The sequence below is a fragment of the Saimiri boliviensis genome, chromosome 7 (assembly GCF_048565385.1).
Source record: "Saimiri boliviensis isolate mSaiBol1 chromosome 7, mSaiBol1.pri, whole genome shotgun sequence".
Lineage (NCBI taxonomy): Eukaryota > Metazoa > Chordata > Mammalia > Primates > Cebidae > Saimiri > Saimiri boliviensis.
The window spans coordinates 101,243,670-101,314,345 of record NC_133455.1 but is presented as its reverse complement, the minus strand read 5'-3'; the positions used below and the strand labels follow the sequence as shown (position 1 = coordinate 101,314,345).

General features: G+C 47.4%; 2 protein-coding genes and 3 pseudogenes across 2 annotated transcripts; 3 read left to right on the top strand and 2 right to left on the bottom strand.

Annotated features, from left to right (window-relative positions):
• Positions 1-5,128, top strand: part of LOC120365031 (small ribosomal subunit protein uS9-like) — an 11,516-nt pseudogene extending 6,388 nt beyond the window's left edge.
• LOC120364968 (small ribosomal subunit protein eS28-like) lies at positions 4,319-4,634 on the top strand. The gene has a single exon (XM_039472018.2). The coding sequence runs from the start codon at positions 4,332-4,334 to the stop codon at positions 4,539-4,541; it is 210 nt and encodes a 69-aa protein (XP_039327952.1). The 5' UTR covers positions 4,319-4,331; the 3' UTR covers positions 4,542-4,634.
• A 13,924-nt stretch (positions 5,129-19,052) lies between the features above and the next one.
• On the bottom strand, positions 19,053-37,556 carry SLC2A3 (solute carrier family 2 member 3). The gene is made up of 10 exons (XM_039472357.2): positions 37,319-37,556; positions 34,805-34,897; positions 33,976-34,136; positions 32,009-32,249; positions 31,270-31,432; positions 30,153-30,340; positions 27,365-27,469; positions 25,957-26,058; positions 23,402-23,605; positions 19,053-21,155 (listed from the first exon to the last, which is right to left on the bottom strand). Exons 1-10 carry the CDS (start codon positions 37,331-37,333, stop codon positions 20,937-20,939), a joined length of 1,491 nt encoding a protein of 496 aa, XP_039328291.1. The 5' UTR covers positions 37,334-37,556; the 3' UTR covers positions 19,053-20,936.
• A 3,880-nt stretch (positions 37,557-41,436) lies between these two features.
• Positions 41,437-42,367, bottom strand: LOC120365029 (polyadenylate-binding protein 2-like; annotated as a pseudogene).
• Positions 42,368-57,328: 14,961 nt separating this feature from the next.
• Positions 57,329-58,622, top strand: LOC120365045 (ubiquitin-conjugating enzyme E2 E3-like; annotated as a pseudogene).
• Positions 58,623-70,676: the final 12,054 nt, after the last annotated feature.

Below are 70,676 nucleotides of genomic sequence, written 5' to 3'. Positions count from 1 at the left end.
TTGGTAGGCTGAGGCAGGAGAATTGCTTGAACCTGGGAGGTGGAGGCTGCAGTGAGCCGAGATAGCGCCATTGCACTCCAGCCTGGCAACAGTGTGAGACTCTGTCTCAAAAAAATAGAAAGAAAGGAAAAAGAAAAAGAGTAGAATTGTAGAATTGGCCAGGCGCAGTAGCTCATGCCTGTAATACCAGCGCTTTGGGAGGCTGAGGTGGGCAGATCACATGAGGTCAGGAGTTCAAGACCAGCCTGACCAACATGGAGAAACCCTGTCTCCACTAAAATAACTACAAAATTAGGTGGCGTGCGATGGCTCATGCCTGTAATTCCAGCACTTCGGGAGGCTGAAGTGGGTGGATTATCTGAGGTCGAGAGTTCGAGAACAGCCTGACCAAATGGCGAAACCCTGTCTCTACTGGAAATACAAAAATTAGCCAGGTGTGGTGGTGGGTGCCTGTAATCTCAGCTACCTGCGGGGGCTGAGGGAGGTGAATTGCTTGAACCCAGGAGGTGGAGGTTGCAGTGAGCCAAGATCGCCCCATTGCACTCCAGCCTGGGCAACAAAGTGAGACTCTGTCTCAAAAGAAAAAAAAAAATAGCCAGACATGGTGGCAGGCACCTGCAATCCCAGTTACTCGGGCGGCTGAGGCAGGAGAATTGCTTCAACTTGGGAGGCTGAGGTTGGGAGTCAGCTGAGATCGCGCCATTGCACCACAGCCTGGCCAAGAAGAGAGCCTGTCTCAAAAAAATAAATGAAATAAAACTTAATTTAATTTAATTAAAAAATTCGTAGTAACTCGTGACTAGGAATTATTTGCATTAAAATACACTTTAGATACTAGCAAGAGACAGTAATCCAAAGGGAGGAATTTTTTTTTTTCATTAAAAATTTATTGGGGGCCGGGCGCGGTGGCTCAAGCCTGTAATCCCAGCACTTTGGGAGGCCGAGGCGGGTGGATCACGAGGTCAAGAGATCGAGACCATCTTGGTCAACATGGTGAAACCCTGTCTCTACTAAAAATACAAAAAATTAGCTGGGCATGGTGGCGCGTGCCTGTAATCCCAGCTACTCAGGAGGCTGAGGCAGGAGAATTGCCTGAACCCAGGAGGCGGAGGTTGCGGTGAGCCGAGATCGCGCCATTGCACTCCAGCCTGGGTAACAAGAGAAAAACTCCATCTCAAAAAAAAAAAAAAAAATTTATTGGGGACCCTTTTTCACAAGGTGGTGCCAAAAGTGAAGAAGGAAGCTCCTGCCCCTCCTAAAGCCCCATCAAAGCGAAGCCTTTAAAGGCCAAGAAGGCAGCGTTGAGAAGTGTACACAGCTACAAAACAAAGATCTGCACATCACCCACCTTACAGCCCAAGACACTGTGACTCCGGAGGCCGCCCAAGTATCCTCGGAAGAGCGCCCCCAGGAGAAACGGGCTTGACCACTATGCCGTCATCGAGTTTCCGCTGACCACTGAGTCTGCCATGAGGCAGAGGACAGCAGCGCGCTTTTGTTCCCTGTGGATGTTAAAGCCAACAAGCACCAGTTCAAACCGGCTGTGCAGAGGCTCTGTGACATTGACGTGGCCCAGGTCAGCACCCCGATTCTTTTTTTTTGAGACAGGGTTTCACCATGTTGACCAGGCTGGTCTTGAACTCCTGACCTAAGGTGATCCACTCGCCTTGGCCTCCCAAAGTGCTGGGATTGCAGGCGTGAGCCACCGCGCCCGGCCGGCACTCTGATTCGGCCTGATGGAGAAAAGAAGGCATATGTTCCACTGACTCCTGATGACGATGCTTTTTGTTGGATGTTGCCAACAAAATTGGGGTCATCTAAACTGAGTCCAGCTGGCTAATTCTAAATATATGTGTATCTTTTCACCATTAAAAAAAAAAATGTAGCCGGGCGCGGTGGCTCACGCCTATAATTCCAGTACTTTGGGAGGCCGAGGCGGGTGGATCACGAGGTCAAGAGATCGCGCCATTGCACTCCAGTCTGGGTAAAGAGCGAAACTCCGCCTCAAAAAAAAAAAAAAAAAAAAAAAAATTCATTGCTGGGTGTGGTGGTTCACGCCTGTAATCCCAGCACTTTAGGAGGCCGAGGTGGGTGGATCACATGAGGTAAGGAGTTCAAGATCAGCCTGGCCATCATGGTGAAACTCCATCTTTAAAAAAAGGAAAAAAAAATTTATTGGGCTGGGTGGGGTGGCTCATGCCTGTAATCCCAGCACGTTGGGAGGCTGAGGCAGGCGGATCATGAGGTCAGAAGTTGGAGACTAGCCTGGCCAATATGGTGAAACCCTGTCTCTACTAAAGATACAAAAAAATTAGCGGGGCACGGTGGCAGGCGCCTGTAATCCCAGCTACTCAGGAGGCCGAAGCAGGACAATCCCTTGAACCTGGGAGGCAGAGGTTGCAGTGAGCCGAGATTGTGCCATTGCACTCTAGCCTGTGCGACAAGGTGAGACTGTCTCAAAAAAGAAAATTAAAATGTTTTTAATTGACTCATAATAATTGTACATACAGGGTACAATGTGATGTTTGACATACATGTATACATTGTGTACTGACCAAATCATGGTATTTAGCATATCCATAACTTCAAATGTTGATCATTTCTGTGTTTGTTTGTTTGTTTGTTTGTTTTGAGATGGAGTTTCGCTCTTGTTACCCAGGCTGGAGTGCAATGGCGTGATCTCAGCTCACTGCAACCTCCGCCTCCTGGGTTCAAGCAATTCTCCTGCCTCAGCCTCCTGAGTAGCTGGGATTGCAAGCACGTGCCACCATGCCTAGCTAATTTTTTGTATTTTTAGTAAAAACAGAGTTTCACCACGTTGGCCAGGCTGGTGTTGAACTCCTGACCTCAGGCGATCCACCCACCTTGGCCTCCCAAAGTGCTAGGATTACAAGCAGGAGCCACTGAGCTCGGCCAATCCTAGCACTTTGGGAGGCCAAGATGGGTGGATCGCCTGAGGCCAGGAGTTTGAGACCAGCCTGGCTAACATGGTGAAACCCCATTTCTACTAAAAATACAAAAATTAGCTGGGCATGATGGTGGGCACCTGTAATCCCAGCTACTCAGGAGGCTGAGATAGAATCGCTTGAACCTGGAAGGCGGAGATTTCAGTAAGTGAAGACTTCTCTATTGAACTTCAGCCTGGACAAGAGCAAAACTCTGTCTCAAATAATAATAGTAATAACATTATAGTCTGGGCACGGGGTCTTACGCCTGTAATCCCAGCACTACGGGAGGCTGAGGCAGGTGGATCACCTGAGTTCAGTAGTCTGAGACCAGCCTGACCGTGGAGAAACTCCATCTCTACTAAAAATACAAAATTAGCTGGGCATGGTGCCACATGCCTCTAATCCCAGCTACTGGAGAGGCTGAGGCAGGAGACTCCCTTGAACCTGGGAGCCGGAGGTTGTGGTGAGGTGAGATGGCGCCATTGCACTCCAGTCAGGGCAAAAAGAGCAAAACTATGTGTTTAAAAAAAAAAAAAGGTCCGGGCGCGGTGGCTCAAGCCTGTAATCCCAGCACTTTGGAAGGCCGAGGCGGGTGGATCACGAGGTCAAGAGATCGAGACCATCCTGGTCTTCATAGTGAAACCCCGTCTCTACTAAAAATACAAAAAAATAGCTGGGCATGGTGGCGCGTGCCTGTAATCCCAGCTACTCAGGAGGCTGAGGCAGGAGAATTGCCTGAACCCAGGAGGCGGAGGTTGCGGTGAGCTGAGATCGCGCCATTGCACTCACGCCTGGGTAACAAGAGCGAAACTCCGTCTCAAAAAAAAAAAAAAATTAAAAATAAATAAATAAATAAATAAATAAATAAATAAAAGCGAAGGATCGTTATTCCGGTTGCGGTGCTGCGCGGTGAAGTTCTCTCGTCCGCACTGGAAGCCCTGTTATCCAAGGGCCCGCTGCAGTCCGTGCAGGTCTTTGGAAGCCAGGAGACAGCCACAGCTGTGGCGCACTGCTAACGCGAAAACGGCCTCACGGAGGTGAACGGGCGCGCCCTGGAGATGATGGAGCCGCTCACGCTACAACACAAGCTGCTGGAGCCAGTTCTGCTTTCTCGGCAAGGCGCGATTTGCTGGTGCGGACATCCTGTCCCCGTGAAGGGTGGCGGTCACGTGGCCTGGATTTATGCTATCCGTCAGTCCATCTCCAAAGCCCTGCTGGCTATTACCAGAAATATGTGGATGAGGCTTCCAAGAAGGAGATCAAAGACATCCTCATCCAGCATGACCGGACCCTGCTGGCAGCTGATTCCTGTCGCTGCGAGTCCAAAAAGTTTGGAGGCCCTTGTGCCAGTGCTCGCTGCCAGACCGCTGCCGAGCCGCCCTCATGGATACCAGCCGTGTGCTGTCTATGAGGTTGGCCAGGGTCACCAAGGTCCTGGGCAGGACAGGTTCTCAGGGACAGTGCAGGCAGGGGCGCGTGGAATTTACGGACAGCACGAGCCGCTCCATCATCCGCAACGTAAAAGGCCCCGTCCACGAGGGCGACATGCTGACCCTGTTGGAGTCCGAGCGAGAGGCCCGGAGGTTGCGCTGAGTTTGGCTGCTCGCTGGGTTTTGGATGTTGGATTCGACCACTTGAGATGGAAATGGTGTGTCACGATCTGGTCCTTTATTTTATGCTGCCACACGTAAAATGAGATGGACCTTTAAATAAAGCCTTTGTGATACAAGGTAAAAAAAAAAAAAAAAAAAAGAAGGCCGGGCGCGGTGGCTCATGCCTGTAATCCCAGCACTTTGGGGGGCTGAGGCGGGTGGATCACGAGGTCAAGAGATCGAGACCATCCTGGTCAACAGGGTGAAACCCCGTCTCTACTAAAAATACAAAAAATTAGCTGGGCATGGTGGCACATGCCTGTAATCCCAGCTACTCAGGAGGCTGAGGCAGGAGAATTGCCTGAACCCAGGAGGCGGAGGTTGCGGTGAGCCGAGATCGCGTCATTGCACTCCGGCCTGGGTAACAAGAGCGAAACTCTGTCTCAAAATAAATAAATAAATAAATAAATAAATAAATAAATAAATAAAATCTGTTACCCCCTAAAAGAATAAAACAAAAATCTGAGTCATAATGATATAAATGATCGTAAACAAATAAATGGAGAAGGGAAAAAGTCTTATAGATGAATTTCAAATCTTTCAAGAAGTATTCTTTGTTTGTTTCTTTCGTTTTGTATTTTGAGATGCAGTCTCACTGGGTTGCCCAGGCTGGAGAGCAGTGGCAAGATCTTAGCTCAGTGCAACCTCCACCTCCCGGGTTCAAGCGATTCTCCTACCTCAGCCTCCCAAGTAGCTGGGATCATAGGCACTCGCCGCCATCCCTGGCTGATGTTCATATTTTTAGTAGAGACGAGGTTTCACCATGTTGGTCAGGTTAGTCTTGAACTCCTGACCTTGTGACCCATCCTCCTTGGCCTCCCAAAGTGCTGAGATTATAGGCGACAGCCACAGTGCCTGGCTGCAAGAGGTGGAATTTAGTTCCCTGCCCCTGAACATGTACTGGAACTTAGTGACTCACCGTCAAAGAATACAGGATGGAAAGGAAAAGATGGTAACTTGACAGTTGGGAAACTTGGTAGACACTAAGTGATTAACATTATATCATTACTAATTATTCATGTTAGTGATGAGAATACCTCCCTTCTGTAGCATTCTTCCCTAAACCTCATTTTGATCATGAGAAACAGACAAACTGAAGCCAAGGGACTGCCTACAAAGTACTTGACTAGTACTGTTTGAAAGAGCCCAAGTCATCTAACTCAAGGAAAGAATGAGAAATTTGCACACCAGAAGAGATTAAGGAGAAATGATGATGAAATACAATGTGTCATTCTGGATTGGATCCTGGAACAGAAAAAGAGTATTAGTGGGAAAACTGGTGAGATCTGAATAAAGTCCGTAGTTAATAGTATTGTGGCAATGTTAACTTCTTAGCTTTATCAAACGTACCATGGTTACGTGCTGGGTTAAGATGCTAACACTGGGAGAAGCTGAATGAAGAATACAGGAACTCATTGAAATACATTTGCAACTTTATGTAAATCAAAAATTACTACAAAGTAAAAGATTTCTGTAAAACAACAAAAATAAAAAATGAGGCCGGGCGCGGTGGCTCAAGCCTGTAATCCCAGCACTTTGGGAGGCCGAGGCGGGTGGATCACGAGGTCGAGAGATCGAGACCATCCTGGTCAACATGGTGAAACCCCGTCTCTACTAAAAGTGCAAAAAATTAGCTGGGCATGGTGGCACGTGCCTGTAATCCCAGCTACTCAGGAGGCTGAGGCAGGAGAATTGCCTGAGCCCAGGAGGAGGAGGTTGCGGTGAGCCGAGATCGCGCCATTGCACTCCAGCCTGGGTAACAAGGGCGAAACTCCATCTCCAAAAAAAAATAAAAAATAAATAAAAAATAAAAAAATGATAGTGTCAGCCAGCCTAACCGATATGTTGAAACTCCCATCTCTACTAAAAATACAAAAATTTGCCAGGCATGGCAGTGAGTGCCTGTAATCTCAGCTACTTGGGAGGCTAAGGCAGGAGAATCGCTTCAACCTGGGAGGCGGAGGTTGCAGAGAGCCGAGATTGCACCACTGCATTCCAGTCTGGGTAACAGAGTGAGATGCTGTCACAGAAAAAAAAAATAAATAAATAAAATAAAATAAAATAAAATAGCCGGGCGCGGTGGCTCAAGCCTGTAATCCCAGCACTTTGGGAGGCCGAGGCGGGTGGATCACGAGGTCGAAAGATCGAGACCATCCTGGTCAACATGGTGAAACCCCGTCTCTACTAAAAATACAAAAAACTAGCTGGGCGTGGTGGTGCATGCCTGTAATCCCAGCTACATAGGAGGCTGAGGCAGGAGAATTGCCTGAGCCCAGGAGGCAGAGGTTGCGGTGAGCTGAGAACGCGCCATTGCACTCTAGCCTGGGTAACAAGAGCGAAACTCCGTCTCAAAAAAAAAAAAATAAAAATAAAATAAAATAAAATAAAAAGCCGGGCGCGGTGGCTTAAGCCTGTAATCCCAGCACTTTGGGAGGCCGAGGCGGGTGGATCACGAGGTCGAGAGATCGAGACCATCCTGGTCAACATGGTGAAACCCCGTCTCTACTAAAAATACAAAAAATTAGCTGGGCATGGTGGCGCGTGCCTGTGATCCCAGCTACTCAGGAGGCTGAGGCAGGAGAATTGCCTGAACCCAGGAGGCGGAGGTTGCGGTGAGCCGAGATCGTGCCATTGCAGTCCAGCCTGGGTAACAAGCGAAACTCCGTCTCAAAAAAAAAAAAAAAAAAAAAAAAAAGGGATAGTGTGAGGAACAAGTGTCTTCTGTTTTTTTTTTTTTTTTTTTTTGAGAAGGAGTCTTTGTCACCCAGGCTGGAGTAGTGCAATTATGCCATCTCTATCTTGGCTCACTGCAACTCTGCCTCCCGGGTTAAAGCATTTCTTTGCCTCAGCCGCCCAAGTAGCTGGGACTACAGGTGCCCGCCACCAACCTGGCTATTTTTTGTGTTTTTAGTACAGACAGGGTTTCACCATCTTGGTCAAGTTGATCTTGAATTCCTGACCTCATGATCCACCCACCTCGGCCTCCCAAAGTGCTGGGATTACAGACATGAGCCACCTCGTCTGGCCTAGAACAAGTGTCTTTCTTTCTTTCTTTCTTTCTTTTTTTTTTTTTTGAGACGGAGTTTCGCTCTCGTTACCCAGGCTGGAGTGCAATGGCGCGATCTCGGCTCACCGCAACCTCCGCCTCCTGGGCTCAAGCAATTCTCCTGCCTCAGCCTCCTGAGTAGCTGGGATTACAGGCACGTGCCACCATGCCCAGCTAGTTTTTTGTATTTTTTAGTAGAGACGGGGTTTCACCATGTTGACCAGGATGGTCTCGATCTCTCGACCTCGTGATCCACCCGCCTCGGCCTCCCAAAGTGCTGGGATTACAGGCTTGAGCCACCGCGCCCAGCTTTCTTTTTTTTTTTAAGAACGAGTCTCACTCTGTCACCCAGGCTGGAGTGCAATGGGGCGATCTCGGCTCACTGCAACCTCTGCCTCCCGGGTTCAAGCAATTCTCCTGCCTTAGCCTCCCAAGTAGCTGGAACTACAGGCACCCACCACCATGCCCAGCTAATTTTTGTATTTTTAGTAGAGATGGGGTTTCACCATATTGGCCAGGGTGTTCTCAAACTCCTGACCTTGTTGTCTGCCACCCTCTGCTTCCCAAAGTGCTGGGATTACAGGCGTGAGCCACTGCGTCCGGCTGGAACAAGTGACTTTCTAAGGTGCATCTATAAATATTACCCAAGCAGAGTAGTGACAACAGGATTGCTTAAAGGAAACTGTATAGGGCAGTAATAGTGGAGAACTGGAATCAAGTTCTTATTGACTGCCCCAAATGGGGAATTCAAAATAAGTAATAAGCTGGGCATGTTGGTTCATGCCTGTAATCCCAGCACTTTGGGAGGCCAAGGTGGGTGGATCATCTGAGGTTGAGAGTTCGAGACCAGCCTGACTATGAAGAAATCCTGTGTCTACTAAAAATACAGAATTAGCTGGGCACAGCGGCTCATGCCTATACTCCTGTAGTCCCAGCTACTCAGGAGGCTGAGGCAGGAGAATCACTTGAACCCGGGAGGCAGAGGTTGCAGTGAGCTGAAATAGCACCATTGCACTCCAGTCTGGGCAACAAGAGCGAAATTCCGTCTTAAAAAAAAAAAATAGTAATAAAGGGCCTCTGACAAAAGAACAAATTATTTTTTTGAGATGGAGTCTTGTTCTGTCACCCAGGCTGGAGTGTAGTGGCACGATTGATGTAGGCTCAATGCAATGTTAGAGCAATTCTCCTGCCTCAGCCTCCTGAGTAGCTGAGATTACAGGCGCCTACCATCATGCCCGGCTAATTATTTGCATTTTTAGTAGAGACAGGGTTTCATCATGTTGGTCATGCTGGTCTCAAATGCTCGACCTCAGGTGATCCTCCCACCTTGGCCTCCCAAAGTGCTGGGATTACAGGTGTAAGCCTCTGCGCCCAGCCACAAATTACTTTAAAAATGTGGTCTTTCAATAAACTGAACCCTTCTTAAAGAAATCTAGGCCAGGCAGAGTGGATCATGGTTAATCCCAGCACTTTGGGAGGCTGAGACATAAGGTTTGCTTGAGACTGAGAGTTCTGGCCAGGCGCGGTGGCTCAAGCCTGTAATCTCAGCACTTTGGGAGGCCGAGGCGGGTGGATCACGAGGTCAAGAGATCGAGACCATCCTGGTCAACATGGTGAAACCCCGTCTCTACTAAAAAACACAAAAAATTAGCTGGGCATGGTGGCGCGTGCCTGTAATCCCAGCTACTCAGAAGGCTGAGGCAGGGGAATTGCCTGAACCCAGGAGGCGGAGGTTGCGGTGAGCCAATATTGCACCATTGCACTCCAGCCTGGGTAACAAGAGCGAAACTCTGTCTCAAAAAAAAAAAAAAAAAAAAAAAAAGAGAGACTGAGAGTTCAAGACCAGCCTGGGCAGCAAAGTGAGACCCTGTCTGTACAAAAATAAAAAATAATAAGTAAATAATTTAAAAAAGAAACGGGCATGGCCAGGCGCGGTGGCTCAAACCTGTAATCCCAGCACTTTGGGAGGCCGAGGCGGGTGGATCACGAGGTGAAGAGATCAAGACCACCCTGGTCTTCATAGTGAAACCCCGTCTCTACTAAAAATACAAAAAATTAGGCCGGGCGCGGTGGCTCAAGCCTGTAATCCCAGCACTTTGGGAGGCCGAGGCGGGTGGATCACGAGGTCGAGAGATCGAGACCATCCTGGTCAACATAGTGAAACCCCGTCTCTACTAAAAATACAAAAAACTAGCTGGGCGTGGTGGCGCGTGCCTGTAATCCCAGCTACTTAGGAGGCTGAGGCAGGAGAATTGCCTGAGCCCAGGAGGCGGAGGTTGTGGTGAGCCGAGATTGCGCCATTGCACTCCAGCCTGGGTAACAAGAGCAAAACTCGGTCTCAAAAAAAAAAAAAGAGAGACTGAGAGTTCAAGACCAGCCTGGGCAGCAAAGTGAGACCCTGTCTGTACAAAAATAAAAAATAATAAGTAAATAATTTAAAAAAGAAACGGGCATGGCCGGGCGCGGTGGCTCAAACCTGTAATCCCAGCACTTTGGGAGGCCGAGGCGGGTGGATCACGAGGTGAAGAGATCGAAACCATCCTGGTCTTCATAGTGAAACCCCGTCTCTACTAAAAATACAAAAAATTAGCTGGGCATGGTGGCACGTGCCTGTAATCCAGCTACACAGGAGGCTGAGGCAGGACAATTGCCTGAACCCAGGAGGCAGAGGTTGCGGTGAGCCGAGATCGCGCCATTGCACTCCAGCCTGGGTAATAAGAGCGAAACTCCGTCTCAAAAGAAAAAAAAAAAAAAGATTAAAAAAATGATTAAAAAAGAAGCGGGCAGGACACGGTGGCTCATGTCTGCAATTTCAGCATTTTAGGAAGCGGCCAGATTGTTTGAACCCAGAAGTTAAAGACCAGCCTGGGCAACATGGCGAAAACTGTCTCTATAAAAATATAAAAAGTAGGCTGGGCGTGGTAGCTCATGCCTGTAATTCATGCACTTTGGAGGCCAAGGCAGGCGGATCACCTGAAGTCAGGATCAAGACTAGCCTGACCAACATGATGAAACCCCGCCTTTAAAAAAAAAAAAAAAACTATATATATATGTATATATATGTAAAGTAACCAGGAGTAGTGGCACATACCTGTGGTACCAGCTACTTGGAGGCTGAGGTGGGAGGATGGGTTGAGGCCAGGAGGTTAAGCCTATAGTGAGCTGTAATTGTACCACGGCAGTCCAGTCTGGGCAACAGAGTGAGATTGTGTCTCAAAAAAAAAAAAGAAAGAAAGAAAGAAAGAAGAAGAAAAAAAGAAAGAAATCTGTAGTAATGAGTTCTGACATACTACAAATAGGAAAATATTGGGATACTGGGTTTTCATGGCAGATGATAATCTCACGCTTGGAGTAAAGTAACTCTGTAAGGTAAAGAGAGAATTCTTCCCTAAAACTGGGGCATTATTGACACAATTGATTATTTTCTGGAAAAGAATTATGGTATATTCTAGGGATATTTTTTATCCCTAGAAACCTGTTAGATATAGACTGGCAATTGTGTAACCAGTTAGAAAGGCATCAGATAAAATATTTTAAAAATATTTTGTTTATTTATTTATGTATTATTATTTTTGAGATGGAGTCTCACTCTGTCACCCAGGCTGGAGTGCAATGCGTGGTCTTGGCTCACTGCAACCTCCGCCTCCCAGGTTCAAGTGAGTCTCCTGCCTTAGCCTACCAAGTAGCTGGAACTACAGGTGCTGTCACCACACCTGGCTAATTTTTGTATTTTTTTTTTTTTTTTTTTTTTTTTGAGATGGAGTTTCGCTCGTTACCCAGGCTGGAGTGCAATGGTGCGATCTCAGCTCACTTCCGCCTCCTAGGTTCAAGCAATTCTTCTGCCTCAGCCTCCTGAGTAGCTGGGACTACAGGTGCGTGCCACCACGCCCAGGTAATTTTTGTATTTTATTTTTATTTATTTATTTATTTATTTATTTATTTATTTGAGACTGAGTTTCGGTCTTGTTACCCAGGCTGGAGTGCAATGGCACGATCTCGGCTCACCGCAACCTCCACCTCCTGGGTTCAGGCAATTCTCCTGCCTCAGCCTCCTGAGTAGCTGGGATTACAGGCACGCGCCACCATGCCCAGCTATTATTTTTATTTTTTTTTAATTTTTAAAAATTTTGAATAATTTTTGTAAGAAAGACGGGGTTTCACCATGTTGGTCAGGCTGGTCTTGAACTCCTGACTTCAGGTGATCAGCCTGCCTTGGCCTCCAAAATGTTTGGATTACAGCTGTGAACCACCACACCCGGCCTAATTTTTGTATTTTTAGTAGAGACAGGGTTTCACCATGTTGACCAGGTTAGTCTCGATCTCTTGACCTCGTGATCCACCCACCTCAGCCTCCCAAAGGGCTGGGATTATAAGCGTGAGCCACTGTGCCTGGCCCAAGTTTTGTTTTTCAGTAGAAACAGGGTTTCACTATGTTGGCCTGGCTGGTCTTCAACTCCTGACTTTGTGATCCGCCCACCTTGGCCTCCCAAAGTGCTGGGATTACAGGCATGAGCTACTGTGCCCGGCCCATATAAAATATTTGAATCAAGCTGAATTTAGTCCTTTTGTTTTTCAGATGGAGTCTTGCTTTGTTGCCCAGGCTGGAGTCAGTGGCTTGATCTTGGCTTACTGTAACTTCCACCTCTCATGTTCCAGTGATTCTCTGCCTCAGCCTTCGGAGTAGATGGGACTACAGGCACTCACCACCATGCCTCGTTAATTTTTATATTTTTAGCAGAGATGAGGTTTCACTGTATTGGCCAGGCTGGGCTTAAACTCCCGACCTTGTGATCTATCCACCTCACCCTCCCAAAGTGCTGGGATTACAGACAAGAGCCACCCCGCCCAGCTTTTTTTTTTTTTGAGACAGAGTTTCGCTCTTGTTGCCCAGGCTGGAGTGCAATGGCACGATCTCGTCTCACCGCAACCTCTGCCTTCTAGGTTCAAGTGATTCTCCTGCCTCAGCCTCCCAAGAAGCTGGGATTACAGGCATGCACAACTATACCCAACTGATTTTGTATTTTTAGTAGAGACGAGGTTTCTCCCTGTTGGTCAGGCTGGTCTAAAACTCCCGACCTCAGATGATCCACCCGCCTTGGCCTCCCAAAGTGCTGGGATTACAGGTGTGAGTCACCAAGCCGGGTCTGAATTTAGTTTGTACAAATTTTATTTATTAATTATACAATTTATTGTATTCTATTAATTATATAATTTATTTAATTTGATTAATTAATTTTTTGCTGTTTTCAATTCTTTTGACTGCATGTCCAGAAGTGGGGTTGCTGGATCCAGATGGTAGTTCTATTTTTAATTTTTCAAGGACCTCTATACTGTTTTTTATACTTGTTGCACCATTCTGTAATCCCACCTACAAAATTTGAAACTTTCATTCTTCAAGGCCGGGCGCGGTGGATCACGCCTGTAATCCCAGCACTTTGGGAGGCCAAGGCGGGTGGATCGCGAGGTCAAGAGATCGAGACCATCCTGGTCAACATGGTGAAACCACATCTCTACTAAAAATACAAATATTAGCTGGGCATGGTGGCACACGCCTGTAGTCCCAGCTACTAGGGAGGCTGAGGCAGGAGAATTGCTTGAACCCAGGAGGCGGAGGTTGCGGTGAGCCGAGATGGCGCCATTGCACTCCAGCCTGGGTAACAAGAGCGAAACACCGTCTCAAAAAAAAAAAAAAGAACATTAAAAAAAAAAAAAAGAAAAAAAACTTTCATTCTTCAAAGGAGCCTATCAAGAAGGTAAAAATACAACCCACCAAATGAGATTTGCGAATCATATCTATGACAAGAGATGTACGCAGGATATGTAAAGAACTCTTATAACTCAATAATAGAAATAATAAAGAAATGGTCCAGTGCCAGTGGCCCATGCCTGTAATTGCAGCACTTTGGGAGGCCAAGGCAGGTGAATCACAAGATCAGGAGTTCAAGACCAGCCTGGCCAACGTGGTGAAACCCTGTTCTCTGCTAGAAATACAAAAATTAGCTGGGCGTGGTGGCAGGAGCCTGTAATACCAGCTCCTTGGGAGGCTGAGGCAGGAGAATCACTTGAATCTGGGAGGTAGAGATTGCACTGAGCCGAGATCCTGCCACTGTGCTCCAACCTGTGCCACAGAGCCAGACTCTGTCTCAAAAATAATAAATAAATAAATAAATAAGAAATAGCCGGGCGCGGTGGCTCAAGCCTGTAATCCCAGCACTTTGGGAGGCCGAGGCGGGTGGATCACGAGGTCAAGAGATCGAGACCATCCCGGTCAACATAGTGAAACCCCGTCTCTACTAAAAATACAAAAAATTAGCTGGGCATGGTGGCACGTGCCTGTAATCCCAGCTACTCAGGAGGCTGAGGCAGGAGAATTGCCTGAACCCAGGAGGCGGAGGTTGCGATGAGCCGAGATCGCGCCATTGCACTCCAGCCTGGGTAACAAGAGCAAAACTCTGTCTCAAAAAAAAAAAAAAAGAAATAACCCAGCAATCCAACTACAACAGGCAAGAACTTAAATAGACATTTCACCAGACTGGCCAATAAGTACATGACAATAGGTTCAACATCATTAGCCATCAAGGAAATACAAATCAAAACCACAATGAGATATAATTTCACTCCTACCCACTTTTTTTTTCTTTTGAGACGGAGTTTCGCTCTTGTTACCCAGGCTGGAGTGCAATGGCGCAATCTCCGCTCACCGCAACCTCTGCCTCCTGGGTTCAGGCAATTCTCCTGCCTCAGCCTCCTGAGTAGCTGGGATTACAGGCACGTGCCACCATGCCCAGCTAATTTTTTGTATTTTTAGAGACGGGGTTTCACCATGTTGATTGACCAGGATGGTCTCGATCTCTCGACCTCGTGATCCACCTGCCTCGGCCTCCCAAAGTGCTGGGATTACAGGCGTGAGCCACCGCGCCCGGCCTCACTTTTTTTTTTTTTTTCTTGAGACACAGTCTTGCCTTGTCACCCAGGCAGGAGTGCAATGTTGCGATCTTGGCTCTCTGTCCTCTTGGGTTCAAGCAATTCTCATGCCTAAGCCTCTCAAGAAGCTGGGATTACAGGCACATGCCACCACATTCAGCTAATTTTTGTATTTTTAGTAGAGACGGGATTTTACCATGTTGGACAGGCTGGTCTCGAACCCCTGGCCTCAAGCAATCTACTTGCCTCGGCCTCCTAAAGTGCTGGATATCCCAGGTGTGAGCCACTGTGCCTGGCCCCACCCACATTTTGATTAAAATTCGAAGGTCAAATATTGAACCAGGTATGGAGGTTTTCATCTGTAATCCCCACTACTTGAGAGGCTGAGGCAGGAGAATCACTTGGGCACAGGAGTTTGAGCCCAGCCTGGGAAACATGGTGAGATACTGTCTCTGAAAGAGAGAGAGAGAGAGAGAGAGAAGAAAAAGAGAAAGGGCCAGGTATGGCTCATGCCTGTAATCCCAGCATTTTCAGAGGCTGGGTTGAGCAGATCACCTGGGGTCAGCAGTTCAAGAGAAGCCTGGCCAACATGGTGAAACCCTGTTTCTACTAGAAATACAAAAATTAGCCTGATGTGGTGGCCTGCACCTGTTGTCCCAGCTATTCCGTAGAATGATTTGAACCTGGGAGGTGGAGGTTGCAGTGAGTGGAGGTCATGTCACTGCACTCCAGCCTGGGCATCAGAGCTGAGGCTCTGTCTCAAAAAATAAAAAATAAAAAAAGAGTTGGGTGCTGTGGCTGAGCCTGTAATCCCTGCACTTTGGGAGACTGAGGTGGGCGGATCACCTGAGGTCCGGAGTTTGAGACCAGCCTGACCAACATGGTGAAAACCTGTCTCTACTAACAATACAAAATTAGTTGGGCATGGTGGCACATGCCTATAATAACAGCCACTCGGGAGGCTGAGGCAGGAGAATCTCTTGAACCCGGGAGGCAGAGGTTGCCGTAAACCCAAGATCGCGCCATTGTACTCCAGCCTGAGCAACAAGATGAAACTCCATCTCAAAAAAATAAAAATAAATAAACAAAAAATAAAAGCAGACAGAAGAATGTGAAGACTAGACTTTCTCCCAGGCTGGATGCTTCCCGCCCTGGAATATTGGAATCCAAGTTCTTTTTTTATTTTTTTAAGGCAATTTATAACTTTATTTGATGTATTTGACTAATCAGAGATTAATTCTCATCCACATTGACGATAGATTTTTGAAAGTGGTAACAGGTACATAGGTAACCAAAGTATAGAGCTTATTTGGTGAACCTTCATCCTCATGACGTTTTCTGGACAACCGCACACGGATTTGGTATGGGACGTTCCTCCTTTGGCCCAGACAGCTTTGGTGAGCCAGGTATCAGTGCGCACATCCGCAGTTCCCATCTCCTTCGTGGCAAATTTCCGAATCTCTTTGGGGGCCCACTCCATGGATGCCCTTATGAATGCTGATGGTGTATTCTCGGGTCACCACTTCGTTCATGGCAGAACAGCTTTTTCTTCTCGCTACCCTTCTTTGTGGGAGCCATTCTGCCGGGTCCAAGTTGTAAAGCGGAATCCAAGCTTTGGGACTCAGACTGGCTTCTTTGCTCCTCAGCTTGCAGATGGCCTGTTGTGGGACCTTATCCTGTGATCGTGCCAGTCAACACTCCTTAATTAAACTCCCCTTTAAGCCGGGCGCCTGTAATCCCAGCACTTTAGGAGGCCCAGACAGATGGATTACGAGGTCAAGAGATCGAGACCATCCTGGCTAACATGGTGAAATCTCGTCTCTACTAAAACTACAGAAAATTAGCCAGGATCCCAGCTATTCCGGAGGCTGAGGCAGGAAAATCTCTTCAAGCTGCGAAGGTGGAGAGCTACACTGTACTCCAGCCTGGGCGACAGAGCCAGACTCCGTCTCAAAAAATAATTAAAAAAAAAAAAAAAAGGGCCGGGCGCGGTGGCTCAAACTTGTAATCCCAGCACTTTGGGAGGCCGAGGCGGGTGGATCACGAGGTCAAGAGATCGAGACCATCCTGGTCAACAGGGTGAAACCCCATCTCTACTAAAAATACAAAAAATTAGCTGGGCATGGTGGCACGTGCCTGTAATCCCAGCTACTCGGGAGGCTGAGGCAGGAGGCTGAGGCAGGAGAATTGCCTGAACCCAGGAGGCGGAGGTTGCGTTGAGCCTCCTGAGTGGGTGGGATTACAGGCACGCACCACCATGCCCAGCTAATTTTTTTTTAGTATTTTTAGTAGAGACGGGGTTTCACTATGTTGACCGGGACGGTCTCGATCTCTCGACCTCGTGATCCACCCACCTCAGCCTCCCAAAGTGCTGGGATTACAGGCTTGAGCCACCGCGCCCGGCCTGTATTATTATTTTTAAATAAAATGTCCAGAATAGGTAAACCTATAGACGCAGAAGGTACGTTAGTGGTTGTTTAAGGCTGGGGGAATGGAGAGAGGGTCCAGTTTTTGTTTTTGGTTTGGTTTTTTTTTTTTTTGAGACAGACTCTGGTTCAGACACCTAGGCTGGAATGTAGTGGCACCATCTCAGCTAACGGCAACCTCCATCTCCCAGGTTCAAGCGACTCCCCTGCCTCAGCCTCTCTAGTAGCTAGGACCATAGGCACATGCCACGACACCCAGCTAATTTTTGTATTTGTAGTAGAGACAAAGTTTCCCTCTTGTTACCCAGGAGGCAGAGGTTGCGGTGAGCCGAGATCCCGCCATTGCACTCCAGCCTGGGTAACAAGAGGGAAACTCTGTCTCAAAAAAAAAAAATAATAATAATAACAATACAGCCGGGCGCGGTGGCTCAAGCCTGTAATCCCAGCACTTTGGGAGGCCAAGGCGGGTGGATCACAAGGTCAAGAGATCGAGACCATCCTGGTCAACATTGTGAAACCCTATCTCTAGGAAAAATACAAAAAATTAGCTGGGCGTGGTGGCATGTGCCTGTAATCCCAGCTACTCAGGAGGCTGAGGCAGAATTGCCTGAACCCAGGAGGCGGAGGTTGCGGTGAGCCGAGATCATGCCATTGCACTCCAGCCTGGGTAACAAGAGCGAAACTCCGTCTCAAAAAAAAAAAATAATAATACAATATGATCTTTTGTGAGTAGCTTTATATATTTAACATGACATTTTCAAGGTTCACCTATGTGTCAGTACTTCATTCCCTCCCCCGCTTTTCTTTTTGAGACAGAGTTTCACTCGTTACCCAGGCTGGAGTGCAATGGTGTGATCTCCATTCACTGCAACCTCCGCCGGTTTGAGATCAGCCTGGGCAACAGGGTGAAACCCCGTTTCTACTAAAATTACAAAAATTATCTGGGTGTGGTGTTGCATGCCTGTGTAACCAGCTACTTGGGAAGCTGAGTCAGGAGAATCGCTTGAGCCTGGGAGGTTGAGGTTGCAGTGAGCGGAGGTCACACCATTCCACTCTAGCCTGGGCAACAAGAGCGAAACTTCATCTCAAAACGAAGAACTGGAGGACGAAGGAAGTAGAAAAGAAGATGAGAAAAACAAACAAAACACAACTAGATTTTACTGGGGAAATAAAGCAAGTGGCCGGGCACGGTGGTTTACGCCTGTGATCTCAGCACTTTGGGAGGCTGAGGCAGGCGGATCATCTGACGTCAGGAGTTTGAGACCAGCCTGGCCAACATGGTGAAACTCCGTCTGTGTTAAAAATACAAAAATTAGTTGGGCACAGTGACATGAGCTTGTAATCCCAGCTACCCAGGAGGCTGAGGCAGAATTGCTGGAACCCTGAGGGGGCAGAGGCTATAGTGAGCCAAGATCCCACGACTGCACTCTGGCCTGAGTGACAGAGCAAGACTCAGTCTCAGAAAAAAAAGAAAAGCAGGCCGGGCGCGGTGGCTCACGCCTGTAATCCCAGCATTTTGGAGGCCGAGGCAGGTGGATCACGAAAAAAAAAAGTAACGTGCTTACTATGCAATTAAATGAAAAAGGCTTTGTGCCTTTCTCTTTTTTTTGAGACGGAGTTTCGCTCTTGTTACCCAGGCTGGAGTGCAATGGCGCCATCTCGGCTCACCGCAACCTCCGCCTCCTGGGTTCAGGCAATTCTCCTGCCTCAGCCTCCTGAGTAGCTGGGATTACAGGCACGCGCCACCATGCCCAGCTAATGTTTTGTATTTTTGGTAGAGATGGGGTTTCACCATTTTGACCAGGATGGTCTCGATCTCTTGAGCTTGTGATCCACCCACCTCGGCCTCCCAAAGTGCTGGGATTACAGGCTTGGGCCACCGCACCCAGCCATGTTATTCTTTTCTTACCTAAGAGACTCTAAGAACAATCTCGTGTGAGTATGAGGGTCTCACACAAGTCTCAAGGTCCCAGAAGCTACTAAATAGCCAACTCAGGATTTAAAGCTGATTTTGTTGTTACAGGCAGGACAAACAGTAAATAATGAGCCCGTGATGTTGTGTACATTCATAATTTTTATTTTAAAACCAAGAATCCGAGTAACATTCACCATAGAAAATCCATATGGAAATATTCACAATCTGCTCAGTGAGAAATGGGAAAAACTTCCCTGCCTTCCCGCCAGCCGACTGCTTGAGGAGCCGGAAGTTGACGTGACGTTGGAAGGTCACCTTTTCCAGCTAAACCCCACTCCAAAGCTACGTGCATTTTTATTCAAAGACTCCGCGGCCAGAGGGAACAGTGAGAACTGAGAACCAAAATACTGTCATTGGCAAGGGTTTGGCCAAAGGGTCTGAGATGTGTAAGCACCAAGAAAGGAAAGGGAGATGGAGAAACATATGAAAAGGGCCCGTGGGAATAAACACGGAGAAAACAGGTCAACAAAATAACCTACTTCCACCCAGAGCAAAGTGACAGTGCGCGTACATTCATCCTCTCAGTGTGGGCTACACTGCACAGTGACTCCTGCTATCTCAAACGCGGTCTGCTGGAAAGATCCAAGTCCCCTAAGGGCACTCGGCACAGGACCACAGTGACGTGGTAACAGACACACACAAGCAAGCCGTGACCCTAAAGCAACAACACACTTCGGATAATAATAGTCGTTCAGAAAAAATCCTCTCCCAGAGCTGAGGTTATACATTCCAAGTGAGCTATAAACGTTCTTTGGGGAATTCCTTTAAAGGCATGAGTTAAAATAAAACAAAAATCAACACCTAAAATATCCTAAAGAACAAAGTGGAGAAATTATGAATGTCTACCAAGAACCATTTACTGTAGGTTTCTCATTTGGATGGCTCTCCCACCGGATAGGTGGTGGGATTACTTCAAATGTAGTGAGTCAACTACAAGGAGGAGCTGTTTGGTCCAGTGAGGGGAACAGGCTTTCCGGAAACAACTTTCCCTTCCCTGGATGCCATCCAAAATTAGAACCCATCAACCGCCATTAACTACAATGCCCATATTAGTTAATAATCCTATATTTCAAGTACTACTACATGTAAACTATTAAAGAAAAAAGTTCCAAGGAAATCAGTAGTTTTAATACATAGGCATACGACCTTTATGAGAAATTAAACTCAAGAGTTTCCATCTGAGGGGCAGAAATTGTTAAGAGGTAACGTGCAGACCTCAGGCACCAATAATGAACTGCATTTCTCCCTAACTGCTTATTGCACCTTAACCTCTCCAGTATCAAATCTCCTACTCTATAATCTCTCTTTAAACTCCTCCCTCTAACTGCAATTTCCTTCTGTTTTTATTATTTGGCAAAATTACACTTAAAAACATAAATACTTCCACCACGGCACATGTATACCTATGGAACAAACCTGGACATTCTGTACATGTATCCTGAAACTTAAAGTTAAAAAAAAAAAAAATTATGTAATTAAACCAGAGGATAAAATAAGTAAAACTCAAGCTGACCTGCCGTTGTAGAGCTGCGTGGGAGTGAAGCAGGTGCTCTTACACAAACCCCCTCTGCCTTCCACGCTCATCTGCTTCCTGATGAGTCTGAGTCTGGGGGAACGGCACCTAACTTTTCCTCTCCTATATCCCCTAGTGGGGCAATATTAGAACCCAAGGGAGGAAAAGCTGGCAAAGTTGTCACATGCCAAGCGGCCAATCCCTCCTGAAATGAAGGTAGGTTCACTTGGTCTCTCCTAAGCAGAAGAGAATGTCCAGGAAACAAAATATTTTAAAAGCCATTAAAAATCCAACAAACCCCAGCCTTGGGGTGCTCATGGAGTGCATGGGATAAGAAAGGAATCACGTAGCAGCATTCAGAAGCCGTCCTGGGTTCATCCTGATGAGGTCTCTCCCACGTTCAGGGAGAGGTGGCGTTCCCATGCCGGGAGGGAGGTGGAAGGAGGCGTGACTTAGACACTGGTGGTGGTCTCCTTAGCAGGCTCGATGCTGTTCATCTCCACGACGCCTTCCTTCCCGGATCGATCTGCACCATGTGCCTGCCCTTCAAAGGCCCGTGTGATGTCCTCAAAAGTCCTGCCACGGGTCTCAGGGACTTTGAAGAAGGTAAAGATCAGGAAGGTAACGAGGAAGCCCGTGAAGATAATGAAAACGTAGGGTCCTAAATAGTACTAGTGAAAGGACAGAAAAAAGGAAGGTTGACATAAAAATCTGGTCATTGACAAACTCAGTTTCCTTCACATTCATATTTCCAATAGGCTTCAAGCTATAACCCTTCCATATTTTTTTTTTTTTTTGAGACGGAGTTTCGCTCTTGTTACCCAGGCTGGAGTGCAATGGCGCGATCTCGGCTCACCGCAATCTCCGCCTCCTGGGCTCAGGCAATTCTCCTGCCTCAGCCTCCTGAGTAGCTGGGATTACAGGCATGTGCCACCATGCCCAGCTAAGTTTTTTGTATTTTTTTTTTTTTTTTTGAGACGGAGTTTCGCTCTTGTTACCCAGGCTGGAGTGCAATGGCGCAGTCTCAGCTCACTGCAACCTCCGCTTCCTGGATTCAGGCAATTCTCCTGCCTCAGCCTCCTGAGTAGCTGGGATTACAGGCATGTGCCACCATGCCCCGCTAATTTTTTGTATTTTTAGTAGAGACGGGGTTTCACCATGTTGACCAGGATGGTCTTGATCTCTCGACCTCGTGATCCACCCGCCTCGGCCTCCCAAAGTGCTGGGATTACAGGCTTGAGCCACCGCGCCCGGCCAAGTTTTTTGTATTTTTAATAGAGACGGGGTTTCACCATGTTGACCAGGATGGTCTCGATCTCTCGACCTCGTGATCCACCTGCCTCAGCCTCCCAAAGTGCTGGGATTACAAGCTTGAGCCACCGCGTCCGGCCTAACCCTTCCATATTTAATAAAAACAGAAAGGTTTCTTTGGAGATTCACTTACCATTCTACTGCTAACTTACTATATATTTCTCTATTTTTCTTTCTCTCATTTCTTTTCATTAGCTAGATGCTTCTAAATGTCTACTGAGTAGTTTTGAACTTTTAAGTATTATTTTTAAAAACCTGTGTTTCTGGGCCAAGTGCAGTGGCTCACACCTACAGTCCTAGCAGTTTGGGAGGTCGAGGTGGGAGGATCACTTGAGGCCAGGAGTTCAAGACCAGCCTGGGCAACATAGCAAGACCTGTCTCTGTCACCCAGTTTTGAGAGCAGTGGCACAATCTCATCTCACCATGAACTCTACTTCCTAGGTTCAAGTGAGTCTCTTGCCTCAGCCTCCTGAGTAGCTAGGACTTGGCTAACTTTTTTTTCCTTTTATTTTTGAGATGGTTTCTCTTGTTGCCCAGGCTGGAATGCAATGGCATGACCTGGCTCACTGCAGTATTTGCCTCCTAGGTTCAAGTGATTCTCCTACCTCAGTCTCCCACGTAGCTAAGATCACAGGCAACTGCCACCACACAAGGCTAATGTTTTGCTTTTTTTTGAGACGGAGTTTCGCTCTTGTTACCCAGGCTGGAGTGCAATGACGCGATCTCGGCTCACCGCAACCTCCGCGTCCTGGGTTCAGGCAATTCTCCTGCCTCAGCCTCCTGAGTAGCTGGGATTACAGGCACATGCCACCATGCCCAGCTAATTTTTTGTATTTTTAGTAGAGATGGGGTTTCACCATGTTGACCAGGATGGTCTCGATCTCTTGACCTTGTGATCCACCCGCCTCGGCCTCCCAAAGTGCTGGGATTACAGGCTTGAGCCACTGCGCCCGGCTCTTCTTCTTTTTTAAATTATTATTTTTTTAAAGACAAGGTTTCTCCATGTTGGTCAGGCTGGTCTTGAACTCACAACCTCAGGTGATCTGCCTGCCTTTGCCTCCCAAAGTGCTAGGATTACAGGCATGAGCCACTTCGCCCGGACCCCAGCTTTTTTGTATTTTTAGTAGAGATGGGGTTTCACCATACTAGTCAGACTGGTTTTGAACTCCTGACCTCATGATCCACTCGCCTAGGCCTCCCACAGTGCTGAGATTATAGGCGTGAGCCACCACACCCAGCCTTACTTATTTTTTGTGATGGAGTCTTGCTCCTGTCACCCAGGCTGGAGTGTAGCGGCACGATCTCCGCTTATTGCAACCTCTCCTTCCTGGGTTCAAGCTATTATTCTCTTTCCTCAGTCTCCCAAGTAGCTGGGATTACAGGTGTGTGCCCAGCTAATTTTTGTATTTTTAGCAGAGACGGGTTTTACCATATTGACCAGTGTGGTCTCAAACTCCTGACCTCAGGTGATGTATCCGCCTCCACCTCCCAAAGTGCTAGGATTACAGGTATGAGCCACCAAACCCTGTGGGACTACTGTATTAAGACGTATCTTCAACATGTCAGCTTAGAAAGGCTGGTTTTAAGATAAGGCGAGTTTACTTACAGCAGCAGAGGGGAAGAGCAATCCGACTAGGAAGTTGGAGGTCCAGTTAGAGCAGCCGGCCACTGCCATCGCAGCTGGGCGGGGACCCTGGCTGAAGAGTTCAGCCACAATAAACCAGGGAATGGGGCCTGGTCCAATTTCAAAGAAGGCCACGAAGACCAAGATAGCCCCAATACAGACAAAGCTCATGCCTTTATAGTCATCCTGTAAGAGGAAGGAACAGAGAAAATTAAATGTAAAGATAGCATGACCTAGGATCTAGGCTCTCAGACGCAACTAACGGCAACCTCCCACTGTCCTGGCCTACAGTACAGAAAGTGGCTGTCAAGTCAGAAGCCTTGGATTTATTTTTATTTTTTGAGATGGAGTCTCTGCTCCTCACTCTGTCACCCAGGCTGGAGGGCAGTGATACAATGTTGGCTCAGTGCAAACTCCGACTCCTGGGTTCAAGCGATTGTCCTGCCTCAGCCTCTGGAGTCGCTGGGACTACAGGCATGTGCCACCATGCCTGAGTAATTTTTTGCATTTTTAGTAGAGACAGGGTTTCGCTGTGTTAGCCAGAATGGTCTCCGTCTCCTGACCTGCGATCCGCCTGCCTCAGCCTCCCAAAACGATGGGATTACAGGCATGAGCTATTGTGCCTGGCTTATTTTTATTTTTTGAGACAGCCTCTTACTCTGTTGCCCACGGTGGACTGCAGGGGAACTGTAACGGCTGACTGCATCATCAATCTACAGGTCTTAAGCGATTCTCCCACCTCAGCCTCTCAAATAGCTGGGACTCGAGGCATGTGCCATCACACCTGGCTAATTAAGAAAAATGTTATTGGCCGGGCACGGTGGCTCACGCCTGTAATCCCAGCACTTTGGGAGGCCGAGGCGGGGGGATCACAAGATCAAGAGATCGACACCATCCTGGTCAACATGGCGAAACCCCATCTCTACTAAAAATACAAAACATTAGCTGGGCATGGTGGCTCGTGCCTGTAATCCCAGCTACTCAGGAGGCTGAGGCAGGAGAATTGCCTGAACCCAGGAGGCGGAGGTTGCGGTGAGCCGAGATCGTGCCATTGCACTCCAGCCTGGGTAACAAGAGCGAAACTCCGTCTCAAAAAAAAAAAGTTATTTTGCTAGGTGTGGTGGCTCATGCCTGTAATCCCAGCACTTTGGAGGCCAAGGTGGGCAGATCACCTGAGGTCGGGAGTTCAAAACCAGCCTGACCAACATGGGGAAACTCGGTCTCTACTAAAAATACAAAATTAGCCAGGTGTGGTGGCACATGCCTATAATCCCAGCTACTCAGGCGGCTGAGGCAGGAGAATGTCTTGAACTAGGGAGGCGGAGGTTGCAGTGAGCCAAGATCGCACCATCGGACTCCAGCCTGGGCAACAAGAGCAAATAATAATAATAATAATAATTTTTTTTGGCTGGGCGCTGTGGCTCATGCCTATAATCCCAGGACTTTGGGAGGCCAAGGCAGGTGGATTATTTGAGGTCAGGAGTTGAAAACCAGCCTGGCCAACATGGTGAAACCCTGTCTCTACTAAAAACTACAAAATGAAAAAGAAAAAAAAAAATTCCAATTTTTGTACTGAAAAAGAAAAAAAAAGTACAAAAATTAGCTGGGCACGGTGGTGCGTGCCTGTAATTCCAGCTACCCAGGAGGCTGAGGCAGCAGAAATGCTAAGCCCAGGAGGCTGAGGTTGCAGTGCGTGATTGCAACCACTGCACTCCAGCCTGGTTGACAGAGTGAAACTCTGTCTCAAAAAAAAAAACAAAAAACTTCGGTTGTTTTTTTTTTTCTAGAGACAGTTTCCTGCCATGTTGCCCAGGTTGGCTGTCAACCTCTGGGCTCAAGCAATCCTCTCACTTTGGCTTCAGAAAGTGCTGAGATGACAGGCATTAACTGCACCCAGCCAGGCTTGGATGTTTGAATCCTGTCTCTGTGATCTCATATATGTCACCTTGTACTGAGACCACCTAATCATCTACAAAGTGTGATTACCTGGACATTACTTTAATGTTCCATAAATGAAAGATTTGTAACAGTTTACCTCCAATACTCCGATAAGCCACCTTTTTTTCTTTTTCTTTTTTTTTTTTTTTTGAGACGGAGTTTCGCTCTTGTTACCCAGGCTGGAGTGCAATGGCGCGATCTCGGCTCACCGCAACCTCCGCCTCCTGGGTTCAGGCAATTCTCCTGCCTCAGCCTCCTGAGTAGCTGGGATTACAGGCACGCGCCACCATGCCCAGCTAATTTTTTGTATTTTTAGTAGAGACGGGGTTTCACCATGTTGACCAGGATGGTCTTGATCTCTCGACCTTGTGATCCACCCGCCTCGGCCTCCCAGAGTGCTGGGATTACAGGCTTGAGCCACCGCGCCCGGCCTCTTTCTTTCTTTTTTTTAACCCATCTTTCTTAAAAACTCTGGGCATCTTGCTTCTCTCCTGACTTTATTGACAAACTCCAACCTTAACAACCCACCCTTGCGTCACAGAAGTTACCGTAACCTCTCCTCCCCCTCCCTTGCTTTTCTTCGCTCAAAGGACACTCACCTTTAATAACAAAGAAACAGTCATGAGTAGGGAACAAAAAGCCATCCCTCCAAGGCCTATCATGTGCAGAGTCCTTCTTCCTGCCCTCTCCACCAGAAATAGCTAGAAGAGGAAGAATAGGACATGAAACTTCAGTTTTCCTTTCCATGAAAACGGTGTCTGAGCTACCTGAAATCTGCCTTAGTAACACAGAACACTTGTTATACATACGCCTCCTGTGATTTTTGATGTTATACAGACACATATGGCTTGCCATCCACAGGACCTGGCTCAAAATCCCCACAACCCTTGCTGCAGTCCTTTGTTATAATGTTGGGATGCTTTAGGCCTCAGGAGCAGGCCTCAGAAAACAGAATTCTTCACTTTCTCCTGCTCTCCCCCTTGGCGGGACTCTAATCTGACTGTGGGTCATAAAACCCTCATTTCAGAGAGGCTCTTGCCCCACACCCTAGAGGAAGAAACGCTACGCAGAGGCCAACAAATATCTAAACAGACAGGCCTTGCTGGGCTCAGATCACACCCTTTTGTCCAATCACATTTCAGAACCTTTGTCCGTGCTTCAATCATCGAGAACCCGTGAAGTCTGCATAAAAGGCCCAAAAGGCAGGGTGTTGGGAGCTTCCAGATATCTGAACCCCTGGAAGCTGACAGGAAGGTCAACGACTCATCTATGTGCTAGGAGTGCACCCACTCCACGGAGACAGAAACTCCCACGCTCAGGACCCCTCCGGACCTCCCCCTATGAATCTCTTCATCTGGTTGTTTATTTCTGTCCTTTAAAGTATCCTTTAAAACAAACTAGGAAACAATTTCCCTGAGTTCTGTGACCCACTGTAGCAAATTAGTCAAACCCCAAGAGGGCGTCGTGGGAATCTCTAGCTCGTGGGTCAGAAGCACAGGTCAGACAGCCTGGAGCCTGTGATTGGCATTAGAGTGGGGCCGTCTTGGGAACTGGGCCATCAACCTGTGAGATGTGATGCTATCTCCAGAGAGACAGTGTCAGAATTAAATCAGAGAACACCGAGATGGTGTCCACTACTGAACTGATTGCTTACTTGATGGGGAAAAATCCTCACATATTTTGGGGGGGGTTACGGAAATCTCCTGTTATTGTTTTAGTGTAAAAACAGGAAAAACACAGCTTGAGAGTTCTTCCAAACACCTCTCCTCCAATTTCAAGTTGAAAGCATACTATATAGCCCCTTGTATATTTCCTCCTCTCCACCCAACCTATATTGGCTTGAAGAGTGAAGACTACACCCAACATTAAATATATTTCTTTTTTCCAAAGGAAAGTTAAACATCAAAAAGGTCTAACTAAATGATGGTAGAGCCATGCAATCCATCTTTGAACATCTATAGCAAGGATTCTTTTCTCTCCCCAAAATTATCAAACCATCCAACTTACGGAAACTACAGTGAAGATAGTGTTAACCACACCCGCGCCGATGGTGGCATAGATGGGTTCTTGAACACCTGCATCCTTGAAGATTCCTGTTGAGTAATAGAACACCTAGCAGAAAACAAAACATGCAACTTTGATACAATTCTGCATACCAGTTAAACAGAACCTTCCAAAATAAACTTTAAATGTCCCTGGAGGCAGGAAGTCCTTTTGTTAGGGTTTTTGTTCAGTCGATCCTAGTGCCACTTGAGCAAATGAATTATCTTCTGTATGTTATCTCTTTTCTCGTTTTTTTTTTTTTTTTTTTTTTTTTTTTAGGATGGAGTCTTGATCTGTCACCCAGGCTGGAGTGCAGTGGCACAATCTCGGCTCACTGCAACCGCCACCTCCCAGGTCAAGTGATTCTCCTGCTTCAGCCTCCTGAGTAGCTGGGACTACAAACAGCACACAACCACGCTCAGCTAATTTTTGTAATTTAAGTAGAGCTGGGTTGGTTAGGCTGGTCTCGAACTCCTGACCTCAAGTAACCTGCTTGCCTCAGCCTCCAAAAGTGCTGGGATTACAGGCATGAGCTACCACACCTGGCCCTCCTTTTTTCTTTTAAATGGTCTCAGTTTTAGCTATTCATTTCCATTGTTTCTTCTAACTATGCTTATTTCCACTGCTCCATTTACTCTTGCTTATGTTCAATTCACTAATTTATTTGACAGTGTAATTCCTACAAAGTGGTTTCTTTCTTTTTTTGTTGTTTATACCGAAGTCTCACTTTGTTGCTCAGGCCAGAGGGCAGTGGCACAATCTCAGCTCACTGAAAAATCCGCCCCGGGTTCAAGTTATTCTCCTGCCTCAGCCTCCCGAGTAGCTAGGATTACAGGCGCCTACCACTGTGTCCAGTTAATTTTTCTATTTTCAGTAGAGACATCTTGGCCAGGCTGATCTTAAACTCCTGACTTCTTTTTTTTTTTTTTGAGACAGAGTTTCGCTCTTGTTACCCAGGCTGGAGTGCAATGGCGCGATCTCGGCTCACCGCAACCTCCGCCTCCTGGGTTGAGGCAATTCTCCTGCCTCAGCCTCCTGAGTAGCTGGGATTACAGGCACGCGCCACCACGCCCAGCTAATTTTTTTGTATTTTTAGTAGAGACGGGGTTTCACCATGTTGACCAGGATGGTCTCGATCTCTCGACCTCGTGATCCACCCGCCTCAGCCTCCCAAAGTGCTGGGATTACAGGCTTGAGCCACCGCGCCCGGCCTAAAGATTTGTTTCTTGAAAAAGTAAATCCCAATGTAGAGAAAAAAAAATAAATAAATAAAAATACAAAAAACTAGCTGGGCATGGTGGCACATGCCTGTAATCCCAGCTACTCAGGAGGCTGAGGCAGGAGAATTGCCTGAGCCCAGGAGGCGGAGGTTGCGGTGAGCCGAGATCGCGCCATTGCACTCCAGCCTGGAGCGAAACTCCGTCTCAAAAAAAAAAAAATAATAATAATAATTGTTTTTGAAACTGACATTTGTAGGTCATCATTGAAAATTGCTCCTCCAGAGCTAATTAAGACTTCTTTCTTGCCTATTAAACTCTCTGCTCCTTAAAACCAAAAAAAAAAAAAAAAAAAAAAGGCCGGGCACGGTGGCTCACCCTTGTAATCCTAGCACTTTGAGAGGCTGAGGTGGGTGGATCACCTGAGGTCAGGAGTTGAAGACCAGCCTGGCCATCATGGTGAAACCCCATCTCAAAAAAAGTGAAAAAGAAAAAACCCCAGGGCCGGGCGCGGTGGCTCAAGCCTGTAATCCCAGCACTTTGGGAGGCCGAGGCGGGTGGATCACAAGGTCAAGAGATCGAGACCATCCTGGTCAACATGGTGAAACCCCGTCTCTACTAAAAATACAAAAAAAAGTAGTAGCTGGGCATGGTGGCATATGCCTGTAATCCAAGCTACTCAGGAGGCTGAGGCAGGAGGATTGCCTGAACCCAGGAGGCGGAGGTTGCGGTGAGCCGAGATCGCGCCATGGCACTCCAGCCTGGGTAACAAGAGCGAAACTCCGTCTCAAAAAAAAAAAAAAAAAGAAAAAGAAAAAACCCCAACATATTATATGATGACGTCAAGCTTGTGGGGAAAGATATTAGGTTGGTGCAAAAGTTATTACTTGAGCAGCTTAAACAAGCAATAAATAGGCCAATTCTCTTCCTTATCAGAATGTCTACACATCCAAAACCTAACGTACATGTACGCATCTCAATAAAACTTCTTTTAGGCCAGGCACAGTGGCTCATGCCTGTAATCCCAACACTTTGATAGGCCCAGGCGGGCAGATCATGAAGTTAAGACATTCGAGACCAGCCTGGTGAACATAGTGAAACCCTGTCTCTCCTAAAAATACAAAAAAATTAGCTGGGCATGGTGGCACAGGCCTCCAGCTCCTCAGCAGGCTGAGGCAGGAGTATTGCTTGAACCCTGGAGGTAGAAGTTGCAGTGAGCTGCGATCGTGCCAGTGTACTCCAGTCTGGGCGACAGAGCAAGACTCTGTCTCAAAAAAAACGCCAAAAAACTTGTTACAGTAAAACGACTTTGCTATCTAGTGCCATCAAGCTCGATCTCTTGACCTCGTGATCCACCCGCCTCGGCCTCCCAAAGTGCTGGGATTACAAGCGTGAGCCACCGCGCCCGGCTAGCTCAGGTCCTCTTATCTCAGCCTCCTGAGTAGCTGGGACGACATGCACATCACCACCATGCCCAGCCAGCATTTTAAGCAAAATATTGTAAGACACCTTTGACCCTGAGGTATCATACTCACAGCATTGATTCCAGAGAGCTGCTGAGAGAGCTGGAGCACGATGGAAATGATGATGGGCTGTCGGTAGCTGGATACTCTAAAGAGTTCCAGCACGGTCACTTGCTTTTCTTGTGACATCCTTGCACTCTCATCCTTCATCTCCTGGATGTCTTGGGATACATCCTGGGTGCCCCACAACCGCTGGAGGACTGGTAAAAAGAATAAAGAGGAAAGGATAAAGACAATGTAATGTCCCAAATGCATATTTCCCGTAAGGCAGCTAGGAAAGGGCCGAAGGAGATGACGTGATCAGTAGCATCCATTCCTTTTTTTTTTTTTTTTAATAGACGGGTCTCGCTTTGTCACCCAGGCTGGAATGCAGTGGCTATTCTCAGGCGCGATCCCACTACTGATCAGCATGGGATTTTTGACCTGCTCTGTTTCTGACCTGGACCCGTTCACCCCTCATTAGGCAACGTGGTGGTCCCCCGCTTCCAGGAGGTCACCATATGATGCCTAACTTAGTGCGGACACCTGATTGGCATAGTGCACTACAGCCCAGAACTCCTGGGCTCAAGCGATCCTCCAGCCTCAGCCTCCCGAGTAGCTGGGACTACAGGCATGCACCACCACGCCCAGTCTTTTTTTTTTTTTTTTTTTTGAGACAGTTTCACTCTTGTTGCCCAGGCTGGAGTGCAATGGTGGAATCTTAACTAACTGCAACCCCCACCTCCTGGGTTCAAGAGATTCTCCTGCCTCAGCCTTCCAAGTAGCTGGGATTACAGGCATGCGACATCATGCCCGGCTAATTTTGTATTTTTAGTAGCAATGGGGTGTCTCCTGTTGATCAGGCTGGTCTCGAACTCCCACCTTCAGGTGATCTGCCCGCTGGGCCTCCCAAAGTGCTGGGATTACAGGCTTGAGTCACTGCTCCTGGCCTGACAGCACCCATTCCTCAACCTGCCTTCTCATCTCATTCTTTAGGGGCTGAAATTTTTACTCAAGAGTAATCAGGACCCTCTTCACTTGGATTCTGAGGGGCAGGGAAAGGGTACAACAGAAAATAGGTCCAGTACCCTCGTCCCTAAAACAAACCAGAACCATATAATTCATACAGTAAGGCGCGAAGGATACTCACTCTGCTTAGCATTCTCCTCTTCTTTTCTGTTAATGAGCAAAAATCTGGGACTTTCAGGGCAAAACGGAAGGGCTGCACTTTGTAGGATAGCAGGAAGGATGGTAAAGCCCAGTAGCACTGGCCACAGCGCTTCAGACCCAAGGATGAATTCCAGACCAAAGATCTAGAAACCACACAAGATAATGCCATAAAAACCCCATACTTTATCGGCTACAAGTTCATTATAAAACAAAAAGCTCAGAAAACCACACATTCTTTTACCATGGAAAAAACAGTGTCTCTTTTCCTTTCCTCAGCCTGCTTCCTACCATATGAGCTACGGTAGCAATATCTAAAACTTCCACATGTAATCAAACATGTGCCAGATATTCTTCAGTGCTTTAACTATGTTAACTTTTTTTTTTTGAGACGGAGTTTCGCTCTTGTTACCCAGGCTGGAGTGCAATGGCGCGATCTCGGCTCACCGCAACCTCCTGGGTTCAGGCAATTCTCCTGCCTCAGCCTCCTGAGTAGCTGGGATTACAGGAACACGCCACCACGCCCAGCTAGTTTTTTTTGTATTTTTAGTAGAGACAGGGTTTCACTATGTTGACCAGGATGGTCTTGATCTCTTGATCCACCCGCCTCGGCCTCCCAAAGTGCTGGGATTACAGGCTTGAGCCACTGCGCCCGGCCTATGTTAACTTTTTTAATGACCCATGAAAGGAACACTCATCAGGTATGAGAACTTCTATAGTACCTGGGCCACCAGAATTCCCACAACGATGCCCAGCTGGTTGAGAGTGCCAAAGGCACCCCGCAGGGCAGTAGGCGAGATCTCTCCAATGTACATGGGCACGAAACCCGTGCACAGTCCGCAGAAGAGGCCAATAACCAAGCGGCCCAGGATCAGCATTTCCACCGACTCGGCTACTTTACACAGTCCCATAAGGCAGCCACCAGTGACAGCCAGCAGGTTGACAATCAGCATTGAATTGCGCCTGTAAGGTCAGCAAAAGACAAGGTGGGGTTAGCAAAGTGAGAGGCTCCGAATCTCTCCTCCCTTGTCTTCATTATTCTGCTCTTCTCCAGGCTCATATCATCTTTTTTTTTTTTTTTTGGTCTAACTTTTCCTTTTCACTTTCTATTATCAGAACATTTCCAGTTGGGAGCCCAGCATGATGGTGCCAGCCTGTATGGAGTCCCAGCTACTCAGGGAGCGGAGGTGGGAGGCCGAGGCCGTAGTGAGCTATGATTGGGCCACTGCACTCCAGCCTGAGTGACAGAGCAAGACCCGGCTTCTTGTGGTGGAGGGGGGGAAGACCAACATAATCAAGTAAAATAGGTTGCTTTATCCATTTTTTGTTTTGTTTTTCTCTTTGCTTTATCCATTTTTAAATGTGAATGCCATTTGCATGTCTAGAATATCTAATTGGCAATTTTTCTTTTTGTGATGGAGTTTCACTCTCTCCCCCAGGCTGGAGTGAAGTGGCCAGATCTCAGCTCACTGCAACCTCCGCCACCTCCTGCCCTCCCCAGGTTCAAGAGATTCCCTTGCCTCAGCCTCCTGAGTAGCTGGGATCATAGTCACATCCAGGGTTTTGCCATGTTGGCCAGGCTGGTCTCAAACTCCTGATCTCAGGTGATCCACCTGCCTCAGCCTCCCAAAGTGTTAGGATTACAGGTATAAGTCACTGAGCCCAGCCTACTTGGCAAATTAAAACAGTTCCTTCATCAGTCTTTTTTTTTTTTTTTTAAGATGGGGTTTCACCATATTGGTCAGGCTGGTCTCAAAGTCCTGACCTCAGGTGATCCACCCGCCTCAGCCTCCCAAAGTGCTGGGATTACAGGCGTGAGCCACTGCGCCTGGCTGTCCTTCATCAGTCTTAACTAAAAAATAAATTCTACCTTCTAAACATATTGTTAAGCTAGTTTAGAATAAGAAGATTCAGTTTTTTTGGCTATTATCCACATTTACCATAGACTAAGAATCATAAGAATAATTCCTGCCGGGCGTGGTGGCTAACGCCTGTAATCCCAGCACTTTGGGAGGCCAAGACAGGTGGATCACGAGGCCAAGAGATCGAGACCATCCTGGTCAACATGGTGAAACCCCGTCTCTACTAAAAATACAAAACACTAGCTGGGCATGGTGGCGTGTGCCTGTAATCCCAGCTACTCAGGAGGCTGAGGCAGGAGAATTGCCTGAACCCAGAAGGCAGAGGTTACGGTGAGCCGAGATCGCGCCATTGCACTCCAGCCTGGGTAACAACAGTGAAACTCCGTCTCCAAAGGGGAAAAAAAAAAAAAAAAAAAAAAAAAAGAGTTAATTCCTACCAATCCTGTGTAAAATAAGGACATTTATATGAAACCTCAATTTTTTAAATAAAAGTAAACAACTTTGGGCCTTGAGAATTAAGTATGTTTCTGGAAACCCCATAGTTGAGCTTACTAGAGAATAATTCTGAACTAGCCCTAGCTGAGCTGCAAAAGCCAGTCACTCACACAGCTCATCTCCTGCACAGCTAGGTGGGAGCCATGGAGGGTAGCAGAGCTCCAAGCAAGGGCAGTCATATTCAGGGCCAGTTGGCCTAGGTTTCCCTTGATTAGAAATCAAGGTGTTCAGATTCAAAGGCATCATCACCTCCCTGCCCTAAGTCTCTTATCTATGCTTGTCCTCAGTGCGGCTGGTAGAGCCCACTTCCTCGCCCAGTTTCTAGTCAATACCTGCCAAAGCGATTGACGAACAGTCCGACGGAAAAGGAGCCGATCATACCACCGACGGAGAATATGGCCACGGACAAGGACCAGAGGGACGTGAGCAACATCTCAGAAGGAGGGGCATTTTTCTTGTTCTTCAAAGTGTTATTGACAAATTCCTTTATGATCTGCAAAAAAAAAGGGTTGGTGGGAGGGCAGACGATTTCAGTTGGATGAGAACGAAAGGCACAAGTATTAGGGATCATTTCCTTCCTAGAGAATCGAGGGAATAAACAGATGGGAGTGGAAGAGGCAGATAACATACTGGAGTTAACGGTAACTCTCCGGAATAGTAATTTTTTTATTTGTCCTGAAGCTCCCAGTAGGTGGCAGCACCGATGCTCAGTCTACCCCAGCCCACTTGTAAGGGGACCAGCGGCTTTGTAACCAACCCCTAAGGGGATGATGATATAGGAAGTGTGTCACTACGGGGTGAGAAAGTGGGAGGAAGAACAGCCCCTCCCAGGGTACAGGGAGTAAGTGGGCGTTCTGCTTTGATTAAATGACGGCACTAGATTTCCCACCAATGTTGTCTTCATCTTCAGCCTTGGCCAGGATAGATACAAGATTTGTCTCCAATTCCCCCACTGGAGGGAGGGACCCTCACTAACTGTGTTGCCCAGGATGGTGTTTCAACTCCTGGGCTCAGGCGATCTTTAGGCCTCAGCCTCTGGAGTAGCTGGGACCCCAGGGAGGTGCCACCGCACCTGACCCTAAATTCTGAATTCTTGAAACTCTACTTCGAAAGGAATAACTTCCCTATTCCAAGTTCTAATTCTTGTGGCCTGGCACTCACCATCTCAGGAGCGTTGATGACCCCAGTGTTGTAGCCAAACTGGAAAGAGCCGATTGTAGCAACTGTGATGGCAAGGATCAGAGCTGGGGTGACCTGGAGGGAGAGAGGACAGGGAAGAGAGACCAGTCCTTATAGCTCGTGATTGACGACTGTTTCTTATTAACTATGGAGCTCTATTAGGAGAATCTGACCTATGGGTGGTATGAAAAGGACAAAAATCAAGTGAGATTTAGGTAATTAACGGGCAAGACAAAGGACAGTATACTAAAGAACTTATCTGGCCGGGCGCCGCGGCTCAAGCCTGTAATCCCAGCACTTTGGGAGGCCGAGGCGGGTGGATCACGAGGTCAAGAGATCGAGACCATCTTGGTCAACATGGTGAAACCCCATCTCCAGTATAAATACAAAAATTAGCTGGGCATGGTGGCGCGTGCCTGTAATCCCAGCTACTGAAGAGGCTGAGGCAGGAGAATTGCCTGAGCCCAGGAGGCGGAGGTTGCGGTGAGCCGAGATCGCGCCATTGCACTCCAGCCTGGGTAACAAGGGCGAAACTCCGTCTCAAAAAAAAAAAAAAAGAACTAATCTGGAGGCAAGAATGTGAGTTAACTTGGTACAAGTGGCGAGAGCACTGGGGAAGGAAAAAGTTCAGAGAAAACTGGGTTCGTTTGGAAATATTTAAAAACCTGCACCAGGTAAAGGTAGGCATAGAATTCCACCAAGAACTGGGAGGGCAGAGGAAATCCCGGGCTTGGGAAGGATGACTAAGAACCGGTGAATTTGGAAACAAACACAGTGTAGTCTGATCTGTACACCAGACTCCACGGAAGCCCGAGTAGCGGGGGGGGGGTGGTGGTTTGTGTCTTCACTGCTGGGCTGCTCTTTGAGTCTCTTCTCTCTCGGGACCGTGTCACCTACTGGATCTACCCACTGCATCCTGGCCCCATTTGAGTCTTGCGTTTATTAAATACTGTTCTGCTATCCCTAACCCCCGGGCGGGAGAAGAAAGAACACTCAGCTCACTACAAACCCAACATTTAAGAGACATTTCTTAATGGGGTGGGGGGCGGTCATCTTCACCTTGCCTGGAATAATTCAGCTGAGCAAGTGGTTATTATTTGAGATTTCCACCTTGGGGCAGCTCAGTGTTTATGCCTGAGGCCATCTCTTATGCCCCTCCCCAGCCCCCCCACCCTCAATCCCTTCAACTTTCCTATCTTTTTTTTTTTTTTTTTGAGACGGAGTTTCGCTCTTGTTACCCAGGCTGGAGTGCAATGGCGCGATCTTGGCTCACCGCAACCTCCGCCTCCTGGGTTCAGGCAATTCTCCTGCCTCAGCCTCCCGAGTAGCTGGGATTACAGGCACGCGCCACCATGCCCAGCTAATGTTTTGTATTTTTAGTAGAGACGGGGTTTCACCATGTTGACCAGAATGGTCTCGATCTCTTGACCTCGTGATCCACCCGCCTCGGCCTCCCAAAGTGCTGGGATTACAGGCTTGAGCCACCGCGCCCGGCCCAACTTTCCTATCTTAAACTCCTTTCCTTTCAGGTCAGATAGAGTAGGTATCGGGCTGGCAGCTTCAGCAGGGGAAGTGACCTTGTCTGCAGCCTCTCACATCTCAGTCACAACTAAGCATGGGCACCCTGGAGGACACTCCCAGTACAGTGCTCTCTGTTAAATCTCCTTCCTTTTAGTAAAAATCTCTCATCTCTCTTCTCATCGTGCACTGTCTTTGAGAGTCTTTTCTTCTTTAGTCCTGTCATTTTCCATCTCTCTCTTATTTTCCTTCACTTTCTTTCTTTCTGCTTTGTAGAGATGGGATCTCACTGTTACTGCCCAAAACTGGTCTCAAACTCCCGACCTCACGTCATCTTCCTGCCTTGGTTTCCCCAATGCCGGGATCATAGGCACGACCCACCGTACACGGCCCCTTATTTTTAGTTACATTTATCTTGGTAAAAATGCTTTTCTCCCTGCAAATATTGCATAAACAACACTCAATAATCTATTCATAGGTCCCGCACTCACAATTTTAACCCCAAAAGGACAACCGAATTCTTTCTCCTTAGTATCCAGGGAACCCCACAGGTTACGGGACAAACAGACGGTGGGACATCGGCCTGTGCCCCCAAACACAGACCGTTTCAAGGTCTAACGCTTCCAGAAGCTTGGCTCTGAGACCCACACATGTAATCCAAACAACCGAGCAGCGCGATCCTCTAAACACTCAACCATCTTGTTCTCGGTAGCATATAGTCACAGAAAATAAACCTGAGAAGCAAACACACTTCCCCGGGTGACTTTCCTGTGACAGGAAGGTGAACAGACCCGTATGACATTCAAAGAAAAGCGGATGGAGCTGCAGCAGCGCAGGCTCGAGGAGAAGTGAAAAGGCCCTAAGATGGCTTTGGTGACTGTGACTTAGGTAAAAACAACACGGCGGTTTCCACTGAGATCTGCCTTTCAGAGTGTAGCCCAAATAAGCCAGAATAACCAGTAATCGTCTCATTCTTACCTTCTGTGTCCCCATGGCCCTGATCTAATTCTTTTCAAGTCTTCGAGAAAGATCGAGGAGTGCGAGTCCACAGACACCTTTTCCAGCCAACGAAACCTTCAAGATGTCCTTCTCAGCAGCGAGTCTGCTCCAGGTCCTCAGGAACGCTCTCAACTCGCACCGTTACAGCATCCCTGGGTCCGGCTGCGATCATGACTATTTATAATCTCCGCAAAGGGTGGAGCCTGAAAGGGCGGCGAGCCCCCAACCCCACCCCCGCCCGCCGCCCCCTCCAAACAATCTTGTGACCTCTCGGAATTCCGAGTTATCAGAACTTCAGAGCCTCCCCCGCCCCCGCCCCCGCCCCGCAGACAATAACGCCCTCCCTCCCCCGCCCTCCCAAACCCACATCCTGCCTCTCTCTCCACCCGGGTTTTTTTTTTTTTTTTTTTCAAAAGCTCATCTTTTACTCCTTCCCTCTTCTGATAGCAGTTACAGCCTCTTAGTTTCACAGACAAAATAGGACCAGAAAACCCTGGAGGGAGGGCAGATACACTCTTTTTTTTTTTTTTTTTTTGCTCTCGGATCTGCTTGGAATTAAAACAAGCTACAGAGAGATGAGAATAAATCCATCCATATAAAAAGCACAGTCGAGTGGGTGCCACTATCAGAGATTTAACGTTGTTAGAGTGTAAACAGTTAAGAATTCTTGATCCTATGAATTTATCAGGTTTTTTTCCTTTTTTTTTTTTTTTTTTTTCTTACTACAGGCTAGGTCTACAAAAGGGAAGGGAAAGACAGCCTGAGAGAAGAAAATCATGGAAAGAATTTGGCCAATGTTCTCTGATTAGCATAATCTCACCAGGAGGGAAGAAAACCTGAATTTCTAGGAGCCAGACCAACTATCAGGGCAGCAGGAAGAAGAGGTTCAGCTGCTTATGGAATACATCCAGACTCTTTTCTGTGTGTGCGTGAGATGGAGTTTTGCTCTTGTTGCCCAGGCTGGAGTGCAATGGCATGATCTCGGCTCACCACAGCCTCCGCCTTCTGGGTTCAAGTGATTCTCCTGCCTCAGCCTCCCGAGTAGCTGAGATTACAGGCATGCAGCACCACACCCAGATAATTTTGTATTTTTAGTTGGCCAGGCTGGTCTCCAACTCCCGACCTCAGGTGATCCGCCCACCTCGGCCTCCTCCCAAACCACTGGATTACAGGCATGAGCCACCACACCCAGCCATCCATATTCTTTTTTCTTTTTTTTTTAAGACCGAGTTTCGCTCTTGTTACCCAGGCTGGAGTGCAATGGCGCGACCTCGGCTCACCGCAACCTCCGCCTCCTGGGTTCAGGCAATTCTCCTGCCTCAGCCTCCCGAGTAGCTGGGATTACAGGCACGCGCCACCACGCCCAGCTAATGTTTTGTATTTTTAGTAGAGACGGGGTTTCACCATGTTGACCAGGATGGTCTTGATCTCTTGACCTAGTGATCCACCCGCCTCGGCCTCCCAAAGTGCTGGGATTACAGGCGTGAGCCACGGCGCCTGGCCCTTCCTTTTTTTTTTTTTTTTTTTTTAATAAAAGGGGACTAGGGCCTGGGCGCGGTGGCTCACGCCTGTAATTCTAGCACTTTGGGAGGTTGAGGTGGGCAGATCACGTAAGATCAGGAGTTTGAAACCAGCCTGGCCAACATGGCAAAACCCCGTCTCTGTTAAAAATACAAAAATTTGCCAGGCGCGGTGGCTCACGCCTGTAATCCCAGCACTTTGGGAGGCCGAGGCGGGTGGATCACGAGGTCAAGAGATCAAGACCATCCTGGTCAACATGGTGAAACCCCGTCTCTACTAAAAATACAAAAAATTAGCTGGGCATGGTGGCACGTGCCTGTAATCCCAGCTACTCGGGAGGCTGAGGCAGGAGAATTGCCTGAACCCAGGAGGCGGAGGTTGCGTTGAGCCGAAATCACGCCATTGCACTCCTGCCTGGGTAACAAGAGTGAAACTCCATCTCAAAAAAAAAAAAAAAAAAATACAAAAAATACAAAAATTAGCCAGGCGCAGTGGTAGGCGCCTGTAATCCCAGTTACTGGGGAGGCTGAAGCAGGAAAATAGCTTGAACCCAGGAGGCAGAGTTTGCAGTGAGCTGAGATTGTGCCATTGCACTCCAACCTGGGTGAAGAGCGAGACTCCATCTCAAAAATAAAATAATGAAAAGGGACTAGGGCAAGTAATTCTCACATAACTGGAAAAGATTAATATCCTATTAGTTATGGACTGTGAGTTTCTTGAAAAAAAAAAAAAAAAAAAAAGGGTGAGATAAGTATCTGATTACTAAGCTATACAAGAAAACCGAGCAAGCTGAGCAGAAGAAGAAAACAGAACTGAGAACTGAGGAAGATGAAGGATAATGAGGGAGAGAGGGCAGTGGCTCCTGTGTGAGAGCACACAAAGCAAAACAACTTCGTTTGTGTTTAAACAGCTGGGTAAGTGGGAGATAACGTTTAGGCTTTGTTAGGGGAGGAATGCCCATTCATTTGTAGCTAGCAACCCTTCCAGTACTGGAGGAGGCGGGGTGGGTGAAGGAAGCTGGGTAAAGAGAGAAAACTTTTCCCAAAGCTGAACTAGAGAAAGTGCATCTTCCTTTACCGTTCTGGTTGAGGACCCAGAATTCAAGCGGACACTGCTGGACCCCAAAAAACTAGATTGCTGTTGCTTCCTTTGCTTTAGTGAGGATGTTGTTAAAATCTGATTTGATGACGACTCCCCTCCCCCAGCTCACCCTTGCCTTCCAGGAAATGCTCAGCCAGAGGCCCCCTTAATTACCACAGCAACTGAATTTACCATCCAAAGGAAAAAGGATATCCCAAAGGGCAGCGCTGTCCAATAGAGACATAATGGGAACATGTCACATTATGGTTTCTATTAGCCACATTAAAATTTTTAAAAGAAACGAGATTTTTTTCATAATTATTTTGTTTAACGCAAGACATCCAAAACATTATCATTTCAGCATGCATTCAATATAAAAATTACGAGTAAGTCGTTCTTCTTTTGTACTGTCTTTGAAACACATTGTTTATTTTACATTTACAAACTAAAGCCATATGTAGTCCTATCAAAACAACAAAGTTGGCGGGGCGTGGCGGCTCAGGCCTGTAATCCAAGCACTTTGGAGGCCAAGGCAGGCGGATCACCTGAGGTCGGGAGTTCAAGACCAGCCTGACCAACACGGTGAAACCTCGACTTGAAAAAAAAAAAAGTTGTGTTTATCAGGAAAATATTTTATTTTATTATTATTTTTTTAATTTCAACAACTTTATTCATGACACCTATTTTTAAAAAATTCCCACCCCTGGAAATGAGCTAAAAAAAATAAACAAAATCCACCTCCCACCTCCCTGTTCCCACTTCCTCCCATTCCCTCCAAATAAAAGGGAAAAAAGACAAGGGAAACAAAACAAACAAAAAAATGAAAAACAAAAACACCTCTAAACCCCCCAAAACAAGGTAGTACATTTCCCCAGGGGGAAGGAGAATTTACACTGGAGCCGCTGGGAGCCGAACGGAGATGTTCCGGCTACAGAAACCTGCGAGGAAAGACACTCAAAACAGAAAAAGAAACACAAAGGAAACAAAACAGATCACCAGGCCTGGAGGGGCAGGGAGTCGGGGAAGAGGGGTGGGGTGGGTGGCCGGCCTGGCTGCACAGGAGCAGTCCGGAGGGGACTGTGAAAGGCAAGAAGACGGAGGAAAGGTAAAGCAGGACAGTTTGGTGTCCTTCCAGAGCCCTGGGTAAAAAAAAAAAAAAAAAAAAAAAAACCTCCTACCACCCACGCCCTTGAGCAGCCCCCAGAAGGGTGAAGTGGGTCAGGGAAACATGGGAGCAGCTTGCGTAGCTGAGACGGGTCCATGGCGAATCCCCAGAGTGAGTAAGGAGCCCCCTGCCCCACTCCCTGGGCCTTCCCCTACTCCCCAAAGCAGGTCCCGCCTCAGCAGTTAGTTATGCGATTCTCTCCCCTTCCACAGGAGATCTTTTTTAAAAAATATTTTTTTTCCCGTCAAGGTCATCTTGTTTTTCTTTTCTTTCTTTTTTTTTTTTTTTCCCCCTTCTTTTCTCTTTTTTCCCTCTCTCTCCTCCTAATACACGCTTTTTTTAGTAAGGGGAATATCATGATGTCACTCCGGGCCGGCCCCTGTAGACGCGCCCCCGGGGACTGCTGTTAATACCACCGGAGAGCTGGACGCGCGGTGGCTCACGCCTGTAATCCCAGCACTTTGGGAGGCCGAGGCGGGTGGATCACGAGGTCGAGAGATCGAGACCATCCTGGTCAACATGGTGAAACCCCGTCTCTACTTAAAAAAAATACAAAACATTAGCTGGGCATGGTGGCACGTGCCTGTAATCCCAGCTACTCAGGAGGCTGAGGCAGGAGAATTGCCTGAACCCAGGAGGCGGAGGTTGCGGTGAGCCGAGATCGCGCCATTGCACTCCAGCCTGGGTAACAAGAGCGAAACTCCGTCTCAAAAAAAAAAAAAAAAAAAAAAAATCACCGGAGAATCGAGAGCGGGAACTGCTGCAGTTGGTGGTCGGCGCACGGTGGCGGGCTCGTGGAAAACCCCCGTCTGTTGTGCTGATGCCTGGCCTGCTGGTTCGTTTGGGGATCACCTTGATTTGCCGGCCTCTAAATAGGGACTCATCGAAGGCCAAGGAAGTCCTCACGGAGTCTTTGTCTGAGAACTCTATATATGGAAACCCTTTGGGATGGCCACTGAATTTGTCAGACTACGGTAACGCGGTTGACTGAACCACAGCCGTGAAAGTGAGCTTCCAGCTCCTCTGCGTTTGCACCATAGCCCACAGTGCCAACACAGATGGGACGGGCATCAGCCTCCAGCTTCTCCTCGGTGGACTCATTCATCTGCTTCTCTACCTCCTGCTGCAGTTCCTTTAGCTTCTCAGCTTCTTCCTGCATCTCCCTGACTCGAGCTTTGATAGTTTCCAGCTCCGGGTCCTCAATGGCGCGGTCCCACGAGTCACCCTCGACCAGTCCCGGCTCCTCCTCCTCCTCTTGACTGCGGGGGTGGGGAGGGCTCCCGAACCAGGCCCAGGCCCCGGAGCTCCCTGGCGGGGGCGCGGGTCTTCAGGCTCCGGCTCCGGCTCGGCCTCCAGCCACCAGCAGCCCAGGAAAAAATTTTTTTTTTCTTTTTTTTTTTTTGAGACGGAGTTTCGCTCTTGTTACCCAGGCTGGAGTGCAATGGCGCGATCTCGGCTCACCGCAACCTCCGCCTCCTGGGTTCAGGCAATTCTCCTGCCTCAGCCTCCTGAGTAGCTGGGATTACAGGCACGTGCCACGATGCCCAGCTAATTTTCTGTATTTTTAGTAGAGATGGGGTTTCACCATGTTGACCAGGATGGTCTCCATCTTTTGACCTCGTGATCCACCCGCCTCAGCCTCCCAAAGTGCTGGGATTACAGGGGTGAGCCACCGCGCCCGCCAGGAAAATATTTTAAATTGCGTTCGCATCCAAGTCACGGCACCAAAAAGAAAAAAAGAAAAATTTAAATTGCATATCGAGCATTGCATGTAGGCAAATTGCATATGGCCAACCCCAGATATATATATATGTATATATATATATATATACACACATATATATATAGATGTATACATCTGTAATCCCAGCACTTCTGGAGGCCGAGGCGGGCAGGTCACCTCAGGTCAGGAGTTCCAGACTAGCCTGGCCAGCATGGTGAAACCCTGTCTCTACTAAAAATACAAAAAAATTACCCGGTACTGGTGGTGTGTGCCTGTAATCTCAGCTATTCAGGAGACTGAGGCAGGAGAATCGCTTGAACCAGGGAGGCAGAGGTTTCAGTGAGCTGAGATTATGCCACTGCACTCCAGCCTGTGCAACAACAGAAAAAAACTCCATCTTAAAAAAAAAAAAAAAGGCAACAACAAAAAAGCTAGCAACTGCTCCTAAATGTTGCTTGTTTGTAATATTCCTCATAAGAACCATTTTTGTTAAAGCATGTTACTTTTTAATCCTCCTTTTTTAGGTTAGTGTAGACAGAGTTTGCTTTGAATCTGAAAACACTGTACAAAGTAAGTCCCCAGGATGAAGAAAGAAAAAAAATGTGAGAAATGCTGTTTTTCCTGTCTAAAGTGGCTTTAAAGCATCCATCCATCACTCCCTTTGACCCTGAAGGGCCTAATCCCAGCTCCCAGGCCCTTACCACCTTTGGAAGTGTCTCCCTCCTCCCTCTTCCTTCCTCAAAAATGAATCCATTCCACAGCAGTGCAAGAGGAATTATCTTTTTTTTTTTTTTTTTTTAGACGGAGTTTCGCTCTTGTTACCCAGGCTGGAGTGCAATGTCGCGATCTCAGCTCACCGCAACCTCCTCCTCCTGGGTTCAGGCAATTCTCCTGCCTCAGCCTCCTGAGTAGCTGGGATTACTGGCACGCGCCACCATGCCCAGCTAATTTTTTTGTATTTTTAGTAGAGACGGGGTTTCACCATGTTGACCAGGATGGTCTCGATCTCTTGACCTCATGATCCACCCGCCTTGACCTCCCAAAGTGCTGGGATTACAGGCTTGAGCCACCGCGCCCGTCCGAATTATCTTTTTTTTTTTTTTTTTTTTTTTTTTTTGGAAACGGAGCTTTGCTCTCGTTACCCCGGCTGGAGTGCAATGGTGAGATCTCGGCTCACCGCAACGTCTGCCTCCTGAGTTCAGGCAGTTCTCCTGCCTCAGCCTCCTGAGTAGCTGGGATTACAGGCACGTGCCACCATGCCCAGCTAATTTTTTGTATTTTTAGTGGAGACGGGGTTTCATCATATTGACCAGGATGGTCTCGATCTCTTGACCTTGTGATCCACCCGCCTTGGCCTCCCAAAGTGCTGGGATTACAGGCTTGATCCACTGCACCCGGCCAAGATGAATTACCTTAACTCAAAATTTGGTTCTCGTCTGAGAGGAACAAGCAAAAAAAAAAAAAAAAAAAATTGAATCCTGTCAGTTTTCTACTCAAATATCTTCAGTGATTATTGAATAAAGCCTAGACCAGTATTATCCAATAGAAATATAATGTGAGCCACAAATGCCACTTAACATTGTTTTGCTGGGCACAGGGTCTCACACCTGTAATCCCAGCACTTTGGGAGGCTGGGGCAGGCAGATCAGAGGTTCAATACCAGCCTGGCCAACATCGCAAAACCCCGTCCCTACGAAAAATACAAAAATATAGTCAGGCATGGTGCCAAATGCCTGTAATCCCAGCTACTTAGGAGCCTGAGGCATGAGAATCACTTGAACCCGGGAGGTGGACATTGCAGTGAGCCAAGATCATGGCACTATACTCCAGCCTGGTGGCAGAGTTAGATCCTGTCTCACACATACACACACAAAAATCAGTAACCACATTAAGAAAATAAAAAGGGCCGGGCGCGGTGGCTCAAGCCTGTAATCCCAGCACTTTGGGAGGCCGAGACGGGTGGATCACGAGGTCAAGAGATCGAGACCATCCTAGTCAACATGGTGAAACCCCGTCTCTACTAAAAATACTAAAAAAATTAGCTGGGCATGGTGGCGTGTGCCTGTAATCCCAGCTACTCAGGAGGCTGAGGCAGGAGAATTGCCTGAACCCAGGAGGCGGAGGTTGCAGTGAGCCGAGATCGCGCCATTGCACTCCAGCCTGGGCAACAAGAGCGAAACTCCGTCTCAAAAAAAAAACAAAAAAACAAAAAAAAAAGAAAGAAAATAAAAAGGGGCCAGACGTGGTGACTCACACCTGTAATCCCAAGCACTTTGGGAGGCTGAGGCAGGCAGATCAGAGTTCAATACCACCAGCCTGGCCAACATCTCAAAACCCTGTCCCTAACAAAAATACAAAAATATAGTCAGGCATGGTGCCACATGCCTGTAATCCCAGCTACTTGGGAGCCTGAGGCATGAGAATCACTTGATCCCGGGAGGTGGACGTTGCAGTGAGCCAAGATCATGGCACTACACTCCAGCCTGGTGGCAGAGTTAGATCCTGTCTCACATACACACACACAAATCAGTAACCACATTAAGAAAATAAAAAGGGGCCGGGCGCGGTGGCTCAAGCCTGTAATCCCAGCACTTTGGGAGGCCGAGGCGGGTGGATCACAAGGTCAAGAGATCGAGACCATCCTGGTCAACATGGTGAAACGCCGTCTCTACTAAAAATACAAAAAATTAGCTGGACATGGTGGTGCATGCCTGTAATCCCAGCTACTCAGGAGGCTGAGGCAGGAGAATTGCCTGAACCCAGGAGGCGGAGGTTGTGGTGAGCCGAGATCACGCCGTTGCACTCCAGCCTGGGTAACAAGAGCGAAACTCCGTCTCAAAAAAAAAAAAAAAAAAAAAAAAAAAAGGCCGGGCGCGGTGGCTGAAACCTGTAATCCCAGCACTTTGGGAGGCCGAGGCGGGTGGATCATGAGGTCAAGAGATCGAGACCATCCTGGTCAACATGGTGAAACCCCGTCTCTACTAAAAATACAAAAAAATTTAGCTGGGCATGGTGGCGCGTGCCAGTAATCCCAGCTACTCAGGAGGCTGAGGCAGGAGAATTGCCTGAACCCAGGAGGCGGAGGTTGCGGTGAGCCGAGATCGCGCCATTGCACTCCAGCCTGGGTAACAAGAGCGAAACTCTGTCTCAACAAAAAAAAAAAAAAAAAAGAAAAGAAAAGAAAAAGGGGCCAGACGTGGTGACTCACACCTGTAATCCCAGCACTATGGGAGACCAAGGTAGGTGGATCATGAGGTCAGGAGTTCAAGACCAGACTGGCCAAGATGGTGAAACCCCATCTCTACTAAAAATACCAAAAATTAGCCAGGCACGGTAGCATGTGCCTGTAATCCTAGCTACTCAGGAGGCTGAGGCAGAGAACTGCCTAAATCCGGGAGGTGGAGGTTGCAGTGAGCTGAGATTGTGCCACTGCACTCCAGCCTGTGTAACAGAGCAAGACTCCAACTCAGAAGAAAAAAAAGAGAAAAGAAAAAGAGGCTGGGTGAGGTGGCTCACTCTGGTGATCTCAGCACTTTGGGAGGCCGAAGTGGACGGATCACAAGGTCAGGAGTTTGAGACCATCCTGGCCAACATGGTGAAACCCCATCTCTACCAAAAATACCACAATTAGCTAGGCATGGTGGCACATGCCTGTAGTCCCAGCTACTTGGGAGGCTGAGACAGGAGAATTGCTTGAACCTGGGACAGGGAGGTTGCAATGAGCTGAGACTGTGTCACTGCACTCTAGCCTGGGCAACAGAGCGAGACTCCATCTCAAAAAAAAAAAGAAAAGAAAAGAAAAAGAAACATTAATTTAGTATTATCATTTATATAGCCTAATATACCCCCAAATTCTCATTTCACCGTGAAATTAATAGTCAATTGTCAGTGAGATATATCTTGACTCTTCAGGATGATCGTAACTTATGATTCTAAGCTTAGGATATACTTAAAATACACACCCAAGAAAAAAATATTAGAAGTATACCTACCCTAAAGGCTGGGCACGGTGGCTCAAGCCTATAATCCAAGCACTTTGGGAGGCCGAGGCGGGTGGATCACAAGGTCAAGAGATCAAGACCATCCTGGTCAACAAGGTGAAACCCTGTCTCTACTAAAAAAAAAAATTAGCTGGGCATGGTGGCGCGTGCCTGTAATCCCAGCTACTCAGGAGGCTGAGGCAGGAGAATTGCCTGAACCCAGGAGGTGGAGGTTGCAGTGAGCCGAGATCGCTCCATTGCACTCCAGCCTGGGTAAGGAGCGAAACTCCATCTCAAAAAAAAAAAAGAGGTATACCTACCCTTCTTTGCCCTAGCCAATGTAACTCTTTGTCAGTTTTCAAGCAGGCTCCATTTCCTGCCTTAGTTTTTACTTTGTCTTACTCTGCCTTAAAAAATAAATCCCTGCCGGGCGCGGTGGCTCAAGCCTGTAATCCCAGCACTTTGGGAGGCCGAGGCGGGGGGATCACGAGGTCGAGAGATCGAGACCATCCTGGTCAACATGGTGAAACCCCGTCTCTACTAAAAATACAAAAAAAACTAGCTGGGCCTGGTGGCGCGTGCCTGTAATCCCAGCTACTCAGGAGGCTGAGGCAGGAGAATTGCCTGAACCCAGGAGGCGGAGGTTGCGGTGAGCCGAGATCGCGCCATCGCACTCCAGCCTGGGTAAGGAGCGAAACTCTGTCTCAAAAATAAATAAATAAATGAATAAATAAATCCCTTTCATTCCCACTCATACAAATCTTTCCCATCCTTTACAGGTCAATTGTAATGCAAGATCCTCCTGGCCAAAGGAAGTACATTTGAAGATTATGCATATCTTTTTTTTTTTTTTTTTTTTCCTGTGATGGAGTCTTGCTCTATTGCTCAGGCTGGAGTGTGATCTTGGCTCACTACGACTTCCACTTATGAGTTTAATCAATTCTCCTGCCTCAGCCTCCCAAGTAGCTGGAATTACGGACACCCACCACCATGCCCAGCTAGTTTTTGTATTTCTAATAATGGCAAGGTTTTGCCATGTTGGCCAGGCTGGTCTCGAATGCCTGACTTTGTGATCTGCCTGCCTCAGCCTCCCAAAGTGTGGGGATTACACGCATGAGACACCACACCTGGCATTTTTTTTTTTTTCTGAGACAGAGTCTCACTCGTATCACTCAGGCTGGAATGAAGTGGCATGATCTCAGCTCAGTGCAGCAACCTCTGCCTTCCGGGTTCAGGCGATTCTCCTGCCTCAGCCTCCCAACTAGCTGGGATTATGTGGCACCGTGCCCAGCTAATTTTTGTATTTTTAGTAAAGTCAGGGTTTCACCATATTGGCCAGGCTGGTCTCGAACTCCTGACCCAGGTGATCTACCCACCTTGGCCTCCCAAAGTGCTGGGATTGGGAGGTGTGAGCCACTGCGCCTAGACAAAGATCATGTATGTCTTTTAATACTATATTTTATCTTGAATTTTAGGTATCTAGGTTGGAACTCTATGGGAGCATGATCTGGCTTAGTTCTTTTGAGCAGGCCCAGAACAGAATGAAAACTCCAACATATGTTAGTTGTATGTAGAAGTTGTAGAAGTATGCGGAAGTTGGGGGGTAGTTAAAAACCTGATGAAGACCTTCACGTTTTTTTGTTTTTGTTTTTTGAAGATAAGAGTCTCACCATGTTACCCAGGCTGGAGTGCAGTGGGCGTGATCTCGGCTCACCGCAACCTCTGTCTCCCAGGTTCAAGCAATTCTCCTGCCTCAGCCTCCTGAGTAGCTGGGACTACAGGCACGCGCCACCACGCCCAGCTAATTTTTGTATTTTTAGTAGAGACAGGGTTTCACCATGTTGGCCAGGATGGTCTCGATTTCTTGGCCTCATGATCTGCCCGCCTTGGCCTCCAAAGTGCTTGGATTACAGGCGTGAGACACCACGCCCGGCCGAACCTTGAGATTTTAAAGAAAAAAGGATGAATCAAGAGAAAGGTGATAACAAAAGTTGTTTTTCAGGAATTCTCATTGTTTTACAGAAATCACATTGGTCAGGCTAGGTATAGTGGCTCACACCTGTAATTGTAGCACTTTGGGAGGCCGAAGTGGGCAGATCACAAGGTCAATAGTTTGAAACCATCCTGGCCAACATGGTGAAACCCTGTATCTACTAAAAATGCAAAAATTAGCTGGGCATGGTGGCATGTGCCTGTAGTCCCAGCTACTTGGGAGGCTGAGGCAGGAGAATCACTTGAACCCGGGAGGCAGAGGTTGCAGTGAGCCGAGATTGCACCATTGCACTCCAGCCTGGTGACAGAGTGAGACTCCATCTCAAAAAAAAAAAAAAGAATATTGATTAGTGGTTGGCTATACATAGTTAAACTATAGGATATGAGTTATGGTGTCCGATGTACTGCATCTTTCTTTTTTATTTTTTTAAGACAGAGTTTCACCATGTTGGTCAGGCTGGTCTTGAACTCCCGACCTCAGGTGATCCACCCACCTTGGCCTCCAAAGTGCTTGGATTTCAGGCGTGAGCCACCGCGCCCGGCTGTACTGCATCTTTCTTTTTTCTTTTCTTTTTTTTTTTTTTTTGAGACGGAGTTTCGCTCTTGTTACCCAGGCTGGAGTGCAATGGAGCGATCTCGGCTCACCGCAACCTCCACCTCCTAGGTTCAGACAATTCTCCTGCCTCAGCCTCCTGAGTAGCTGGGATTACAGGTACACGCCACCATGCCCAGCTAATTTTTAGTATTTTTAGTAGAGACGGGGTTTCACCGTGTTGACCAGGATGGTCTTGATCTCTTGACCTCGTGATCCACCCGCCTCAGCCTCCCAAAGTGCTGGGATTACAGGCTTGAGCCACCGCGTCCGACCTGTACTGCATCTTTCAATCAATTTTTATTTTTCTTCTAGACAAGGTCTTTTTTTTTTTTGAGACGGAGTTTCGCTCTTGTTACCCAGGCTGGAGTGCAATGGCGCGATCTCGGCTCACCGCAACCTCCGCCTCCTGGGTTCAGGCAATTCTCCTGCCTCAGCCTCCTGTAGACAAGGTCTTTCTATGTTGCCCCAATCTCAAGTGATTCTCCTACCTTAGTCTCCTGAGTAGCTGGGATTACAGGCATGCACCACCATCATTCCTCGGTTAATTTATTGCTGCTGATACTGACCCTCAGTCTAGAGTTCATATATAGAAGTCCACTTCAAAATAATCACTCGGCTCAAGGAGGGATGGGAAGTGACTGCAGTCCCATTTAAATGCCTCTCTGGGCCTGGCAATTTAAAGCGTGTTCAAATTCCTCAGATAAAAAAGTTTGTCTTTCTCAGAACAAATGGACAAACTAAAACTTATGAACACTTGAGTTCCCACTATAGCATTTGGTTTAGGGTCATGCTTGCAGGCCACACAAACGGGTACAGCTGATAGTGAAAATGAGGTTAGTGAGTACATTTTTTTTTTTTTTTTTTTGAGATGGAGTCTTGCTGTGTCGCCAGGCTGGAGTGCAGTAGTGCAATCTCGGCTCACTGCAACCTCCATCTCCCGGGTTCAAGTGATTCTCCTGCCTCAGCCTCCCAAATAGCTGGGACTACAGGAGTACACCACCACACCCAGCTAATTTTTGTATTTTTAGCAGAGACAGTTTCACTATGTTGGCCAGGCTGGTCTTGAACTCCTGCCCTCGTGATTTGCCAGCCTCGGCCTCCCAAATTGCTGAGATTACAGGCATGAGCCACCGCTCCCAGCCATGAGTACATTTTTTTGTTTTGTTTTTAAATTATAGAGACAGGGACTCACTATGTAGCCCATGCTGGTCTCAAACTCCTGGCCTCAAGCTATTCCCCTGTCTCCGCCTCCCAAATTGCTCAGATTATAGGTGTGAAACACCGCTCCTGGCCAAGGAGTACATTAACCGATAACCAAGTATGTGAAGTTTACTTTTACTTTTTTTTTTTTTTAATTAAAAAAAAAATTGAGCAGGGCGCAGTGGCTCAAACCTGTAATCCCAGCACTTTGGGAGGCCGAGGCGGGTGGATCACGAGGTCGAGAGATCGAGACCATCCTGGTCAACAAGGTGAAACCCCGTCTCTACTAAAAATACAAAACATTAGCTGGGCATGGTGGCGCGTGCCTGTAATCCCAGCTACTCGGGAGGCTGAGGCAGGAGAATTGCCTGAACCCAGGAGGTGGAGGTTGCGGTGAGCCGAGATCACGCCATTGCACTCCAGCCTGGGTAACAAGAGTGAAACTCCGTCTCAAAAAAAAAAAAAAAAAAAAAAAAAATTGAGATGGGGTTTCACCATGTTGGTCAGACTGGTCTCGAACTCCTGACCTCAGGTAATCCACCCACCTCAGCCTCCCATTGTGCTGGGATTACAGACGTGAGCCAATGCACCCGGCCACTTTTACTCTATGTTATATGTTATCCTTGAATACATAATATAGGACTTTTGGAAAACTTAAAAAACTCATCATAATTGACATATTTATATCATTCCACACAGTCTGAAACTGGGACAAAATACTGAAACTAGAATTGCCTTGGAAAATCTGGGGATCTGGTCACTGTATTAATAGTATTCTCATCAACTCTTCTAGGTAATTTTTAAACTTTTAAAATGTGTAAGTTCTTAGCCATAGAAAAGCTTAAATATTGTTGAATTAATTACAGAGGGTTTAGAAACAATCTGATCTTTCTTCCTTTTTATAATAAATTGCCTTAGGACTTCAATCCTGTCAGCCATAGGTCCTTTCATTTTACAGCAGTAATCTTTGTCACTCATAGGTATTAAAACATGGCTTGAGGAGGTTGAGGGAGGTGGGAGCATTGCTTGAGCCCAGGAGTTCAAGACCAGCCTCAGTGAGATAGTGAGACCTTGTCTCTACAAAAAATTAAAAAATTAGCTGAGCATGGTGGTGTGTGCCTGTAGTCCTAGCTACTTGAGAGGCTGAGGTGGGAGACTCTTGAGCCCAGGAGGTCAGGGTTTGCAGTGAGCCATCATCATGTCACTGCACTCTAGCCTGGGCAACAGAACAAGACTCTGTCTCAGAAAACAAAAAATCGGCTGGGCGCGGTGGCTCAAGCCTGTAATCCCAGCACTTTGGGAGGCCGAGGCGGGTGGATCACGAGGTCGAGAGATCGAGACCATCCTGGTCAACATGGTGAAACCCCATCTACTAAAAATACAAAAAACTAGCTGGGCGTGGTGGCGCGTGCCTGTAATCCCAGCTACTTAGGAGGCTGAGGCAGGAGAATTGCCTGAGCCCAGGAGGCGGAGGTTGTGGTGAGCCGAGACCGCGCCATTGCACTCCAGCCTGGGTAACAAGAGCGAAACTCCATCTCAAAAAAAAAAAAAAAAACAAAAAAGCAACAACAAAAAAACCACAGAAAACTCATGGCCCAAAATTGTTAAAGTGGATACATATTTTAATATTGAGCAGACCAGGCGCAGTGGCTCACGCCTGTAATCTCAGCCCTTTGGGAGGTCAAGGCCAGTGGATCACATGAGGACAGGAGTTCGAAACCAGCCTGACCAACATGGTGAAACACCATCTCTACTTAAAATACAAAATTAGCTGGGCATAGTGGCACATGCCTGTGATCCCGGCTACTTGGGAGGCTGAGGCAGGAGAATTGCTCGGTTGAACCCAGGAGGTGAAGGTTGCAGTGAACTGAGATAGCACTCCAGCCTGGGCAACAAGAGCGAAACTCCATCTCAAAAAATATATACATATATTCAGCAAAATTCTCTTAAAGAGAATGCAATTTAAAATTGCATTTAAAGAAGTTATCTCTTTAAATCAAATAACATCTTTAAATAAAGATTTGGCCAGGCATGGTGGCTCACACCCGTAATCCTGGCACTTTGGGAGGCTAAGGTGGGCGGATCACAAGGTTAAGAATTCAAGACCGCCGGGCGCGGTGGCTCAAGCCTGTAATCCCAGCACTTTGGGAGGCCGAGGCGGGTGGATCACAAGGTCGAGAGATCGAGACCAACCTGGTCAACATGGTGAAACCCCGTCTCTATTAAAAAATACAAAAAATTAGCTGGGCATGGTGGCGCGTGCCTATAATCCCAGCTACTCAGGAGGCTGAGGCAGGAGAATTGCCTGAACCCAGGAGGCGGAGGTTGCGGTGAGCGAGATCGCGCCATTGCACTCCAGCCTGGGTAACAAGAGCGAAACTCCGTCTCAAAAAAAAAAAAAAAAAAAAAAAAAAAAAAAGAATTCAAGACCATCCTGGTCAACATAGTGAAACCTCGTCTCTACTAAAAATACAAAAAAAATTAGCCAGGTGTGGTGGCGGGCATCTGTAGTCCCAGCTATTTGGGAGGCTGAAGCAGGAGAATCTCTTGAACCCGGGAGGCGGAGGTTGCACTAAGCCAAGATTGCACCACTGCACTCCAGCCTGGCAACAGAGCAAGACTCTGACTCAATAAATAAATAAAATTCAAGATGCTGACATTTAAAAGACTAAAATTTGCGCCGGGCGCGGTGGCTCAAGCCTGTAATCCCAGCACTTTGGGAGGCCGAGGCGGGTGGATCACGAGGTCGAGAGATCGAGACCATCCTGGTCAACATGGTGAAACTCCGTCTCTACTAAAAGTGCAAAAAATTAGCTGGGCATGGTGGCGCGTGCCTGTAATCCCAGCTACTCAGGAGGCTGAGGCAGGAGAATTGCCTGAGCCCAGGAGGCGGAGGTTGCGGTGAGCCAAGATAGCGCCATTGCACTCCAGCCTGGGTAACAAGGGCAAAACTCCGTCTCAAAAAAAAAAAAAAAAAAAAAAAAAAGACTAAAATTTAATATTACTAGTGTCTAACACCAGGATTTGTAGCTAACTCTATTCCCAGAATAGGGCAGTAGTATGAATTTTGGGGACACAATTCAGTCCGTAACACCATGTTATTGAAGATTCACTCCTTTGTATTCTTCCATCTTGTATATTCTTTCCAATTAGCTAACTCCTGATCATACTTCCATAACCAGCATTTTTCTCATTTGTGAAACTTTCCCAGAAAAACCTAAGATCTGATTTCCTTTGTGCCACCAACTATCTCAGACATACCCATAATTTAGTATTTATTGAATCCCATGGTGAATATTTGCTTACCTCTCTAAACTGAGCACTGTAGGGGCAGAGACTTGATTTTTACCTATCTCTATTTTCAGAGTGCCTAATAAATAGGTGATCAAAATGTCTAATTAGCTGAATAAATTATGTCCAATGTATATCCTTAGGACTCCTAATATCGAAATAAGCTACAACCTAATTAGATAACGTAATTATGGAAAAGATTCGTTAATAAAATTATTTTTATAAGTCTCAAAAAAATGTCTCTTAGATCGAGACCATCCTGGTCAACATGGTGAAACTCCGTCTCTACTAAAAATACAAAACATTAGCTGGGCATGGTGGCACGTGCCTGTAGTCCCAGCTACTCGGGAGGCTGAGGCAGGAGAATCGCCTAAACCCAGGAGGCGGAGGTTGCGGTGAGCCAAGATCACGCCATTGCACTCCAGCCTGGGTAACAAGAGCGAAACTCCATCTCAAAAAAAAAAAAAAAAAAAAAGTATCTTAGATAAGTAAATCCTTCTAGGAATGTAGGCAGATTGGGCGTGATAATCCAAGTAAGGGGATCCACTTTTCTTATTTTGTTTTTTTGAGGTAAGGTCTCACTCCGTCTCCCAGGTTGGAATGCGGTTGTGCAGTATCGGCTCACTGCAAGCTCCACCTCCGGGGCCCAAGCAATCTGAGTCACTGGGACTGCAGGTGCTCACCAGCATGCCCAGCTAATTTTCTATAGAGACAGGGATTTGCCAAGTTGCCCAGGCTGGTCTCCAACTCCTGAGCTCAAGCGGTCCACCCACATCAGCCTTCCAGAGTGCTGGGATTACAGACGTGAGCCACCAAGCCCAGCAGTTTTATTTCCCACACATTGTTTATTTTTATTATTTTATTTTATTTTATTTATTTTTGAGTCATTTTCTCACTCTGTTGCCCAGGCTGGAGTGATCTCAGCTCACTGGAACCTCCCTCTCCCTAGTCACGCAATTCTCGAGCCTCTGCCTCCTGAGTAGCTGGAATTACAGGTCCATGCCACCACGCACAGCTAGTTTTTCCGTTTTTAGTAGAGATGGGTTTTGACATGTTGGCCAGGCTAGTTTCGAACTCCTGACCTCAAGCAATCCACCCACCTCAGCCTTCCAAAGTCCTGGGATCACAGGTGTGAGCCACCATACCTGGCCTGGCTTGTTAATTATAAGTAATTATTTTTATTATTTTTTAAAACAAGTACGCTTTATTTTATTTTTTTATTTTTTATTATACTTTAAGTTCTGGGGTACATATGCAGAGCATGCAGATTTGTTACATAGGTATACAAACCACCATGCTTTATCGATCACCCCATCAACTACATTAAAACAAGTAATTTTTAATACTTAGCAGAGATAAAATTGGTTCTACCATACTATCACATCACATATATTATACTTATTGTTAAGAATCAATAATGGCCGGGACTGGTGGCTCATGCCTGTAAACCTAGCACTTTGGGAGGCTGAGGTGGGCGGATCACTTGAGGTCAGTAGTTCAAGAGCAGCCTGGCCAACATGGTGAAATCCCATCTTTAAAAAATAAATAGGCCGGGCACGTTGGCTCAAGCCTGTAATCCCAGCACTTTGGGAGGCCGAGGCGGGTGGATGACGAGGTCAAGAGATCAAGACCATCCTGGTCAACATGGTGAAACCCCGTCTCTACTAAAAATACAAAAAATTAGCTGGGCATGGTGGCGCGTGCCTGTAATCCCAGCTACTCAGGAAGCTGAGGCAGAATTGCCTGAACCCAGGAGGCGGAGGTTGCGGTGAGCCGAGATCGCGCCATTGCACTCCAGCCTGGGTAACAAGAGCGAAACTCCGTCTCTAAATAAATAGAAGAAAAAATAGAATTAATAATGTCAGAATATGCTCTAATAGATGCCTAGAAAGGTAAGTTGAACATTATAGTTGACAAAGGAAGACCTGAGAAAAAAGGAAGAACCAGGTTACTAAGAGGGGGAAGTGAGTGCTTATGTCACAATTACCACGCCAAAAAACCACTAAAACAGCTGCCCGCAGTTCAGCCCTCAAATCTTCCCAATCCCTATATGCCAAACTAATTCTGAAAGATTATCAGTGCAAAGCAAAATCTTTGTGATTATAGACTCTCTCCAGGGTTTTCATAGCAGTTTTTCCCCCAGGATTGGAGAAACAATTGCCACTCCTTGCAGAGTATTTCAGTGCTTCCCTGAAATGACCATCGGCTCTAAAGCAGAAGCTGTTTCGGACACCGCCCCTTGCTGCTCACACCTCTGCTTGCTGCTACCGATGGGCAGGGCTGCACACATAAGTCCCCTTACTCATCATATATCCTTTTTCTTTTTTTGAGACGGAGTTTCGCTCTTGTTACCCAGGCTGGAGTGCAATGGCGCGATCTCGGCTCACCGCAACCTCCGCCCCCTGGGTTCAGGCAATTCTCCTGCCTCAGCCTCCTGAGTAGCTGGGATTACAGGCACGAGCCACCACGCCCAGCTAATTTTTGTATTTTTATTTATTTATTTTTTATTTTTTTATTTTATTTATTTTTTATTTATTTTTATTTTTTGAGACGGAGTTTCGCTCTTGTTACCCAGGCTGGAGTGCAATGGCGCGATCTCGGCTCACCGCAACCTCCGCCTCCTGGGTTCAGGCAATTTTCCTGCCTCAGCCTCCTAAGTAGCTGGGATTACAGGCACGTGCCACCATGCCCAGCTAATTTTTTATATTTTTAGTAGAGACGGGGTTTCACCATGTTGACCAGGATGGTCTCGATCTCTCGACCTTGTGATCCACCCGCCTCGGCCTCCCAAAGTGCTGGGATTACAGGCTTGAGCCACCGCGCCCGGCCTAATTTTTGTATTTTTAGTAGAGACGGGGTTTCACCTTGTTGACCAGGATGGTCTCAATCTCTTGACCTTGTGATCCACCCGCCTCAGCCTCCCAAAGTGCTGGGATTACAGGCTTGAGCCACCACACCCGCCCATATATCCTCTTTAACACCCAGAAGAATGTAAAAGATAGGAGACAACCTGAGACTTGGCATTAGTACTTTATCTATATCCTCTTACTGTCAATACCAGAAAAAATAGGTAGGAGAGAGAATTTTTACGGTTTGGTCTCGTTGACTAAGGAGAGGGTTGGATGCCAGAACAGGAAGAGTTTAGACATTCGAACAAGTCACTTTCTTTCCCTAAATATCAATTTCAATATTTAAATTGGAGGTTGTCACACCCATCTCACAAAATTATTGGAAAAATTAAATGAGACAATGAAAGTGAAAAAAGGCAGATACAGCCAGTGGCCATGAGCCGCAGCGGGCGTGGAAATTTGTTGCACTTCTTGGGGCTTTGTTTGTTTGTTTGTTTTTCCCTTGGGTTTTTAAATTTTTCGTTATTTTGGACAAAATGTCCGCCCGTGGTGTAAACATTGAGCGAGGAACCTTGGTGGTGTTGGGAGCTTTGCAGAAGTTTTCCAAGAGATAACGTCACCAAGATGTCCAGTGATGGACAAAGGTCCGATGATGGGAGCCCCAGCACCGGCAGTGGCAGTTCAGATGCCAACCAGCGAGACCCAGCCTCTCCGGAGCCTGAAGAACAAAAGAAAGAAAACCTTCTGCCATCCAGCAGAAGAAAAACACCAAACTCTCGCCGGGCGCGGTGGCTCACGCCTGTAATCCCAGCACTTTGGGAGGCCGAGGCGGGTGGATCACGAGGTCAAGAGATCGAGACCATCCTGGTCAACATGGTGAAACCCCGTCTCTACTAAAAAATACAAAAAATGGCCGGGCGCGGTGGCTCAAGCCTGTAATCCCAGCACTTTGGGAGGCCGAGGCGGGTGGATCACGAGGTCGAGAGATCGAGACCATCCTGGTCAACAAGGTGAAACCCCGTCTCTACTAAAAATACAAAAAGTTAGCTGGGCATGGTGGTGCGTGCCTGTAATCCCAGCTACTTAGGAGGCTGAGGCAGGAGAATTGCCTGAGCCCAGGAGGCGGAGGTTGCGGTAAGCCGAGATCGCGCCATTGCACTCCAGCCTGGGTAACGAGAGCGAAACTCCGTCTCAAAAAAAAAAAAAAAAAAAAAAAAAAAAAAAAAAATCAGCTGGGCATGGTGGCGCGTGCCTGTAATCCCAGCTACTCAGGAGGCTGAGGCAGGAGACTGAGGCAGGAGAATTGCCTGAACCCAGGAGGCGGAGGTTGCGGTGAGCTGAGATCGCACCATTGTACTCCAGCCTGGGTAACAAGAGTGAAACTCCATCTCAAAAAAAAAGAAAGAAAAACACCAAACTCTCTAGCAAAACCACTGCCAAGTGATTCACCAGTGCTAAAAGAATTCAAAAGGAGCTAGCTGAAATAACCCTTGATCCTCCTCCTATTTGCAGTGCTGGGCCTGAAGGAGATAACATTTGTGAATGGAGAGCCACTATACTTGGTCCACCGGGTTCTGTTTATGAAGGTGGTGTGTTTTTTCTGGATATCACATTTTCTTCAGATTATCCATTTAAGCCACCAAAGGTTACTTTCCGCACCAGCATCTATCACTGCAGCATCAACAGTCAGGGAGTCATCTGTCTGGACATCCTTAAAGACAACTGGAGTCCTGCTTTCACTATTTCAGAGGTTTTGCTATTTGTTCCCTTTTGACAGACTGCAACCCTGTGGATCCTCTGGTTGGAAGCCTAGCCACTCAGTATTTGACCAACAGAGCAGAACACGGCAGGATAGCCAGACAGCGGACCAAGAGATACGCAACATAATTCACATAATTGGTATGCAGTGTGAAGAAGCAGAAGGTATCTTCTCACTGTGCTGCAAATCTTTTTTTTTTTTTTTTTTTTTTTTGAGACGGAGTTTCGCTCTTGTTACCCAGGCTGGAGTGCAATGGCGTGATCTCGGCTCACCGCAACCTCCAACTCCTGGGTTCAGGCAATTCTGCCTCAGCCTCCTGAGTAGCTGGGATTACAGGCATGTGCCACCATGCCCAGCTAATTTTTTGTATTTTTAGTAGAGATGGGGTTTCACCATGTTGACCAGGATGGCCTCGATCTCTTGACCTCGTGATCCACCTGCCTTAGCCTCCCAAAGTGCTGGGATTACAGGCGTGAGCCACCGCACCCGGCCTTGCTGCAAATCTTTATAGCCTTTGCAATACGGACTTCTGTGTATATATTATACTGATTCTACTCTGCTTTTATCCTTTGGAGCCTGGGAGAATCCCCAAAAAGGTAAATGCTATCAAAGGTAGAACTCTGTAGCTGTAGATTAGTTATGTTTAAAACGCCTACTTGCAAGTCTTGCTTCTTTGGGATATCAAAATGTATTTTGAGGCCGGGCGTGGTGGCTCATGCCTGTAACCCAAGCACTTTGGAGGCCAAGGCGGGTGGATCACCTGAGATCGGGAATTCAAGATCAGCCTGACCAACATGGGGAAACCCTGTCTTTATTTTTAAAAAAAAAAAAAGGCCGGGCGCGGTGGCTCAAGCCTGTAATCCCAGCACTTTGGGAGGCCGAGGCGGGTGGATCACGAGGTCAAGAGATCGAGGCCATCCTGGTCAACATGGTGAAACCCCATCTCTACTAAAAATACAAAAAATTAGCTGGGCATGGTGGCGCATGCCTGTAATCCCAGCTACTCAGGAGGCTGAGGCAGAATTGCCTGAACCCAGGAGTTGGAGGTTGCGGTGAGCCGAGATCACGCCATTGCACTCCAGCCTGGGTAACAAGAGCGAAACTCCGTCTCAAAAAAAAAAAAAAAAAAAAATGTGTTTTGTGATGTACTAAGGATACTGGTCCTGAAGTCTACCAAATATTATACTGCATTTTAGTCTAATTCATTATCTGTATGAAGTTATAAAACTAGCTGTAAATGACTAGGAATTATGTCATTTGTATTAAACCCAGATCTGAGTATGTTGTTCATGCTGTTGTGAAAAATGTTTTTTACCTTTGTCAGTTTGTAATGAGATTTCCTTTTACCCTTTGTAGCTCAGAGAGCACCTGATCATCTCAAACACAATAAACATGCTCCTGAAAAGAAAAAAAAAAGGCAGATACACTCTATAGCCCAAATATTCATTTCTTCAGTCAGTCATTATGCATTTTATTTATTTATTTATTTAGAGACATGGTCTCATTCTGTTGCCCAGGCTGGCGTGCAAGTGGCCCGATCTCGGTTCACTGCAACCTCCACATCCCGGGCAGTTCTCTGCCTCAGCCTCCCGAGTAGCTGGGATTACAGGCGCCCACCACCACACCCAGCTATTTTTTGTATTTTTAGTAGAGACAGGGTTTCACCATCTTTGCCAGGCTAGTCTTGAACCCTGAGCTTATGATCCATCTGCCTTGGCCTCCCAAAGTGCTGGGATTACAGGCGTGAGCCATTGCACCCAGCCCTTTTTTTTCATTTATTTAGTTTTTACACAGATGGGATCTCACTATATTGCCTAGGCTGGTCTCGAACTCCTGGGATCAAGCAATCATCCTGCCTCAGCCTCCCAAAATGCTAGTATAGTAGGTGTGAGTCACCACACCTGGCCTCTGAGGTGAGTTTTTTATTTATTTTGTTTTTTGAGACAGAGTCTCACTCTGTTGCCCAGGCTGGAATGCAGTGGCGTCTCGTCTCAGCTCACTGCAACCTCTGCCTCCAGGGTTCAAGTGATTCTCCTGTCTCAGCCTCCTGAGTAGCTGGGATTACAGGTGTGCACCACCTCACTGGGCTAATTTTTTTTGTATTTAGTAGAGACGGGTTTTCACCGTGTTGGCCAGGCTGGTCTCAAACTCCTGACCTAAAGTAATCCACCCACTGTGGCCTCCCAAAGTGCTGGGATTATAGGTGTGAGTCACTGCACCCAACCTGAGGTGAGTATTTTTTAAAAGTATATTTAGAAAGGGCCGGGTGTAGTGGCTCACGCCTGTAATCCCAGCACTTTGGGTGGCCAAGGCGGGTGGATCAGGAGGCCAGGAGTTTGAAACCAGCCTGGCCAGCATGGTGTAACCCTATCTCTATTAATAAAACAAACAAACAAACAAATGGAAAGTCTATTTAGGCCAGGGGCAGTGACTTATGCCTGTAATCCCAGCACTTTGGGAGGCTGAGGCGGGCGGATCACCTGAGGTCAGGAGGTCAAGACCAGCCTGACAAATTTGGTGAAACATAGTCTATACAAAAAAACTGGCTGGGTGTGGTGGCACACACCTGTAATCTCAGCTACTCAGGAGGCTGAGGTGGGAGAATCGCTTGAACCCGGGAGGCAGCGGTTGCGGTGAGCAGAGATCAAGCCACTGCACTTCAGCCTCGGTGACAGAGGGAGACTCCATCTCAAAAAAAAAAAAAAAAAAGTATATTTAGCCCAGGCACAGTGGCTCACGCCTGGAATCCCAGCACTTTGGGAGGCTGAGGTGGGCACATTACCTAAGGTTGGGTGTTTGAGACAGCCTGATCAACATGGAGAAATACTATCTCTACTAAAAATACAAAATTAGCTTGTCAAGGTGGCGCGCACCTACAATCCCACCTACTCCGGAGGCTGAGGTGGGAGAATTGCTTGAATCCGAGAGATGGAGCTTGCGGTGAACCGAGATTGAGCCATTGCACTGCAGCCTGGGCAACATGAGCGAAAGTATATTTAGGTCAGGTGCTGTGGCTCAGGCCTGTAATCCCAGCACTTAGGGAGGCCGAGGCGGGCAGATCACCTGAGGTCAGGAATTTGAGACCAGCCTGGCTAACATGGTCAAACCCTGTCTCTACTAAAATTAACACAAAAATTAACCAGGTGTAGTAGTGCCTGCCTGTAATCCTGGCTACTCAGGGGGCTGAGGCAGGAGAATCAATTGATCTCAGGAGGTGAGGTTGCAGTGAGCTGAGATCGCACCACTGCACTTAGTCTGGGAGACAGCATGAGACTCTATCTCAAAAAAAAAAAAGGCTCTGCCCATTTATGTATTTTTCATCAATTATTTATTGAATACCTACTGCATGCTAGATATACTACTAGGCACAGACAATATAAATGCCACTAAGTCAAAGTCTCTACCCTCATAGAGCTTAAATATTATTTTATTTATTTATATTTTATTTTATTTATATTTTTGAGACAGCCTCACTTTGTCATCTAGGCTAGTGCAGTGGCATGGCACCATCATTATTCTCTGCCACCTGGACCTCCTGGCTCAAGCGAGGTTGGGGCTGCGGTGAGCCATGGTGCCGAGATCTTCCTGCGTCAGCCTCCCGAGCAGCTGGGACTATATGTGCATAACACCCTGCCTGGTTAATTTTGTTGGTTTTTAGTAGAGACGAAGTCTTCCCATGAAGCCCAGGATGGTCTCAAATTCCTGAGCTCAAGTGATCCTCCTGCCTTGGCCTCCCAAAGTACTGGGATTACGAGATATGAGCCACTGTGCCCAACATCTAAATTTCAATACGGAAGCTATTTGTGATGTTTTATGTGTCAACTTGGTTGGACTACAGTGCCCAGATATGTGGTCAAACCTCATTCTAAATGTTTCTTTTTTTTCCTTTTTTTTTTTTTGAGACGGAGTTTCGCTCTTATTACCCAGGCTGGAGTGCAATGGCGCGATCTCGGCTCACCGCAACCTCCGCCTCCTGGGTTCAGGCAATTCTCCTGCCTCAGCCTCCTGAGTAGCTGGGATTACAGGCACGCACCACCATGCCCAGCTAATTTTTTGTATTTTTAGTAGAGACGGGGTGCTGGGCGCGGCGGCTCACGCCTGTAATCCCAGCACTTTGGGAGGCCGAGGCGGGTGGATCATGAGGTCGAGAGATCGAGACCATCCTGGTCATCCTGGTGAAACCCCATCTCTACTAAAAATACAAAAAATTAGCTGGGCATGGTGGCGTGTGCCTGTAGTCCCAGCTACTCAGGAGGCTGAGGCAGGAGAATTGCCTGAACCCAGGAGGCGGAGGTTGCAGTGAGCCGAGATCGCGCCATTGCACTCCAGCCTGGGTAACGAGAGCGAAACTCTGTCTCAAAAAAAAAAAAAAAAAAAAAAAAAAAGAGACGGGGTTTCACCATGTTGACCAGGATGGTCTCGATCTCTTGACCTCGTGATCCACCCACCTCGGCCTCCCAAAGTGCTGGGATTACAGGCTTGAGCCACCGCGCCCGGCCCTCATTCTAAATGTTTCTGTGAGAGTGTTTGGGATGAGATTTATGTTTAAATCAGTGGACTTTAAGTAAAGAAGATTATCTTCCATATTGTGGGTGGGCCTCATCCAATCAGTTGAAGGCCTGAAAACAACAGACTGACTCCCTGAGCAAGAGGGAATTCTGCCAGCAAAGGGGCTTCAGACTTCAACTGCAATATCAGCTCTTTCTGGGTTTCTAGAGAGTCAGCCCTTCTTTTTTTTTTTTTTTTTTGAGACAGAGTGTCGCTCTTGTTACCCAGGCTGGAGTGCAATGGCACGATCTCGGCTCACCGAAACCTCTGCCTCCTGGGTTCAGGCAATTCTCCGGCCTCAGCCTCCTGAGTAGCTGGGACTACAGGCACGCGCCACCATGCCCAGCTAATTTTTTGTATTTTTAGTAGAGACGGGGTTTCACCACGTTGACCAGGATGGTCTCAATCTCTCGACCTCGTGATCCACCTGCCTCAGCCTCCCAAAGTGCTGGGATTACAGGCTTGAGCCACCGCGTCCGGCAAGAGAGTCAGCCCTTCTTGCAGTTTTTGGACTTGCCAGCCTCTATAATCATGTGTGCCAGGCCAGGTGTGGAGGCTCATGCCTGTAATTCTAGCACTTTGGGAAGCCAAGGGGTGGGGGTGGATCACCTGAGGTTGGGAGTTCGAGACCAGCCTCACTAACATGGAGAAACCCCATCTCTACTAAAAATATAAAAAACTAGCTGGGCGTGGTGGCGCATGTCTGTAATCCCAGCTACTTGGGAGGCTGAGGCAGGAGAATCATTTAAACCTGGGAGGCAGAGGTTGCGGTGAGACAAGATCACACCATTGCACTCCAGCCTGGGTGACAGAGTGAGACTCGTCTAAAAAATAAATAAATAAGTAAATAAATATATCTATATACAGGCAAACATGCTTGCACACACACACACACACACACACACACACACACACACACACTTATGCACCCTATCTGGAGTACTCTAACTCATACAGATTTTGGTACTAAAAAGTAGGGTGTATGCTGGGCATGGTGGCTCAGCCTGCAGTCCAAGCACTTTGGAGGCCAAGGTGAGCAGATCAACTGAGATCAGGGGGTCAAGACCAGCCTGACCAACATAGTGAAACATCTTTAAAAAAAAAAAAAAAAAAAAAAGCCGGGCGCGGTGGCTCAAGCCTGTATTCCCAGCACTTCGGGAGGCTGAGGCGGGTGGATCACGAGGTCGAGAGATCGAGACCATCCTGGTCAACATGGTGAAACCCCGTCTCTACTAAAGATACAAAAAATTAGCTGGGCATGGTGGCACGAGCCTGTAATCCCAGCTACTCAGGAGGCTGAGGCAGGAGAATTGCCTGAGCCCAGGAGGCGGAGGTTGCGGTGAGCCGAGATCGCGCCATTGCACTCCAGCCTGGGTAACAAGAGCGAAACTCCGTCTCAAAAAAAAAAAAAAAAAAAGTAGGGTGTTACTGTAACTGTAACAAATACCTAAAAATGTGGAAATGGCTGTGGAACTGGGTAATGAGTAGCAGCTGGAAGAATTTCAAGGTAAATACTAGAAAAAGCCTAAATTGCCTTAAGGAGATTCTTGTGGCCAGGCGCGGTGGCTCAAGCCTGTAAGCACAGCACTTTGGGAGGCCAAAGTGGGTGGATCACCTGAGATCAGAAGTTCGAGACTAGCCTGACCAACACGGAAAAATCCCGTCTCTACTAAAAATACAAAATTAGCCAGGTTTAGTGGTGGCACATGCCTGTAATCCCAGCGACCCAGGAGTCTGAGGCAGGAGAATCGCCTGAACCCAGGAGGCAGATGTTGTAGGGAGCTGAGATTGCACCATTGCACTCCAGCCTGAGCAACAAGAGTGAAACTCTGTCTCAAAAAAAACCAGATTTTTTTTTTTTTTTTTTTTTTTTTGAGACGGAGTTTCGCTCTTGTTACCCAGGCTGGAGTGCAATGGCGCGATCTCGGCTCACCGCAACCTCCGCCTCCTGGGTTCAGGCAATTCTCCTGCCTCAGCCTCCTGAGTAGCTGGGATTACAGGCACGCACCACCATGCCCAGCTAATTTTTTGTATTTTTAGTAGAGACAGGGTTTCACCATGTTGACCAGGTTGGTCTTGATCTCTTGACCTCGTGATCCACCCACCTCGGCCTCCCAAAGTGCTGGGATTACAGGCTTGAGGCACCGTGCCCGGCCCAGATTTTTTTTTTTTTTTTTTTTAACTTCCAAGCATCAGAAAGAGGTTCTTGGTAGGAATATCAATATTAAAAGTGATTCTGGGGACTCCATGTTTGGATTCCCTTCCACGAACACTCTCGTGGAAGCTGCTTTTCTCTATCCTGGATTTTCCCCCTGAGTCCCCTTCCACACACTCTTGTGGAAGCCTGGCTTCCCCTCCTGAACTCCACTTCTCTCTCTATTCCCTTTCAAAAAAAAAGAAAAAAAAAAAGTGATTCTGGGCCGGGTGTGGTGGCTCACACCTGTAATTGCAACACTTTGGGAGACTGAGGCAGGCAGATCCGGTCAGGAAGTCAAGACCATTCTGGCTAACACAGTGAAGCCCTGTCTCTACTAAAAATACAAAACTTAGCCGGGCGTGGTGGCACATGCCTGTAATCCTAGCTATGTGGAGGCTGAGGCAGGAGAATGGCTTGAACCTGGAGGCGGAGGTTGTAGTGAGCTGAGATCGCGCCACTGCACTCCAGCCTGGGGGACAGATCGAGACTTGGTCTCAAAAAAAAAAAAAAAAGGTGATTCTGTTTCTCCATGGGACCTCTGAAAAATAAATATGCAAAAAAATAAAATAAAATAAAAAGGTGATTCTGTCTGTGAGTTCTCTGATGGAAATGAGGAACATGTTATTGGAAACTGAAGAAAAAGTAATCCATGTTATAGCTTGGCTCAATATTGTGTCAATGTTTTGTGGAAAGAACTTGTTTGTGATGAAATGCATATTTAGCTGAGGTGATTTCTAAGCAAAATCCTGAGGGTATGGCCTGGTTTCTCCTTGCTGCTTATAGTAACATGTGAGAAGAAGAGAGAAACTGAATGAGAAATTGTAAGCAAAAAGGAACCATTATTTGAAGACTTGGGAAATTCTTGGCCTATCTATATTGCAAAGTACTGAGAAAGCATGTTCTGGAGAGAATACTGAGTGTGGCTAGAAAATCATCCAAGCCGGGCGCGGTGGCTCACGCCTGTAATCCCAGCACTTTGGGAGGCCGAGGCAGGTGGATCACGAGGTCAGGAGATCGAGACCATCCTGGTCAACATAGTGAAACCTCGTCTCTACTAAAAATACAAAAAATTAGCTGGGCATGGTGGCGCATGCCTGTAATCCCAGCTACTCAGGAGGCTGAGGCAGGAGAATTGCCTGAACCCAGGAGGTGGAGGCTGCGGTGAGCCGAGATCGCGCCATTGCACTCCAGCCTGGGTAACAAGAGCGAAACTCCGTCTCAAAAAAAAAAAAAAAAAAAAAAGAAGAAAACCATTCAATAAAGAAATTATGGGCCAGGTGCAGTGGCTCATGCTTGTAATCCCAGCACTTTGGGAGGCCATAGTGGGCAGATCACCTGAGGTCAGGAGTTCAAGACCAGCCTGGCCAACATGGTGAAACCCTATCTCTACTAAAAATGCAGAAATTAGCTGGGCATGGTGGCACATGCCTATAATCCCAGCTACTTGGGAGGTTGAGGCAGAAGAATCGCTTAACCTGGAAGGTGGAGGTTGTAGTGAGCCAAGATTGCACCACTGGACTCCAGCCTGGGTAACACATCAAGACTCTGTCTCAAAAAAGAAAAAAAGGAATTTGCCTTGCTGGAATTTTGGCTTGGAAGACCAGTTACCTCTTTCTTCATTCTTATTTCCCCCATTTTCCCCTTTTGTAATGGGAATATCTAGCCTATGCGTGACCCACGGTTATATTATGGAAGCACAAAACTTGTCTGGTTTCCCAGGCTCAGGTTGGAAAAAAATTTGCCTCAGGATTCATTATACCTTGAGTCTTACCCATACCAGATTTAGATGATGTTCAGATGAGATTTTGGATTTGGAACTGATCCTGGAATGGGTTAAGACTTTAGGGCCTGCTGAAATAGAGATGAATGTATTTTGCATGTGAGGACAAATTTTGGGGGGCCAGGGGGCAAAGAGTCATGGACCAAATCATGTCCTAAAATTCATATGTTGCCAAGCATGGTGGCTCACGCCTGTAATTCCAGCACTTTGGGAGGCCGAGGCAGGTGGATCACCTGAGGTCCGTTCAAGACCAACCTGGCCAACAAGGTGAAACTCTGTCTCTACAAAAATACATAAATTAGCCAGGCCTGATGGCAGGTGCCTATAATCCCAGGTCCTCGGGAGCCTGAGGCAGAAGAATTGCTTGAACCTGGGAGGCAGAGGTTGTAGTGAGCCAAGATTGCGCCACTGCGCTCCAGCCTGGGCAACAGAGCAAGACTTCGTGTAAAAACAAAAAAATTCATATGTTGAAGCTCTAACCCCTAGTACTCAGAATGATGGGCCTTTAAGGAGGTATTTAAGGCCGGGTGTGGTGGCTCACGCCTGTAATCCAAGCACTTTGGAGGCCAAGGCGGGTGGATCACCTGAGGTCAGGAATTCAAGACCAGGCTGATCAACATGGTGAAACCCTGTCTTTAAAAAAAAAAAAAGGCCGGGCGCGGTGGCTCAAGCCTGTAATCCCAGCACTTTGGGAGACAGAGGCGGCTGGATCATGAGGTCAAGAGATCGAGACCATCCTGGTCAACATGGTGAAACCCCGTCTCTACTAAAAATAATAAAAAAAAATTAGCTGGGCATGGTGGCGCGTGCCTGTAATCCCAGCTACTCGGGAGGCTGAGGCAGGGGAATTCCCTGAACCCAGGAGGCGGAGGTTGCGGTGAGCCGAGATCGCGCCATTGCACTCCAGCCTGGGTAACAAGAGCGAAACTCTGTCTCAAAAAATAAAAAAAATAAAAATAAAAAGGAGGTATTTAAGGTTAAATGAAGTCACTAGGGTGGGGCTCTAGTCCAATAGGACAGGTGTCCTTATGAGAAAAGGAAGAGGCATAAGGCCTGTGAATAGAGAAAAGGCCATGTGAGGACAGTGAGAAGACAGCCATCATGACAGTTACGGGGAGGGTCTCAGGAGAAATGAACCCTGCTGGTATCTCAATCTTGGATGTCCTCAATCTCTGCCTCCCAGGTTCAAGCAATGAGAAAACACATTCCTGTTGTTTAAGCTACCTGTTTGTGGTATTTTGTCATGGCAGCCTTAGCAGACAATAAATATGTAATGTCAAGGGGACATTTTGAAGGACAGCATATCAAGGCAAGGTGATAAAGGGTTAGGGGTGGGAAAGATTAAGATAGAGTGGTTAGGGTTCCTCTCTCAATAGAGATGACACTTGAACAGAAACCTGAATCACAAGACGATGTCAACTTTGGGAGTATCTAAAAACAGCGTTTCATACAGAAGGCATTTCAAACACAGACACCGAAAGGAGGACTCGTGCTTGGCAGTGCATCAGAAGGCAGATTTGGCAGGAGTGAAGTGAAGCAGGGGCAGAGTAGCAGGAGAAATGATGCTGAAGACGGCTAGGAGTCTGCTCATGCAGGACGCTGTAAGCAGTCACGAACGTTGTGGATTGTGTTCTAAATGTGACAGGAAGCTACGAAGCCGTTTTATTTTTTTGAGCAGAATCATGCCATTAGTTGATTTGTGTTTTTAAAAAAAGGATGAGCTGTTGAATGGAGAAGATGCTGAAGGAGGGTGCTGTGGTTTAAATGTGTGCTCCTGGCTGGGAGCGGTGGCTCACAGCTGTAATCCCAACACTTTGGGAGGCCAGGTGGGCGGATCACAAGGTTAAGAGTTCGAGACCAGCTCGGCTAATTTGGTGAAACCCCGTCTCTACTAAAAATGTAAAAATTAGCCAGCCGGCCGGGCGCAGTGGCTCACGTCTGTAATCCCAGCACTTTGGGAGGCCGAGGCGGGTGGATCACAAGGTCGAGAGATCGAGACCAACCTGGTCAACATGGTGAAACCCCGTCTCTACTAAAAAAAAATACAAAAAATTAGCTGGGCATGGTGGCGCGTGCCTGTAATCCCAGCTACTCAGGAGGCTGAGGCAGGAGAATTGCCTGAACCCAGGAGGCGGAGGTTGCGGTGAGCCGAGATCGCGCCATTGCACTCCAGCCTGGGTAACAAGAGCGAAACTCCGTCTCAAAAAAAAAAAAAAAAAAAAAAAAAAAAATTAGCCAGCCATGCCGGGCACGGTGGCTCAAGCAAGCCTGTAATCCCAGCACTTTGGGAGGCCGAGGTGGGTGGATCACGAGGTCAAGAGATCGAGACCATCCTGGTCAACATGGTGAAACCCCGTCTCTACTAAAAAATCCAAAAAAATTAGCTGGGCATGGTGGCACGTGCCTGTAATCCCAGCTACTCAGGAGGCTGAGGCAGGAGAATTGCCTGAACCCAGGAGGCGGAGGTTGCAGTGAGCCGAGATCGCGCCATTGCACTCCAGCCTGGGTAACAAGCGAAACTCCGTCTCAAAAAAATAAAAAAAATAAAAATAAATAAAATACAAAATTAGCCAGGAGTGGTGGCACATGCCTGTAATCCCAGCTACTCAGGAGGCGGAAGCTGAAGAATTGCTTGAACTCAAGAGGCAGAGTTTGCGGTGAGCCCAGATTGTGCCACTGCATTCCAGCCTGGGAAAGAAGAGGGAAACTGGGTCTCAGAAGAAAAAAACAAGAGGTAGGGAAGGGGTTTCAGAGAGTTTGCTCCTTTTTACCCTTCTGCCTTTCACCATGTGAGGACACAGCATTCTTCTCCCTACTGAGGATGCAGCAACAGGTGCCACCTTAGAAGCAGAGAGCAGCCCTCACCAAACATCAAACCTGCAGGCACCTTGACCTTGAACTTCCCAACCTTCAGAACTGTGAGAAATACATTTCTTTCTTTCTTCTTCTTCTTCTTCTTCTTTTTTTTTTTTTTTTTTTTTTTTTTTGAGACGGAGTTTCGCTCTTGTTACCCAGGCTGGAGTGTAATGGTGCGATCTCGGCTCACCGCAACCTCCGCCTCCTGGGTTCAGGCAATTCTCCCGCCTCAGGCTCCCGAGTAGCTGGGATTACAGGCACACGCCACCATGCCCAGCTAATGTTCTTGTATTTTTAGTAGAGACGGGGTTTCACCTTGTTGACCAGGATGGTCTCGATCTCTTGACCTCGTGATCCACCCGCCTCGGCCTCCCAAAGTGCTGGGATTACAGGCATGAGCCACCGCGCCTGGCCCGAGAAATACATTTCTACTGTTTATAAATTACTCAGTCTGGGCCGGGCATGGTGGCTCATGCCTGTAATCCCAGCACTTTGTTTGGGAGGCCGAGGCAGGGGGATCACATTAGGCCAGGAGTTCGAGACCAGCATGGCCAACATGGTGAAACCCTGTCTCTACTAAAAATACAAAAATTAGCCAGGCACAGTGGCCTGTAATCCGTTACTTGGGGAGGCTGAGGCAGGAGAATCGCTTGAACCTGGGAGGTGGAGGTTGCAGTGAGCCAAGATTGTGCCACTGCCCTCCAGCCTGGGTGACAGGGTGAGACTCCATCTCAAAGAGAAAACAACAACAAAAAAATCAAACAATCTGTGTTACTTTGCTGTTTCTGTTTTGTTTTTGAG

Coding starts and splice junctions, on each gene's coding strand:
- SLC2A3 (XM_039472357.2), bottom strand. Junction 32,250..33,975: donor TTCGTCAATCGCTTTGGCAG/GTATTGACTAGA, acceptor CTGACCTTACAG/GCGCAATTCAATGCTGATTG. Junction 27,470..30,152: donor AGCTCTCTGGAATCAATGCT/GTGAGTATGATA, acceptor GTTTTCTGCTAG/GTGTTCTATTACTCAACAGG.
- LOC120364968 (XM_039472018.2), top strand. CDS start 4,332: ATGGATACCAGCCGTGTGCTGTCTATGAGGTTGGCCAGGGTCACCAAG.